General features: G+C 32.2%; 9 protein-coding genes and 1 pseudogene across 18 annotated transcripts in view; all 10 read left to right on the forward strand.

Moving 5' to 3' along the window:
* The window catches only part of LOC114192167 (transcription factor bHLH48-like), a 7,646-nt gene extending 5,030 nt beyond the window's left edge, over positions 1 to 2,616 (forward strand). The window contains exons 7-8 of one of the 2 annotated variants that reach the window (XM_028081791.2): positions 1,594 to 1,679; positions 2,227 to 2,616. In XM_028081791.2, the coding sequence (XP_027937592.2) occupies positions 1,594 to 1,631 (38 nt within the window). In that variant the 3' untranslated portion in view covers positions 1,632 to 1,679; positions 2,227 to 2,616. The remainder of the gene's footprint in view (positions 1 to 1,593; positions 1,680 to 2,226) is intronic. The other variant, XM_028081792.2, reaches the window with a different exon arrangement.
* A 2,303-nt stretch (positions 2,617 to 4,919) lies between these two features.
* Positions 4,920 to 7,596, forward strand: LOC114190064 (pentatricopeptide repeat-containing protein At1g11290, chloroplastic-like). The gene has a single exon (XM_028078829.2). The coding sequence runs from the start codon at positions 5,273 to 5,275 to the stop codon at positions 7,145 to 7,147; it is 1,875 nt and encodes a 624-aa protein (XP_027934630.2). The 5' UTR covers positions 4,920 to 5,272; the 3' UTR covers positions 7,148 to 7,596.
* Positions 7,597 to 8,910: 1,314 nt separating this feature from the next.
* Positions 8,911 to 12,347, forward strand: LOC114190538 (Pentatricopeptide repeat (PPR) superfamily protein). Of its 2 annotated transcripts, none has more exons than XM_028079465.2 (4): positions 8,911 to 9,526; positions 9,898 to 11,670; positions 11,760 to 11,809; positions 12,037 to 12,347. In XM_028079465.2, the coding sequence occupies exons 1-2, from the start codon at positions 8,956 to 8,958 to the stop codon at positions 11,340 to 11,342; spliced, it is 2,016 nt and encodes a 671-aa protein (XP_027935266.2). In that variant the 5' UTR covers positions 8,911 to 8,955; the 3' UTR covers positions 11,343 to 11,670; positions 11,760 to 11,809; positions 12,037 to 12,347. The 2 variants fall into 2 exon arrangements, with proteins under 2 accessions (XP_027935266.2, XP_027935265.2); XM_028079464.2 differs by having other exon boundaries at positions 11,760 to 11,886; positions 12,037 to 12,346.
* A 1,471-nt stretch (positions 12,348 to 13,818) lies between these two features.
* LOC114190162 (uncharacterized) lies at positions 13,819 to 14,530 on the forward strand. The gene has a single exon (XM_028078952.2). The coding sequence runs from the start codon at positions 13,935 to 13,937 to the stop codon at positions 14,289 to 14,291; it is 357 nt and encodes a 118-aa protein (XP_027934753.1). The 5' UTR covers positions 13,819 to 13,934; the 3' UTR covers positions 14,292 to 14,530.
* An 8,929-nt stretch (positions 14,531 to 23,459) lies between these two features.
* On the forward strand, positions 23,460 to 27,486 carry LOC114189920 (amino acid transporter AVT1A-like). The gene is made up of 12 exons (XM_028078647.2): positions 23,460 to 23,790; positions 24,633 to 24,883; positions 24,983 to 25,197; positions 25,325 to 25,348; positions 25,446 to 25,626; positions 25,713 to 25,932; positions 26,048 to 26,183; positions 26,304 to 26,323; positions 26,433 to 26,578; positions 26,771 to 26,814; positions 27,011 to 27,073; positions 27,193 to 27,486. The coding sequence occupies exons 1-12, from the start codon at positions 23,612 to 23,614 to the stop codon at positions 27,283 to 27,285; spliced, it is 1,572 nt and encodes a 523-aa protein (XP_027934448.2). The 5' UTR covers positions 23,460 to 23,611; the 3' UTR covers positions 27,286 to 27,486.
* Positions 27,487 to 31,028: 3,542 nt separating this feature from the next.
* On the forward strand, positions 31,029 to 33,228 carry LOC114190160 (putative RNA 3'-terminal phosphate cyclase-like protein). Its single transcript, XM_028078950.2, has 6 exons — positions 31,029 to 31,318; positions 31,412 to 31,564; positions 31,676 to 31,854; positions 31,929 to 32,104; positions 32,229 to 32,445; positions 32,835 to 33,228. Exons 1-6 carry the CDS (start codon positions 31,114 to 31,116, stop codon positions 33,042 to 33,044), a joined length of 1,140 nt encoding a protein of 379 aa, XP_027934751.1. The 5' UTR covers positions 31,029 to 31,113; the 3' UTR covers positions 33,045 to 33,228.
* Positions 33,229 to 35,278: 2,050 nt separating this feature from the next.
* LOC114192091 (zinc finger A20 and AN1 domain-containing stress-associated protein 8 pseudogene) lies at positions 35,279 to 37,119 on the forward strand (annotated as a pseudogene). 3 transcript variants are annotated; one of them, XR_014983889.1, is made up of 4 exons: positions 35,318 to 35,382; positions 35,574 to 35,619; positions 36,006 to 36,132; positions 36,305 to 37,119. The product of XR_014983889.1 is annotated as a zinc finger A20 and AN1 domain-containing stress-associated protein 8 pseudogene, transcript variant X2 (transcript). The 3 variants fall into 3 exon arrangements; XR_014983890.1 differs by lacking the exon at positions 36,006 to 36,132 and having other exon boundaries at positions 35,279 to 35,382; XR_014983888.1 differs by lacking the exon at positions 35,318 to 35,382 and having other exon boundaries at positions 35,519 to 35,619.
* A 10,750-nt stretch (positions 37,120 to 47,869) lies between these two features.
* Positions 47,870 to 51,273, forward strand: LOC146884529 (uncharacterized). Its single transcript, XM_085675529.1, has 8 exons — positions 47,870 to 48,081; positions 48,169 to 48,285; positions 48,558 to 48,628; positions 48,744 to 48,752; positions 49,622 to 49,710; positions 49,831 to 49,904; positions 50,502 to 50,546; positions 50,703 to 51,273. The coding sequence occupies exons 1-8, from the start codon at positions 47,870 to 47,872 to the stop codon at positions 51,271 to 51,273; spliced, it is 1,188 nt and encodes a 395-aa protein (XP_085531655.1).
* Positions 51,274 to 56,972: 5,699 nt separating this feature from the next.
* LOC114191989 (Tetratricopeptide repeat (TPR)-like superfamily protein) lies at positions 56,973 to 62,257 on the forward strand. Of its 5 annotated transcripts, none has more exons than XR_003606047.2 (3): positions 56,973 to 57,527; positions 58,653 to 61,736; positions 61,839 to 62,257. XR_003606047.2 is itself a non-coding variant. In XM_028081484.2 (2 exons), the coding sequence occupies exons 1-2, from the start codon at positions 57,052 to 57,054 to the stop codon at positions 60,319 to 60,321; spliced, it is 2,145 nt and encodes a 714-aa protein (XP_027937285.2). In that variant the 5' UTR covers positions 56,973 to 57,051; the 3' UTR covers positions 60,322 to 62,257. The 5 variants fall into 5 exon arrangements, 1 of the variants encoding a protein (XP_027937285.2); XR_003606044.2 differs by having other exon boundaries at positions 58,653 to 60,724; positions 60,925 to 62,257; XR_003606045.2 differs by having other exon boundaries at positions 58,653 to 60,724; positions 60,932 to 62,257.
* A 1,133-nt stretch (positions 62,258 to 63,390) lies between these two features.
* Positions 63,391 to 66,365, forward strand: LOC114190365 (chaperone protein dnaJ 6-like). Its single transcript, XM_028079215.2, has 8 exons — positions 63,391 to 63,593; positions 64,630 to 64,728; positions 64,814 to 64,915; positions 65,148 to 65,207; positions 65,298 to 65,404; positions 65,490 to 65,572; positions 65,821 to 65,911; positions 65,992 to 66,365. The coding sequence occupies exons 1-8, from the start codon at positions 63,504 to 63,506 to the stop codon at positions 66,197 to 66,199; spliced, it is 840 nt and encodes a 279-aa protein (XP_027935016.1). The 5' UTR covers positions 63,391 to 63,503; the 3' UTR covers positions 66,200 to 66,365.
* Positions 66,366 to 70,047: the final 3,682 nt, after the last annotated feature.

Consider the following 70,047-nt stretch of genomic DNA (forward strand, 5'->3'; position numbering starts at 1 on the left):
TTCCTCCCAAAAGTCCATTCAACAAAAATTTGCATTTAGTTTCATCATGCTCCCTTCTTCAACTGGCAGAACTAGAAATGTACCCGCGCGTTGCGTGGATGTTAACCCTTTAAAAAAATTTCGGTAGACATCTAAACAAAATAACGAGGACAAACTTCAACTAATTCAATACGACTAACTCCATAAAAAATAGGCTCGTCAACAATTTTTTTGGAAAACCTTGACCAACTTTTATAGAGAACTAGTCTTGGTCTCCACCAACGAAAAATAATTTGAACAATGTCAATCGAAAAATAATCTTATTTTATATTGGTTGGAAAATGATTTTACTAATTGGTTAAAAGATATTGATTGAGAAAATTTTGATTAAATATTAATCTAGAAAGTTTTAATTAATATTGGTCGAGAAATAGTTGTACCAACATTTTTTTATCAACGTGGGTAGGACATCTACTAATCTCAAGAAACATAAAATAAAATTGTATTTGATATAATAAGTCAACAAAACACATTGATAATATTCACATAAATGTGAAATAGAAAAATGTTATATTCTTTGATTGTGAGTAGACCAATTACCCTCTTAAATTTATATAATTCGAATTCTTTTAAGACTTCTTATCTAACTAACATCTTTTACATAACATTTCAAATTCTTTTTAAAAATAAAATTCCTAATATTATAAGAATAGACATTCCCATATTTGTTAATTGAAAGGATATAACTTACGAATCATTTTGAATGGTCACGAGTTTCGTTTTTGATTTTCAAATAAGTTTTCAAATAAGACGTGTTCCCAAAACTAAAGGGAAATGATTTTTCTTTTGTATTTTGAAACAATTTGACATTTATTCTTGTGACCAAAAAAAGATTTATAAATTTTGTTTTAGCTTATAGAAAACACATTTTTCTACTTTGGACAATTATTTTCTCACTACTACCTCCGTAAGCACCATTGTCAACGCTACTGCAACTTTCATCGTGTTACCATTACCACTATCTTTAGTTTTATCATCACCCAGTCTTTGTCATCTTAATCATCGTTGACATATTACCATTGTAAACCATTGATGTTATTATTGTTACAATTGTCATTGTCGTTACTACTTTTATAATCGACACCTTCGCCATTGTCATTGTGTTACCACTGATAAGCTACTAGCCCCTGCAAGTAAATCTTATTGCAGTAGTCATTATCAATTTGTTATTACACCATTGCCATAAGACTAACATTTTCATCATTTACCACAATTGTTGTTGTCACTTCATACCAATACTGTTGTAGTGTTCAACATCGCCAACACTATACAAACATATTTTTAACCAAATAAGAATTTTTTCAAACCGATTTAATATGAATCTATAAACTAAAAATTGAAAGTTTAAAAGCCAGAAACCATCCTACGCTAAAAATATTTTTTAAAGCTGAAAACTGGTTGTAGGTTTTAAAATGTTTTTAACTCAACTAAAACCCTTTCCAAACGAGTCTCAATGATGCCTTTGTGAGGAATGTGTTTGTCTCTGTGTAGAGAGAGAATCCTTTCAATTATGATTTCACAACTTGCATTTGGATCTTGAATTGCTTTTAATAGGCGCAAATGAGTTGGGAAACCACACAAGGAACATTTAAGAACTCTATTTCATGGTACGAGGCCTTGATTGAGCACTCTAGTGGCAGGTAAAATAAATAAGAATTTTTAATTTTCTTTTATTCAATGAGCAATTTAAAGGGTAACCAGTTTCTAACAGAATTTACAACAGGTTTAAAATTATAATGAATGTTGTATCACCGTTATAATTAGTAATGAGTAACTGATATATACTTTGAATGTGTTTAATAAAAACACAGATTATTGATTAATTAGTAATTTTAGATAATTATAAAACAATAAATGTTATAGAAAATTAAAATTCTAAAGTAATAGAACAAACGGAAGTGGAATAATACTCATGACACCATATTGTTTTGTAACTCATCTTTTACATATTATAAATAGATAAAATGGATAGATGGGAGCTGTCTTTTTTCTATGGAACATACTGATGCTCTAAAGCATAAATGAATCATAAATAACTCAAACAAAGTTAACTTCTGATAAAAATGTTATAAATTGCTCAAAAGGAATTAGTTTGCATTATAACAAAAAATCTGTTATAACTCTGCAATTTTATCCTGGTATGTTACTTTTGAATCTGATATGAACAATTTAAAATTTGTGATACAGTATCTCTGCATTCAAATCAGTTGAAGATGGAGCTCTGAAGGGGTACAGAGGTGGTGGCACCAGTAGCAATTAGTGTATATAACAAATATAGTATTAGCAATTAGCCGTGATTTGAGCAGCCTCAACATTCAGCAGGGTTTCCTTGTCTTCTATTTTGTCAGAGTCAGTTGGAAACCTGGGATTTATTCAGCCAGCAAGGAAGAAGAATTGTTAATCTATTTTTATATAATATATTAGTATCACTATGTATACTAACTACAGGGGTCATTCAATCTATGAAGTGATTGATTGATTCAGATTGTAAAATCATTGACTGGACTATTAGTGAACTATCATGGAAGTTTGTTGCTCTCTTCATTGAATGCTACTTGACGGTTTGGTTCTTTTTCATTATTTTTCTGAACAAACTACTCTAATTTTTAATGCCGATCAGTATTTTATTTATTTTTCATTTCTATCACAGAAATAAATATTGTTATCTTGGGGTGCAGTACCACACCAGCATTGAATATCGATCTTTTATGGAGTTGAATTTAGCTGAAGTTGATAACAAAAATTTATTGCAACTTTTAATTTAACTGGAATTTGAGATAAATTTTACTTGAAAGTGGATGTGAAGAAAATTAGTTGAGATCATAGAAGATGAGTTTGAGATTTCAGCTTAATTCCAAATACACTTGATGTGTTTTACCGGATTGACTTGGCTAACAGTGGACTGACGTGAATTTCTGCTGTTGAAATTGGTCCCTGTAGGTTAAAATGAAGAAACAGGTCATGATGATGAGCTCTGCATTAACTTCTGGATTATTTCTATTTCAGCCACAAGCTTTTCAGGTGCAAGTAATTGCTGATGACACATGCAAAGGACAATTTATTTCTATTGGACTTTCTAAACGATAATATTTACTTCTGCATCCAACTAGGGGTGATAAATTTAAGGAGGATGTAGCAAATTCATCTATTTTCAATTTTCTGGTTTTCTTTGTTCTTCTATGATGCTATCCTACTCTAAAAGTGAGACATGATAAGAGGAACTAGATCATGTTTTTCTCATAATGCTGTCTCCTATAATTGTTCTTCAAAAGCATAGCCTTCTTCTAGGTTCAGTGCCTAGTGGCTAGAGTTGTCTGGTGTTACGCTGTCTTGTGATATAAAAGAACTATCATGTGGGGAGATAGATCCATGAAAGATTCTTCCAACTTCCTAAAAGTTTTTGTTAAAGATGACTTTGTTTCAACTATGATACTCTATTCTTAGAAATGTATACGGATTTTGATTCTTTTTCCCCTGGGAATACGTGTTATAGTAACCGAAGGAAACTTGTTGCAGTGTAAAAAGTAGCTCAGACTTTTGTACCTAATGATCAATCCCAGACACAATGTAAAAGCCATTGTGGTTCGTTACACAGCTGAGACAAACATCATGAGCGTTGCCTGATAAATGCCCAAGAAATCTACAGCATTTTCATGGCATCAACGTGCAATACCGAGATCATTTATTGAGGACATGTTTCGCTACAAACTAAAATTATTCCAGATTTTTCTGTTAAAAATATAGAAAAAAGGTTGTTAAACACTATTTTACGACTATTTAATAACTTGCATAACAATAAAATAATCTTTAACAAAAGTTAACTTTTATATGTTTAAAAAAAAAGAAAATAAATAATTATGAAAAATAACATCAAAATTATGTTATATACACTCATACACAGATCCATAACGCTGAACTAGCAGCAGCTTTTAATGGATCTCAGTATAATTCAATCATTAAAATCATACAGTCACCGTTACAGTTATAATAAATTAAACTTTCAATATTATGAGAACATAATTTGAGAAAAAATAAACAAGAATTTTTTCCCTAGAACGAATGCAAATTAATAAGAAAACATATATTATAATATATGATTTTTGTTCTTCATATGAAAACTTTTTTGTTATTAATATAATATTTTTAATTCATATTAAATGATTTATCTATTTTTTTGGTAGATCATTAGTTCTTATTTTCTAACAAGATGAAATTTAATTTCATAAACACTGAATTGTTTGTAAGTTTTTGTTTTCAATACTTTTTTCTTCATTTGAAGGATTCGATTCAATTATTGCAAAAAAAGGTGATCGTAGATGGCATTTGAAATATATTTTTCTTACCATTTGTAATTATTGAAAATGAGGGAAAACAGATATTGATATGACCAACTATTATGTAATGCATCACACTCAATTATACTTATGCATTATAATGGGATAAAGAATTGACTATATTATTAATATTACAGTATGAAAAAATTGGATGAAAACACATTATATCTAACTTGAAAAAAAATTCAAAAATCCCAGTCGAAGAGACAATTAATTAAAACAACTACTATTATTTCTTAACTTTACAAATTTTACATCATAAACATTAAAGTAATTACACAGAGTTACAAAATTGAAAAAAAAAAAGTGCTATTTTTTTAAATATTTTTTGACACTAGATGCATCATTTGATCATTAGAACTTAGAAAAAGTCATTTTTTTATATGTAAAAAAGGAGAAAGATTAAAGAGTAAAATACTAAATGTAAAGTGTGTAAAATACTAAATTATTAAAAATTTGTGTTGCAGAGATTAAAATAACCAGTGAGGTTCTTGTCTTTGGTTTATCAACCAACACATCTCCTCCATACACAGTATATAAAGAAAGGAGTGTTGTTCTTCTTGAACTTTATTCTGTTTGAAAAATGACTTCTTTATTTTCATCACATTTAAACTCAGCACGACACTTAACAATTTTGTTTCTTGTAATGTAGTTCCTCTCAAATCTCAACTTCACAATAATCAAACAAATTCATTTCACTTTCATTCAAAATAATTCCCTTCTTTTCTCTTACCCTTCATGTCCCTCTCAAACACCTTTGTTTCCCGCTTCGTCTTCTTCACACCCATCACTTGAAACGTTCACAGCATAATGCCTTTGCTCTTGTAAACTCATGCAATGACTTTGACAGTGTCCTTGGGGTGCTCAGAACAACCCCAGAGGATGCACCTAATACAGTGATGTGGAACTTGATCATGAGATCCCATGTTGATTTGGGACTGTTCCATTCAGCTTTGTCAGTGTACAAAAAGATGAGGCAAAAGGGTGTTCCCCATGATTGTTTTACATTCCCGTTATTGAACCGAGCCTTGTCTTCCATGAGGGCTGATGTTGTGTATGGGAAAATGATCCACTGTGTGGCAACTCAAATGGGCTTGGATGGGGATTTGTATTTTTGCAATACCATGATTGATGTTTATGTGAAATGTGGGTGCATCGCTTCTGCTCGCCGAATGTTTGATGAAATGTCACTGAGAGATGTGGTTTCTTGGACTTTGATGATTGCTGGTTATGTTTCTGAGAGACTTTTTAGTGTGGCTTTTCATCTGTTTAACAAGATGAGGATGGAATTGGAACCGAACTCGGTCACACTTATTGTGATGTTGCAGGCACCTTGTGCTTCCATGAAATTAAGTGAGGGAACGCAAGTACATGGGTATGCACTGAAGAGTGGGTTGCTAACGGATTGGTCTGTGAAAAATTCCGTTTTGAGAATGTATGGTAGTAAAGGGAGTACCAGAGAAGTGGAACTTTTGTTTGGTGAAGTAAACATGAAGGATGTGGTTTCTTGGAATATTTTGATTTCCTTTTACTCCTCAGAAGGAGATGCCATAAGAGTGGCAGGTTTGCTCAAAAAAATGCAGAGCCTAGAAGTGCACGTGTGGAACATTGAAACTTTAACATTAGTTACATCGGCATTTGCAAAGTCTGGTAGTCTTTCAGAGGGCGAAGGTGTGCACTGCTTAGTCATTAAAACTGGGTTTTCTGATGATGTTTTGCTCACATCTCTGCTTGACTTTTATGCCAAGTGTGGGAAATTGGAAACTTCAGTTCTACTGTTTAGTGAAATCGATTCCAAAAGTAAGATCACTTGGGGTGCTATGATGTCAGGTTTCATTCAGAATGGCTCTTTTATGGAGGCCATAGTTTTATTCCAACAAATGCAAGCTGAATATTTTAATGTTGTTCCTGAAATTTGGAGAAATCTTCTGGATGCATATGCAAACCTGGGAGCTTTAAAATTGGGCAAAGTGGTCCATGGTTACCTTATAAAGAACTTGTTTAATGGACCAATAGAAAATTCAGTACACCTTGAGACCTCTATCTTAAACATGTACTTAAGAGGTGGTAGCATGTCTTCTGCTAAAACATGTTTTGATATGATGTCTGTCAAAGATGTAGTAGTATGGACAACAATGATTGAGGGACTTGGCTCCCATGGTTTTGGCTTTGACGCCTTGAAGTATTTTAATTTAATGATTGAGCAAAGAGTGCAGCCAAACTCAGTCACCTTTTTGAGCTTACTGTCCGCATGTAGCCACTCAGGTCTTGTTAGTGAAGGCTGCAATATTTACCATTCTATGAAATGGCAATTTGGAACTGAACCTGCTTTGGATCACCAGACTTGCATTGTGGATCTTTTTGGTCGATGTGGAATGCTTAAAGAGGCCTTGGCCATAATATTCAAAATGGTAATTCTACCTGATAGCAGGATCTGGAGTGCTCTTCTGGCAGCTTCCAGAGTTCATGGAAATAAAAAATTCGGAGAATATGCAGCTCAAAGACTTTTGGAACTAGAACCTGACAACGCTGGATATTATACTCTGTTGAGTAATGTAAAAGCAAGTGTTGGAAGATGGGAGGAGGTTGAAAAACTGAGGAGAGACATGAGTGAAAGGGATCTCAAGAAGAAACCAGGGTGGAGCTGCATTGAGGTTACTGGGTTCATCCACGGATTTGTGTCTGGTGATAAATCACACCCTGAAGCAGAGGAGATTTATGAGGAATTGGGTAGATTGAGTACAACGACACAGGATTTAGGGTGGCATGCTTAAAACAGTTGAAAAGGGAACTTCTTGGCTCATACAAGCTACATTCAAATCATTCTCAGACGAAGCAAACTAAGCCAAATCCTAGTTCTTCAGTGGAGAAAATTTTATTTGACTCGTCTGGCAGAACACTTAGGAAAGGGACAAGGAAGCATCAAATGAAAGGAAGGGAAATGCATATGCAACAAACTAACTGTGGCATTGTATAAAAAGTTTACCCTTCATTCATAAGAAATATATTGTATTTATAGATAAGTTCTCACCTGTTAGCATTACTTTTATCCATGCATTTAGAATTTAGGATTTTCAGAACGAGTGATTTCTTGTAAGTTCTTCCCGTAAGAGTCTCAAAGATGATAACACTATGTTATTTCATATTCTTATTTGCATCTTGTAATTAAGACTTCCTCAATTCAATACAGGATTTTATTTGTGAAGCTTTATTTTGGCATTCATTTTGCTCATTGTGTTGTTTCCTGAAGACATGTATAGTGCAGCTATTGTGATTATGAAATATATATGTTAAACTTAGTTGATTTTCTAAATTTAAAAATTATTTTTAAGTTATAATTCAAATAAGAAAGAAATTATGTGACGTTTTTTTCTTTTGTTTGTTTAAGCCTAAAAAGAAATGAGTCAAGGGAGAATGAGGAGAGAGATCACAGAATGGAAAGGGAGGGGGAGAGGATAACGAAGACAGATAAGAGAACTTGGCCCTTGTTTAGAAGTATACTACTATTTTCTTTCCTAAAAATTAAGCCATTTACTTTTTAAAGAGCTTTTTAGAAAATATATTTCATCTCGAAAGAGATGATAAATTCCCAACATTCTGGTTTTGTAATCTGAATGAGAAAAAGATGATTAAGAACAGATACCTCAACAGACTTAACTTTACTGGTTTTGTAACATAGATTAGTTGATGAATACTTTTTATTTATAATGTGATAAGAAAAAACGAGAATCTTAGTTGTGTTTGATTTCATAACATCATTGCTTTTTGTTTCCTGTTAAACCTGGTGGATCTTTTCACTACAGATCAGGATGCTAAGAATTGGTGAAACCCAGAACTGCAAGCACAATTTTGGAGAACAATGAAGGTCTTAAGTAAAAAAATGTAAAAGAGTGACATCATGAAAGGGTCATGTCATGTAAATCAGAGAAATAATGCCTTGAAATTCAGGCCTTCTACCTAAATAATATCTCTCAATTTTTTAGTCTAGCTTGACCTCTAGATGAAAATAGATTGAAATCCCACAAGTGGAAAATGGAAAGCAGTGTTTGTCAAGGACTTTGCTTATTCTCTTGTATGCATTTCTATTATGTAAAATTTGATATATATTATAATAATTCAAAGCTATTTGTTCTTTAACCAAAAACATGATGGAAAAGTTATGAATTTGCATTTAAAATTTATAAAAATTACAGAAATATTATAACTTTCTTTTAACTTTAAGTACTAATATATGTTATGATTAAAGTAAGCTGTAATTTGAGAAATTTTATATTTTAAGTTAAATATATTTTTAGTTTCTAAATTTTACTGTGTTAAATTAATTTTTACCTGTTAAATATGTTTGATAATAACATCATTAACTTAAAAATATATTTTCATTAAATACTATATTTGTTTTTAAAATTTGGAAACTAAAATATATTTATTTTTAAATTTTAAAAAACAAAACATATTTAATATTTAAAATTTGAGACAAAGATAAATTTGAATTTCGTGGTTAACTGCATGAACTAAAGTTATTTTTGTGGAAAGAGCCCCGAATATTTTTAGTGCAAGTGTTTTTTCTTTTCCTAGCAGATTCATGATCACAAGAATTTCTTCCCTTTGTGGATTGATATTGTTTTACTTTGGTTTCCATTGCCATCTTTTGAAAACCTTTTCAACCATTTCATTCACTCCTAGTTGTTTCCGAAGCATGCTTCTCTCGAAACATGTCTTGTCTTCCACACACAAAGCCTTATTCCAAAACTTGCGTCTTTTTTCTTTGCTTTCAAACTCGCACCACGTTCTCAGCACTCATAGCCGTGACACCCAACTACGAGAGGCCCTTCTACAAATGGCCCTTCGTGGCCATGACATGAACTTCCAAGACTACAGCACGGTCTTAAACGAGTGTGTGAGCAAAAGGGCCTTCAGAGAAGGGCAGAGAGTACATGCCCACATGATCAAAACTAACTATCTTCCCTGTGTGTTCCTCTGGACAAGGCTAATCGTATTCTACGTCAAGTGCGACTCTTTGACAAATGCTCGGAACCTGTTTGATGAAATGCCGCAGGGGAACGTGGTGTCGTGGACGGCTATGATCTCGGCTTATTCTCAGAGAGGGTATGCTTCTCAAGCCTTGAGCCTTTTTGTGCAGATGCTAAGATCAGGTATTCTTGGCGTGCATGTACTCTGTACAAGTACATATATGAGAGGGGTGGTTACTTTTTGGTAATTGTGTTATGGAAGGAGCTAAGATAGATTTTGTATATGAGAGGGGTAATTACTTTTTGGTAATTGTTTACGGAAGGAGCTGATATAGATTTTTTAATGCTTCATTATGTTTTGGTTTTATGTAGAAGATGTTGTTAGGCCCAAGTTGGTAACTAAGATTCATAAAACGGAGGACTTTATCGAGTTAAGGAGAAATTAGAAGATGAAGATGTTGTTTTAGTTAGTGAGTTGGGTTGGGACTTTTGCTTGCGGGTCACTTTTGTGTCAATGGTTTTTCTGTGTTGACGGTAGGTATACCTTTTTGCAGGTACAGAACCTAATGAGTTCACTTTTGCTACCGTGCTTACTTCGTGTATAGGTTCTTTGGGTGTTGTCTTAGGGAGGCAAATCCACTCTCTTATCATAAAATTAAATTACGAAGCACATGTTTATGTTGGAAGCTCGCTCCTTGATATGTATGCCAAAGATGGTAAAATTCATGAAGCTCGAGGCATATTTCAATGCTTGCCAGAAAGAGATGTAGTTTCTTGTACTGCCATAATCTCTGGATATGCTCAACTGGGCCTGGATCAAGAAGCGTTGGAACTATTTCGCCAATTGCAAGATGAAGGAATGCAATCAAATTATGTTACTTATACTAGTGTTTTAACTGCACTTTCCGGGCTTGCTGCTCTAGATCACGGCAAGCAAGTGCACAATCATCTTCTTCGGTCTGAAGTTCCCTCGTATGTGGTTCTTCAAAACTCTTTGATTGACATGTACTCAAAATGTGGAAACCTCACTTACGCAAGAAGGATATTTGATAACATGCATGAGAGAACAGTTATCTCTTGGAATGCGATGCTAGTTGGGTATAGCAAACATGGAGAGGGAAGAGAAGTACTCGAACTTTTCAATTTAATGAGAGATGAAAACAGAGTCAAACCTGACAGTGTCACGGTTTTGGCTGTGTTATCTGGTTGCAGTCATGCAGGACTGGAAGATAAGGGAATGGAAATTTTTTATGAAATGACCAGTGGGAAAATTGGTGTTGAGCCAGACACCAAGCACTACGGGTGTGTTGTTGATTTGCTTGGTCGTGCTGGGCGAGTAGAAGAAGCTTTCAAGTTCATCAGGAAGATGCCTTTCGAACCATCAGCTGCTATATGGGGTTGCCTTTTAGGTGCTTGCAGTGTTCACTTAAATGTTGACATTGGTGAAATTGTGGGTCATCGGCTTCTAGAAATTGAGCCTGAAAATGCTGGCAATTATGTTATTCTGTCTAATCTGTATGCTTCAGCAGGAAGATGGGAAGAAGTAAGATCACTAAGGGACCTGATGTTGAAGAAGACTGTAAGAAAAGAGCCTGGAAGAAGCTGGATTGAGCTTGATCAAATACTTCACACGTTCCATGCTAGTGATTGTTCCCATCCAAGAAGAGAAGAAGTATCTGCAAAAGTGCAGGAGTTATCAGTCAGGTTTAAAGAAGCTGGCTATGTTCCTGATTTGAGTTGTGTTTTACATGATGTGGATGAGGAGCAGAAGGAGAAGATACTTCTAAGTCACAGTGAAAAGTTGGCTTTGTGTTTTGGTCTAATTGCTACTCCTGAAAGTGTGCCAATCCGTGTAATAAAAAACCTTCGTATTTGCGTTGATTGCCATAATTTTGCCAAGTATATCTCAAAGATTTATGGAAGAGAAGTATCTTTGAGGGATAAAAACCGGTTTCATCGAATTGTTGGAGGAAAATGTTCCTGTGGGGACTACTGGTGAGAAGATATTGACAGAGAGTAACCAATGAACCTCTAAGGTGCTAAAAAAAGGGCCTTGGACTTCAGCCTTTAATCTGTTTTGATGCTGAAATTGGCTCAACAATTTTTTTGGGGTACTTCTCTCCCCAAAATCAGGGAAATTAAAGTTGCATCTACAAAGGAGGAATTTTGGAAATTCCTCGCTTTTCTTTTCTCCCTGATAACCTTGACCTTGCATACTACTTTCAGCACAATGCTCGCTTCACCGTTATAGCTGATAGCTGTTTCATCTATGCCAGGGCCTTATTCTTTATTTTATTTGCCAATTACTCATTTAAAATCTACTCCAGGTATTCTTATCTATTCTTGATTTTGTTGTTGGTTTCTGTTTTTCAATTTTTAAATCTTATATTTTCTATTTTTGGTTTTTCTCTTGTAGGTTTTTGTTCAAAAGCTGCTGAAATTGCTGTTGTCACGAGTCATTACTTGGTATGATTTTGTGATCTGCATCAGAATCAGATTTTAATCAAAATCGGAATCCCAATAAGATTTATACAGCCGTCTGGGTATTTTGCTTTTATTGATTCTGCTCCTTATTTGCAGCACATTGGTTTCCTTTTCATTACCGACTCTGCTTTTATATTAGAAGTTTGAACTCTATGTTTCAATTTGAATCAGAGAAATAAGTCTTTATTCTTTGTTTCATATGGTCTCAGATTTTCATGCTCTAAACCCTGTCCACTCCAAAGATGAAAGGGATCGGTGCAGTGGAGCCTCAATCGAGTTTGATCTATACCCTTCCACAGAACCAGAATCTCTTGATGATAGATTTAACAGTGTTGAAACACAACAGTAAATGTAAAAGATTTACTATATTTACTATATATCTAAATTATATATAAAATTAAAGAAGAACATATTTAAATATTTACCTTTTGATAAGCTCTTAAAGATTCTTCAATGATGTGAATGTTCTACCAGAGTTAATCCCTAGTCTGTTTTTATAACACACGGAAGCCACAATATATTCTTTTGACAATTTTGTATCAAAACTAAGTTGATAATATATGAATCAAGTAGGTGTCTAGCAATGCTTCTCAACATCCAACCAAATAGCTGAAGTAGTATTATTCTACTTTCAAAAAATCACTAGAAAAATAAAGTACTTTTTTTTCCATCATCTACCACTCTGGATTAATTCTAGAGTGTAATATAAATATCACATTTTAATAAATTAATTTATCATGAATAATATTTTTCTTCTTTTATTCAAAGTACTTCGACCAAAGTTTTGTCAATAATATATACCCATCAGTAATCCATAATATATATATATATATATATATATATATATATATATATATATATATATATATATATATATATATTCTACAAAATTAGCAAGTTTTGATTTTGGTTCATATGATTTTTTTATTGGTTTTTCATTCCACAAAATTTAAAATAAATCTTATTATCTCTTACAAAATATTTTTCCTTAACGTTCCTTCTTTCAAAATTGCAAATCCCTGTTCCTAATATTTATTTAATGATAGATGAATAATCTTTATTTTATAAATCTTAAGAGAATTTTGAGGTAAATCATGTTTATATTTATATTATAACAACAATACACGATATCTGTTTAACATTTTGTTCCTGCTTCTTCCCGGTCTGTTTGGCCACGTGCGTATTTATAGAGTATTAATTATGTTTGGCCAGGTCATGGGTTGGGCCCTAGTTTGGGCTGTAGGTGGGCCTGGGCCCTACCCCAGGCCCTTAGTTCAATTTTTGCAAGCTTATTGGATATCAGGGGGCTTTGATTTCGTTAAGTCTTTTGGAGTGGTATGATTTGATTACTTCCCTAGTTGGCTTATGTCATCCTTGTCCGTGTACTGTCCTGGATTGGCGTATGTCGTCCTTGTCCGTGTGCTGTCCTAGGTTGGTCATTCCTTTTGCGACCTTTGTTATGAGTTTAGGCCGGTTTAGGTCTATGCCGGCCCGAGCCGTGTACCTTAGTTATTTCCGGCATATATGTGGAGATTGTTCATTGTTACTTATATGGTTAAGTTGGTCAGGTACGGTACACATTTTATTGAATATATAAGTATCAATGGACGTCATATAATATACTAAAGATTAAAAATGACCATTTTCAATTTCAAAGAGACCAAAAAAATTAAGGAACCTAAATCAAAATCAAAACTTACTCAAATAAGTTATTATTCAGAGTTTACATATTTTTCAAATATTTGTTATAATTCAAACAAGCGGTTCTATTATCTTATTTTATCCTATCTTCTATATTTAAGAATATTGTTATCTTAAAATTCAACATATAATTTTTATTATTATTTCCATACTATAAATAGATAGAGAGATATAACAACATATGTCTATAAATACTGTGTAAAGGGCTGAAACACTAGGCCCAATTGAACGTAGTTGGGTTCAAAAACCCAAACCCAAACCCAAAAAAGGGAAACAAAAAACTAATACCAGAAAGTTTGTGGTTTCTCTCTTTCTCTCTCTCTCTCAGTGTGTGACCAATTGCCGTTCAGGTCTCACTCACTCTCCCTTCCGAGAGATCAAAACCACGCAAATCAACCCCAACGCGATGCCGCCCGCGACGCCATTCGCAAGCGCCTCCGCCACCATCCGCCGGCGGGTCCTCCAATCTCTCCGAACCCGCGGCGGCGCGGAGTCTGGGCCCAGCCGGTGGACGAGCGCGGGCCACGAGGAGCGGCCCAAGGGGTACCTCTTCAACCGGACGCCCCCGCCCCCAGGCGAGTCCCGCAAGTGGGAAGATTGGGAACTGCCCTGCTACATCACCAGCTTCCTCACCATCGTGATCCTGGGTGTTGGGCTCAACGCCAAGCCCGATTTGACCATCGAAACGTGGGCCCACCAGAAGGCCCTTGAGCGCCTGAAGATCGAGAACGCCTTCGCCTCCAGTAACGACTCCTCCGAATGAATCTGCATCAGTTCCATCCATCTATGCATCCCACACTCGCTTTTGCTAGCTTTTGTTTAAAGCCATAAATAGGGTTTTCGCTGTAATAAGGGTATAACAACTCTCGGAATTTTTCAATTCCCTTGATTACTCTTAATTTTTACTTTTTCTTCTGCGTTTTTTTGGTTTTGCATTGTCATGAGATTGTTGACTCGCTTCCTGTTATTATCGAATGTGGATAAGGCGTTGTTCTTGCGTTACATTGTGGTTTCAATGTTTTTATTTTTCTGTTTAACTATAAAATATTCGTTTAGGTGAATGATGCTTGTTGTTGTTATCTGGATTTCGTTGTGATCCGTGAGGAGCTATTTGAATTGATCCTAGAATTTGTCTCCATTTATGGATTTTTGAGATTGAAATGCATTCGTTTGGCTGTAGATCCGAGTGTTGAAAGTTAACCTTGGATTTGATTTGTTTAATGTTTGTGTGAATTTGAAATTGTTGATGGATTGTGTCCTGATTCAGATGTTGTTTAGAGAGTAGTTGTAGCCTGTGTAAATTGAATTTTAGACTCATTCTAGTGTTGCATAATATAGAGAGAATCAACGGGTTGGGTCTTGTAGAAGGGATTAGTCTCTCCACAATGTGACAAATATGGTTTGAACTCTTTATTTTTTGCTGAAGTGGTTGATCTCTCTCATTATATGAGAAACAAAGTTTGAGTCCCTTCATGGAGAGTTTTTACATTTAGTGTCTGACATTATTGATTTATCATAGTTCAAATAACTATCGAAATATTGGAAGTGCCTAATTATTGCACTTCTTGAATTGGTTCTACAAGAACTTCTAAGGTTGGTAGTGGTTCCAATTAGTAGTAGTTTATGCTTTTATAGTAGTAGTTTATGCTTTTATTATTCTTTATCAGGGTTGAGTTTGTCTCCATTGCCTAGCCGTGTTTTGTTAGTCTCGTGGATTAGCTTCTCCTAAGTAATCAAATTTATAAAATGAGAAAGTTTAGTATATCTATTGTTTATTTGAATTAAAGTTTTTGCAATATTGCCTGTTTATTATCAGTGGATGCATTCTTGGACACATATATTCACTTTAGAGGACTGAGTAAATCTTAATTTTAAATTCCATGTTGAAGTTTCAGTGTGTGTTTTTTACCTTTTTTTCAGAAGTTAATTTTATAGTGTTTCGTATCACTGTCACTGAGCTCATAGCAAACTAAAACTATACTACTGAAGTTGGAATGTTGTCTGCTTTACTCCACACTTGTTTATATGATGATTAATTCTTTAGATGTAGGGAGCAAATTATTCTCCTGCGTATAGACCCATACCTCTTAATCTTTAAAACTTACATGGGCAAGTTTGGTATTGGGATTGTGGCAGGTCCTTTGAATGTGATCAACTTATAGGGTTATTGAGGTAGAATAGTGCATGTATCAAAATCTTTACCAGACTTTTAACTAGGTCCAGTTTTTAACTCAATTAATCATCTCATCCTACTTCTCTGATCTAAACTAGTTCTCACCTATTATCAATATTGCTTTGTTTGTTTATCTGGATCTGATCACTAAGTGTACCATTGCAAAAAGCTTGTTTTTCTTTCCCTTAGGTCACCTATGTTCATATCAATTTTACCATCTGATATTCAATTTTTGTGTGTTTTTTCTTACTGAAAAGCGATTAGTTTCGCGTAGAAGTCTAGAAGCCATTTGCATCAAATTTTCAGGCAGGTCTGCATATTAGAAGTGACAAATCTGATTAGTCCAACCTATTTTGGTCCGCCCATCATTGACCTGTCAAAGAGATAAGTTGGGTCGGACCGGACCGAAGTGATTTGTTACAATAAACCCGTGAAAGGACGGACTGTCCGGTTGATCGTCATACTTTTTATTTTTTAACTTTTTAATGGATTAATTAATGTTTTTTATTGAATAAATTACAATAATTATTACATTTTTAAATTAATATGTATATATATAGAGATGTCAAAATGGGTTTCAACCCATGAGCCAACCCGGTTCACCACGGGTTCGAGCCGGATTGGGTTGAGAAAAATTCAACCTTTTCAAAAGTGGGTTGAACTCAACCCGGCTCACTTAACCTACGTGTTCGAGCCGGGTTGAAGGTGGGTTGGCCCTTAACCCACCAACATTTTTTTACAATTTTTTTTTATTTTTTTTTAATTTTCTTTTAATTTTTTTTAAAATTATTTACTACTCCAATTATATTTATTCACAATTTCGTATTTTTAAATGCTAGAATGCTACTTAATTATATTTGAATTATTTGAATGTTTAATTAATTTGATTGTCAAGTTATATATATATATATATGTTGATACTTTAATCTTTAACTATAATCTTTATAGTAAATTACTCAAGTAACCGTCTTATAAACAATTTTTTCTAAATTAGCATGAAAAAAATGTATAATTTTTTTTATTTATATTTTGTTGAATAGCATGACAGAAAATTTGTAATATTAGTCATGCTTTCTTAGACTAAGGGATACTTTCTTGGAAATAATTCTTCATATATTGGTGGTGAGCATGATCAAAACATTGGTTCTTGATTTTACTATGATTGTCATCTCATGGGTTACTTAAAAATTTATTTAAATATTTGATTAATAAAAAAAATAAATAAATAATTTTTTTAGGTGGGTTGGTGAGTCTTCTGGCTCATCAGAAAGAAAGCCGGGTTAGGTTTACTCATTTTGAACCCGACTCGTAGTGAGCCAACCCGTGTGAGCCGGTTGGCTCACTTTGACATGTATATATATATATATATATATATATATATATATATATATATATATATATATATATATATATATATATATATATATATAAACAATTTTTAAATTATGTTTATTTTAACTTTAGTTAAAAAAAAAGGTTAGTTTGTCCCATCCGTTATTGACCCATCAATTTCACGGGCAAGGTGGGTTGAAAAAATTTTGACATACCGGCGGGTTAAGAGATAGGAAAAATAATGAATAGAAACTTGGTCTATGCATTAAGCAAGTATTCATACTTAAACTTTGACGTTTTCTGGCATGTGAAAACTTATCAAACACTCACATGACCGCAAATATAATAGTATCTGATTCTATGAATTGATTCAAAGAATGGAAGAAAACCCGTCTTATAATATAAATACTTTGATAAAATATAATATATTATTTATGTGATATAAATATATTAGAATGTTGGTTTGAAAATATATAAAATAAAGATAGTTTGTTAGTAAACTAAGAAATATTATCAATAATATTTATTTCATTTTATTAACAAACTTTGATTCTTAATTAAATATTCAACATCAAATTCATGATATAAATAAATGTGTGTTCAACGTAATTTAGACTAAAATAATCAATTAAAATGAAAATATTTTATATGCATATGCATAATTTTTTGTTTGAATAAGAGCTTAAAGATATTTAACATAGTATGGACCTAATAGTGGGAGGTTTAAAAATATGAATAAATGATTTAATTAATTAAAAATAATCTTTAAAGTGATATTTTTGAAAATTTGTGATGCAGCTGTAAATCATCACATCACTTATGATTTTAATGATGAGACTACGGCATAAGAAAATATAATGACGACGGTTATTTAAACTAATTGGTTATGATTAGAAAAAGTATGTTAATTTAACGGTTAGGGTTTATAAGTTTTTGAAAGATAATATATTTATATTAATTTTCCACCTCAGCAAAAGCCACAATCCTCCAAAAGACTACCATGTTTCAACAAAAGTCCACATCACAGCACCAATTACGGTCCTCGAGACCCACCTCACACTAACACAAATGATGAAAAGAATGACACCCAAAAATATTATTTTTTATGAAGATATTTTTAAATATATTATTCAAACATTATTCTCTCAAATAAACTTATTTAAAGTTGTATGTGTTTTTATTTTTTTTAAATAGAATAAAAAATAAAAATAAAGTTATGAAAAAGTAATTAAAACTATTGAATTCAATTTTTAATTATTTTAAAAGAGGGAACAAAATAAAAAATAAGTTATAGGTTGATAAGGGGAGATTGTCATCCAAAGATATGATCATTCATCATATACAATTTTTTTATGATCTTCACGTGCATATAGGTAATTTCTTATATTTGTTACTAACTTTGCTATATCTGTCTAAATCTAGAATAATGGTGTGAGTCTAAAATCATTGTAAGTCAATTGATGCATTTAAAATCAACCTAATCAAGGATAAATCGAAATTAACAATTTTCTCTAACCCAATAATTGATTAGCTTACTAATCTAATCGATTAGGCTCATCAGTGGAACATTAGGATTTCAGACTTGAATTCGATAATCGATTAGATTATTTTCCTAATTAATTAATCTCATTATAAGCAATCTTGTATTCAAAAATCAACATTGTCTCTTCCTATGAAATACGAATTTTGAAATCAAAAGGGAAAATTATTGAGATTGAGAGAGTTTTTGAGTTCTTGGAGAAAAGTTTGGCTAAAACTTTAAAGTCAATAAGAATCGATCAACATGGATTTGATCTCAAGGCTTCTTACTTGCCAATAGGATTCGGTTGTAAAATCTACACTTCTAGGTGTACCCATTTTATTTACTTTCTGTATTTCTCAATTTTGTATGTTGTTCACTGTTTAGGTGATGATCTTGATGCAATTATGTGTAGCATTGCTTTAGAGAGTGGTTCTTGATAGAATTGTGTGTAGCATTACATTAGGGAGTGATTCTTGATAGAGTTATCAAGTTCTTCGTGTTTTAGAGTTTAGGATATTAATGTGCACTTAAATATTTGTAAACTCTATTTGATGCAGTGAAAATCTTCTAGTTTTAGAAGAAAACTAAATATAGATTCGTGTAGAATCCAACCTGTATCAAAATATGAGTTTCTTGTGTTATTCTTTTATATCATTGTCTATATCTTGATAATTGTTCATCCTTTTGTTAAATGATTAAAGAAAATTTTGAAAACTATTTTTGAAAGTGAAAATAGATAAATTTTTTGACATTATCAATTCACTCTTCTTGTTTGTGAATATTAGTTACATATTTTTGTTATTATTGATTTTTGAAAAATAAAAGTATTATAATAAAAAAAGTATAGAAATTTATCTTTTATTTTTCATTTATTTTTCTACAAACAATTATAATTATTGCAGATTATATTATAGAAATAATTTTTATTCATCTCGAATTATTTTTTAGTTTTTTTTTTCAAAAGAAACTAAAATTTAACTTCTGTATTTGTAATTAATTATTTTCCACTTATTTTAATTATTAATGTTTACTTTTTCAATTTTTTTCTCCTTTTAAAAAAATGTTTCCAGAATTATATTCAGTATATTTTGAAAAAAAAAAGTTTGAAGATATTAATTTTGTAATATGATTTGAAATAAAATTTGTTATTATATAATGATTCATAGAAAACAATAATGAAAATAAAAAAATAAATTTAAATGTTTAGAACATTATTATTGTGGTGGAATTATTTTTTATTCATCTTGAATTATTTTTTAGTTTTTTTTTTCAAAGCAACTAAAATTTAATTTCTCTATCTTTTAATTAATTATTTTAAATTATTTTTTCACTTATTTTAAATTTTTAAATTTTTTTTATTATATTCATATTTTTTCTTTTAATAAAGATTGATACTCAGCTTCCTTCTTGAAATCAAAATTCATGTCATTTTTTTTAAATACTCCTAAAGTATGTTATTTGTTTATTTCTGGTATTGGATTGTATATTGGTCCTTCTTGTATGAACATAAATATTTATTGGGTTAAATATGTTTTTGGTTTCTTAACTTCTCAGTAAATTTTGGAATTAGTCTATTTCAAAATTTTAGATAAACTGAGTCATTCATCTTTTAAAATACGTGAATTTAATCTTTTTAATCAAGTTTTATTAAGTTTATTTGATATTTCAAGCATGTTTCATAATATTTGACTTAACATTAAAGCAAAAATGTGTCTAACAGTATAAACAACTCAAATACAGTCATAAAATGCATACAAAGCATCAAATAAACTTAACAAAATTTGATTAAAATGACTAAATCCACGTATTTCAAAAGATGAATGATTAAATTGGTCCAAAGTTTTGAGATGAATTAATTTTAAAATTTACTAAAAGTTAAGAGACAAAAAAACATATTTAACCATATTTATTTTACAAAATTTAAAAATCAAAGCAAATAAAATATGATGTTATAAAGATTTCAGTGTCAAAATTGTTCATATCTTCTTTTACTTAATATGAAAAACTTTCAATGTCATAATTTAAAAAAAAAAAATCAAAAAAATCAAAAAAATTAAAGATATTTTAATAATTTAAAATTAATATATCATCAGAAAGAATATATATTAATATATATATATATATATATATATATATATATATTAATTTTCATATCTAATTTATAAAAATGTTAAGTATGTTTTTAAACCTTGACCCAAAATTGTAATTTGTTCGTGTCTAAAACTTGAATACATTTCCTTTAACTCAATTATCTTAACATTGTTTGAGGTGTCAAATGTATTTTCCCGCAGATATTAATTGGGATGTGTTAAATGGTGTAAATAACTTCGATACTAACATGAAACGCCGTTGAAACATAAAAAAAAGTTAACTTAATTAAATTAAAATGACTATATTCATTTATTTTTAAAGTTTAAGAACCAAAATATATTGAAGTTTCAAACATGAATAAATTCCAAATTTTGTTCAAAATTTAGCGATAAGATCAAGTATTACTTATACCCAAATAATTTCTAATAACTATTCTCTTCATAACAACCTGTATATGTAATTTTTCATTATTCAACTTAACTAATTCATTTGTCATTAACATGTCAATTATTTTTATTCATTGATTTGAACTTTACATGTCAATTGCAATCTTTTTCTTTAGTGTAAAGTAATTTTTTTTATGCCAATTCACAACATCAATTACAAATTTTTAACCTACAGTGTCTCTTATCATGTTACCTTTCTCAACAAAAAGAAATTTCTTCTATATACAAAACTTATTCTTTTAAATTTAACAAACTTCTTTTCCTACACCTCCAAGAGAAATGTACTTCTAACTTTCATCTCTCTTGGAATATATTCTTTCACAAACTTTCCGCAATAGGTAGAACCAATTTGCAAATAAAGTTAATATATATACCTATTATACTATTTTTATAATAAATTGAAAACCTGAATACTAATAAAATATTTCAATCATAATCAATTCTATAAAAAATATAAGAGACTATGATATATTAATAATTACCATTACAGAAAACACTATAAATATTTGTAATTTTTTTATAATTACATATTTTATAGTTATTGTTATTGTAATTAAAACAATAAATAAAATAATAAAATAAATTTATTTTAATATATATTTATTAAAGAAATAAAACAACTTTTTTATTCTTCTTCTCATTTTTTTTACCATTTTTTTAATGTAAACCTCTTCACATTCACTTTTTCTTTATCTCAAATCTACTTATTTTCATTCTTCTAAAATCTATATTTCTATCCAAACATAGAATGGAAAAGTTTTGATGGTCTTAGATGAAGACAAGAAGAAATGGGCGAAAGAAAGGAAAAATAATAATAAAAAAGCTGATTCTGATTTTAGAAGAAAACAAATAAAAGTTTGCTAGCAACAACCACTTTCTCACTTTATTTCTCTGCCATTCAATTCAAGAGAAAAATCTCAACTTTAAACCCAAGTCCATCTAGTTTTTAATACCTAAATTCATCAATAACTAAATGTATCAATTAAATTATCACTTTTCAATATATCATAAACTTATTTAAATATTCAGAAAAATCCAAGTTCTTACATAATCAAAAAACATTAGACTGGAAAATATTAAAAAAATAAGTGTTATACAATGTTCTTTCTAAATAGAGAAATAAATATATTTATTTTTTAACGTAAAGTAGAATATGTAAATAGATTATTTACGTAAAAAAATGTCATTACCTTCTAATAATAAGAAACATTAGAAATGTTCTATAAGAAAAAAATTATAAATAATTTTACAAAAAAAACTAAAAATTAATAATAATTAAAAGTATATATTATTTGGGATTATAAATTAAGAGTATGTATATATGATATTCTATTATTCTCCCAACGTACAACTTACATATTTGGTATTTACTAAAATAATAACTAGTGCTTCTATATTTGAAATAAATACAAAAGCATTAAATATTTTAAGATCGACTATGCATACAACTCATATATTTCATTTTTATATTATATATATAACAATATTTAACTATACAATATTAATTATTTATTTATTAATTTTAAAATTTAAAAGAAACAAATTCATTTTGAATGTATAGTTTTCAAAAAAACAAAACTAAATTTATGTGTATGGGTGTCACATACATCTCTTATGCCTCCATGAATCGAATAATATATATATATATATATATATATATATATATATATATATATATATAAGAAAAACTATAACATAGTAAACATAATATTTATGTGAAAAAAATGTCTCTTTATCTTTGTATCAATATCAAAAGATACATATTTTATAAAAAAGGAGAGTAAAAACTAAGTTAAATTATAATAATATTTAATTTAGAATGCAGATAATATTAATGATTAATAAATAAACGTATATAATTTGAAACTATAAAAGAAACAACGTCTTTAGCAAAACTATGGCAAATACAGTTACTTATTTGAATAAAGAAGAATCATAAAGCAAAAAGGATAATTCTTTTAATACATTAAATTAAACTGAAATAGAAGGGAAGTCGACATAGAATACATTAATTAAATTAAAGTGATTATTTGTTCTTCATTAATTATTTATGATCGGACACAGTACAGAGAATTACTAGGACTTTTATGATTTAAAGAAAAAAAACTGTGATGTCATGTCATATAACATATGTAACAGCACAAATAATTTAAGGAGAGTTTGATCTCTGAAATTTGCCATAAGTAAGCATGTCTGTCTGTTTGTGTGTGCATGTCGTTTTCCTATTGAATAATAATTTTTGTAAATTAAGGATTGTGTTCTAATTTTGAAGATCCATACAATAAGTGCCAGTTGCCGCGCCACGTTGTGGTTCACAGTGAAATCATTCACACTTTTTTAACTCTTTTGCTTCACTTGCCGCCTCTATTCACGTTTTCTCTCGATACCTCTGTCACGCTCTGTCTCTTTCGCTTCCATATCTAACCCAATCTCAACCAGACATTTTCTTCTTCTTCTTCTTCTTCTTCTTCTTCTTCTTTCTTTTACTCTTCTTCTCCGATCATCGCAAACGCAAAACCATGGTTCACAACGATCACATCAACAAGGAGAGAGACATTGAGTTTCTGCTCGACGACAACGACGACGATGCAGAACAGCAGCAGGACATTGAAGCTGACAAGTACCAGAGTAGCAGTGAAGGAGACAGTGATGTCGAGCCTCACTCTTTCTCTTCTCACCAATGGCCTCAGAGTTACAAGTATATATAACATAAATTTATTAATTAATGTTCTTCATTGTTCACTTGTCTTGTCTTTGCTCTGATTTCTTAAGTCAATCATGGTCAAGTTCTGTGTTGTTGTGACGCTTGCAGTTCATGTTGTATCAGTTGCATGCTTTGGGTTCATTTCATCGTGTTGTTGCCTGTGTGAGAGTTTTTTAAACATGAAGTGTTCGACTGCGCGTGATTGATAGATCCAGCCATGATAGTTAAGATATGTGCTGGAGCTAATTTATAATATAGTTTTTATCTGAGATTGCTTTATATTTAGTCTCATATTTTTAATAGTGTGAACTCTTCCACAAAGACCATTGAAAACGACAAAGCAATAATTTTTGTGAGTATTTAGCATCGCTCATATTTAGGAATCGAACTTGATCGAGGAGCAAATGTGGTTTTTGTAATTCTAGTTTGAAGTTTGGATGTCGTACCTCTGTTTTGGCTCCTTTTGTCGTGTTCGTGAATTTTAAAGGACTAGTTTATAGCACAATTCTTTGTTCTGACTTTTAACACTGCGGGGTTAGAGGTGTCATTTTCTAGCTTCTTCGAAGTTTAATTTTTATTAACTTTTTCTTGTAAATTGAAAGTGCGAATATTAGGCGGGAGTATACTCAAGTGCAAGACCATGAAAGTGGAAAATTCTTACATCAAATTTATAGTAGTTAGTGAGAGCTGATTTTCTTAGCATCAAATTTGTTTTAAACTGGTTTGGTAGTATTCTTTTATCTGGTTTATTGCTGTGCTTATTTGTTGATAGTAACTTCAATGTTAATGAGCTGAGCTCAGATACTGTTTTCACCCCATTTTTTGTCTTATGACAGAGAGACAACGGATTCTTACACAATAGCTGCTGCTCCAAATCTGGAATCAGTTCTGCGAGGGCCGAGTTTTATATATTCCAGTTTTGACAATCGTTCAAAGAGTAGCTTAGACATTGATGGAAAAACACCTTTTCTATCTTCTGAAGGCATTAGTCAATCAACTTGGTGGGAGAAAGCCTCAGTACAACGCCATTTTACTGGAGAATTGCCCATAGGATATGGATGCAGCTTCACTCAGACAGTTTTCAACAGTACTGTGTTATTTCATAGCAATCTTTTAACCATGCATGCATGAAAAAAAAAATCTATTTCTACTTGCTCATTTTACGAGACATGTGGTACCTTGGTAGGCATTAATGTGATGGCTGGAGTTGGGCTTCTATCTACACCATACACAGTGAATCAAGCTGGGTGGATGAGCATTGCAGTGATGCTTTTCTTTGCGGTTATTTGCTGTTATACAGCCACTCTTATGAGACACTGCTTTGAAAGCAGAGAAGGAATCACTACCTACCCAGATATAGGAGAAGCTGCATTTGGAAGATATGGCCGTATTATTGTATCAGTGCGTTAATTCATTTCTCTACTTAAATTAATCTATTCTGTTCTTTGATCTAAATCTGCATCATACTTGTAAGACATTGCTATGATATTATGTCTACTATGCTTACTTATTATGATATTTTCTGCAGATCATTTTGTACATTGAATTATATGTAAGTGTGTTCCTATTTCTTCTCTTTCCTTTAAAATTCATGCATTTTCTGCTCTGCACCACATGTATAAGTATAATCTCTCTATTAATGGCTGCAGTCATATTGTGTGGAGTTCATAACCTTGGAAGGAGACAACCTCAGTCGTTTGTTTCCTGGTACTTCCTTAAATCTGGGTATTTTCCAGTTAGACACTATGCACCTGTTTGGAGTTCTGACAGCACTTATTATTCTCCCAACTGTTTGGTTGAAGGATCTTCGCCTAATCTCTTATCTATCAGGTGCTCTAAACTCCAAAAGGTTCCTTCTTTTTTTTCAAATTTTGCTTCTTAACATGTGCTTATTGAACTTGTAATATGATCTGCAGCTGGAGGAGTTGTTGCAACACTTTTGATTATTATCTGTGTGCTTTTTGTTGGGACCACAGAAGGTGTTGGATTCCATCACACTGGTCAATTGGTAAAGTTGAATGGCATTCCATTTGCTCTTGGTGTCTATGGATTTTGCTTTGCAGGACATTCGGTTTTCCCAAACATTTATCAGTCCATGGCTGACAAGAAAAAGTTTACCAAAGCCCTCATAACATGGTACAATACCTAGTAACTTCTCTTTCACAGGCAAAACAAAACAAAACACAGCATAGCATGTTTGATGATGATGTTTTTTTTTTTCTGATTCTTGGACTTATTTCTTTGGGTACAGTTTCTCTTTGTGTGTTTTGATATACGGAAGCGTTGCAATCATGGGATTTCTCATGTTTGGTGATGGCACTTTGTCTCAGATAACATTGAATATGCCACCAGGTGCTATTTCTTCCAAAGTTGCACTGTGGACAACGGTGAGATTTTGAGATTTTTTTGGTTTCTTAGCACTACTTTTATTTTTGTTGTGTTATTCTAGCTACCTACCAACAACAACCTTTGACCCCCGAATTTCATGTTCTGTGCTGTTCTTTCAGGTTATTAACCCACTCACTAAATATCCTTTTACGCCAAAACTACATAATTTATGAAAGATTGCTCATTGGTTAAGGTTTGTAAAATTCATTAGTCCTTTTTTAGTTTAGCCTTTCCTTAACAGTAAACACATATGCTCTGTTGCTGAACCCACCGGCAAGGAGTTTAGAGGAGTTGCTGCCAGAGAGAATTTCAACCACATATTGGTGTTTCATTCTTCTTAGAACAGTCCTTGTTGCATCTACAGTTTGTGTTGCTTTTCTGGTTCCCTTTTTTGGTAAGCTTTTAGATTTTACTATCACTTGTGACCACCTAAGAAAATTATATAACTTTATTAGCTTTATATACTCATAATTTTTCACCCCTTCTGTTCTTCATACAAACAAAAGTGTGTTTGGATTAGATTCAAAACTAGTATATCATAATATGTTTAATTTCAAAACTAATGATAACTTTATTATAATTTCAGGACTTGTGATGGCTTTAATTGGTTCTCTCTTTAGTTTACTTGTGGTAAGAAATGCATTGACTAAATCTCTCTCTCTAGGTCTTCAACAAGAGTTATGATATGTACAAAATCATTATATAACTGTCTATATTGTTATTTTAGTCTTAGTCCTTTGTACTTTGAGTTATTGTTATTCATCAAGTTCATGCAAGGAATTTGAATGAAAATGTTATCTAATTTGAACAATGGCATTTCTTTCAGTCAGCGATAATGCCAACTTTATGTTTCCTGAAAATTATTGGGAAAAAAGCTACAAAGACACAGGTAACAGTCTGATCTTGTATTTTTCTTTTACAATAAAAAAATATAACAGATGACACAGAATCGTTCTTGTTACCCAATTTTACTAACTTATATTTATATTTTTTTTTTCGAATTAACAGGTTGCCCTCAGTGTTGCAATTGCGATACTTGGAATCATTTGTGCACTGCTTGGAACATATTCCTCTGTGTTGAGTATTGCAGACAGTTACTGAGACATCATAGTCTTTCTGCACTGAGTGGTTATGATTGAAGTGTTTACCCACTCACAAATGTTTCTGAATCCCACCTACATCTATTTGGATTATTGTGGGGACAAGTCATTTTAGCTTTACAATAGATATTAAATTCGTGGGTTTGTTTTAATTATATATTTTTATATTTATAGTTAATATTATTTAAAAAAATTGATAAAATTATCAAATTTTTAAATATTTAGATGTATATATTAAATATAATTGCATTGAAGTTAAGAGCAGAACAAATTACTTATATGTTTAAATAAACAAATTATTTATACATATTTATTAAATTGATTAAGTTTAGATGGACATGTAAGGTACTTGAGCATTCTATATTGCATATTTATTAAGTTAAGATTAAACTTATGTGTTAATTAATTGGGTCCACTTCTATATTGCATGATGTTATAGATATGTTTGAGATAATAATTTTGAACTTAGTGCGATGATTTTTCTTCCTCCTCTCCTCTGTGGTATGTTTATTCCCTACCAGCCTAAACCCTGAGATTCTTTAAGGTATTCTTGGATCAGGTTAGCACAAACACATTTTTATTAGAGTTTGAGTTCCATGATAAGAAAGGTTATTTTTTTAATTGAATTTGACTACTGTGTGTTGTGGTGATTGTAATGGTGTGGGTTTGGTTAGAGAAAAAGAAATGAGGTGGTGGGGAAGTGGCAATGCAGAGATACTGTTCCTATGTTTTTGTTGTCATCTGAGAAGTAGACAAAGGCAATAATAGTTGGATTTTGTTTTTGCAGTTCCAAACAGGCCCTTGAAAAATTAAAATTGAATGATAATATTTAAAAATTCTTCTTCCATGTTTCATTAAAAGTCTCTAAGAAACTCATTTCTGCTGACATCAACAACCTTCGCTTGTCACTCTCACTAGATTGGAAAATTATGCTGACCTGTATTTATCAGTCTTCATATATATATTTATTGAATAACCATAATATTATTGTATTATGGGTCAAGTTTGAGTTTTAATAAAATTTTGAGGTGAAATAAACAATCTTTGAGGAAAACATTGTCAATGTCATACATAAGGTAATTATGTTTATGCTTGAATTTTAATCATTTGTGTTAAAACATTTTCTATGCAATTTTGTGTAATGGTTTTGGTTGATGATCTTGTATACGAAACTACTATTTCATTTATAAGTGATGCCACAAACAAATAAAAGAAAAGTCCCAAATGTTTAGAAATTTGTCACAAAATAGAGAAAGATAAATATTGGAAATTTCATTTTACATATGGTAGGTCAATTTAAATAATATAAGTAAGGGCAAATTTTATTTTACAAATCAATTGTGTAGGATTAAGTTAAACTTAAAGTTCACTTCTTAATATATGGTGTCAGAGTCATGATTAGACTTATCCTATCAAAGTTTGTTGTTTGTTGGGTTTATTGTTCCACCCATTATTAGATCACCCATTAATATTTGGTATCACACACGATATGTATATATATCTGTGTGAAAGATATGTGTTGGAAGTTTCATATCGACTAACGATAAGTCGATCTTGTAGTATATAAACGGGTACAAATCTCACTTTACAAGTTGATTTTATAAAGTCAACTTAGAAGTAAAATCCATTTTTTTAACACTTTAGAGTATATAATTGTGGAATTTTTCCACAAAAATAGAGAAACGCAAGGATGGCATAAGAAAGGATGTGTGTAAGTATTGTGGAAAATTACTTCCGGGAATATTTGCCTAACTGCACATACTCCTTAGGTGTTGAACTAAAAAATATTGTATTTGATTGTCTTTAAGCACGGCTAATAATTTTTACAATCCATTTTAAAAGCCATCTTTGTATTCATAAAAAAAATGTTTTGTGACGGTAAGTTTTTCTATGTATTTAGCTCTATAAATTTAGTCATTTTCTTTACTACCTCTTTATCTTTCAGAAGAGCCCACATTTTACGAGAAAAAAACTTCTAATAAATTTATATATGATTCACTGTATATCAGTTTAATGTTGATAAAATATTGTGCACTATAATTCAAGGATTATCACTTGTTGCTTCATTTGATGTCATGTCAAAAGGTTTTAGCAGAGAAGTTTTTAAATGATGTAATAATAACACACGATTGAATAATTGTAAATCTACATCATTACATTCATTGACATCCTAATTTCCACCAAATGAGAACCATGCTCAAGTTGGGCTTATTTTTCATGTTAAAAAGAAGGTCATGGGCTGATCCAGGCTACGTGGATATTTGGCGCCTTCTTCCTGCACCTCCAAGAAATCTCCTGTACCCCCAAAATTTACGTTTATGCCCTTATTTAATATACTGTGAGAATGGGTGAAAGTGGGTACGGACGCAGTAAATTTCATTTACTGCGTCAACGTCCCTGCACCCCCAAAACGTTATTATACGTTACTATTTAGTATTCTTCTACTCCGTTTCTTCTCCATCATCCAGCTTTCATTAAAATTTTTGCTCAGTTTCATTGTGGTTTGTGTGGTTCGTGGTCGTGAGAGCTGTATGGGAAACGGAATACAGAATTCGTTTCATAACGTTTTGAAACGGATTCTGTATTCCGTTTCAAAAAAATTTGCAATTTTTTTTATGAAACGGAATACAGAATCTGTTTCAAAACGTTATGAAACGGATTCTGTATTCCGTTTCATAAAAAAAATTGTTTTGAAACGGATTCTGTATTCCGTTTCAAAAAAATTTGCAATTTTTTTTATGAAACGGAATACAGAATCCGTTTCAAAACGTTATGAAACGGATTCTGTATTCCGTTTCATAAAAAAAATTGTTTTGAAACGGATTCTGTATTCCGTTTCAAAAAAATTTGCAATTTTTTTATGAAACGGAATACAGAATCCGTTTCATAACGTTTTGAAACGGATTCTGTATTCCGTTTCATAAAAAAAATTGCAAATTTTTTTGAAACGGAATACAGAATCCGTTTCAAAACGTTATGAAACGGATTCTGTATTCCGTTTCATAAAAAAAATTGCAAATTTTTTTCTGAAATGGAATACAAAATCCGTTTCAAAACAAAATATAAACCAATAAAAACACCAAACGGAATACATATTCCGTTTCAGCACGAAAAACATAAACACGAAACGGATTCCACAATCCGTTTCGTTAAAAAAAAAATAAAAACGGATTTGGAATTCCGTTTCAGCTCTGTGCGAAACGGATTCCACGTTCCGTTTCATTAAAAAAAAAAACAGAAACGGATTTGGAATTTCGTTCTTTTATCTAATTTAAAGTTTAATTATCATTTAGTTTTGTTTATTTTTATAATTACATTTATTTTTAAAAAAGTTATTTACAAATCAAATTATATATATATATATATTACTTTATTTTTAGATATATATTAAAATATATGAAAACATAATAAATAAACAAAACAAAAATTAAAAAATATATTTAAAATCTTGAAGCGGATTCTGTCATCCGTTTTGGCATTTTTTGGGGTGCAGAGGCCTACAACAAAAGCAGATTCGTGTTGACTGGGTGTAAGAGTGCAGTTAATTTTTTTTACTGTGTTTTCTCTTTCTTCATTTAAGGGTAAAATTGAAAACAAAAAAAATTTTGGGGGTACAGGAGAAATGCTTTGGGGTGCAGGGAGAAGCCCCTGGATATTTTTATTTTTTGGGCTTTTTTTGACTCTGAGATTTTTTGTTCCATCCCATGTGGGCTAAGGACCAAATCATGTGAGTTGGCGAAATTGACAGGTGGCGGTGTAGGGTTTATCGTCTTCTTTCTCCGTTCTGCATCAAAATCTGCAGCTTCAACTACGCAGGTGTTTGCATAGAATGGGGAAAACGGCGTACAAGAGGTTGCTGGGAAGCCAGAGCTTCCGGCAACGCCTTCTTCTCGCTACTCTCTCTTCGACTCCCATTCTCATCGAAGACATTCGCGCCGACGAGACTTGGCCAGGTCTCCGCAACCACGAGATTTCACTCCTCCGTCTCTTCGAAACTGTCTGCGATGATTGCCACGTAGAAATCAACGAAACTGGTATTTTTTTTTTCAATCAGGTTTAGTTGCAGTAACACAACCACCACCACCACCACCAGAGGATTGGTTATTCATTTTATTTGAATTGAACAGGTACCAAATTAAAGTACAAACCTGGAACTATCATCGGTGGCAGGCAACACCGTGCGCACGATTGTGGCGTCTCGCGCTCCATTGGCTATTTTCTGGAGCCACTCGTTGTGCTGTGTTTGTTTGCCAAACAGCCCCTCACGATTAGGCTCAAAGGTATATAGTAGTTATAATAATTTGATTCTACTTTGAAACCTATGTTTGAAGGATCATCTACAAGATATTTGTATGGTTTAAATTATAATTGTTTTGAATATTGTTTATCAGGAATTACTAATGATTCTAAGGATCCATCGGTTGATACCTTCAAGTCTACTGCTTTACCCATATTGAAGCGCTTTGGAGTTCCCTCTGAAGGCTTGGAGCTTAAAATAGAGAGTCGTGGATTACCTCCCAATGGTGGTGGCGAAGTTGTTTTATCACTTCCTGTTGTTCAGAGTCTATCTGTAAGTTTCTAATTTTTTTTTATGATTTCGTCTTTTATTTTTATGATTGTTATCTTATGTGTTCTTCCTGGCAGGCTGTTAGTTGGATTGATGAAGGTTTTGTGAAGAAAATTAGAGGAACTACATTTTCAACCAGGGTGTCCGTTCAGTTTGAAAATAGCATGATTAAAGCTACTCGTGGAATCATCAATCCTTTGGTTTCTGATGTGCACATTTTCTCTGATCACAGATCAGGTCCTCAGGCTGGAAAGTATGATTCCTTCCACTCAGTAGAATTTGTTGAATATGGAATTCCAATTTTCGAAATACATTTGGTAGAAATAGGGAAAGTCATAGTATTGTAACTCCTTTTTGTTGGTCATTCGCTCGTGCAGTTCTCCTGGCTATGGGATTTCGCTTGTTGCGGAAACTACTTCTGGTTGCTTCATCTCTGCAGACACTGCTGTTTCTCATTCCAGGGATGATGATACTTCCAGCCTTGCAGATGACTCAAAAAAAGACCTGATGCCTCCAGAGGATATTGGTGTGGGGACTACCAATGCTTTACTTGGTGAGATAGCTCAAAGTGGAGTGGTAGATTCAACACATCAGGTTAGTATGTCAGCAATTTCTTTCTGCCCTTTTAATGTTTCTATATCAAGTGATAGATACTGGTATTAAACACGTAGAAATACGGACAGAAACTTCTTATAGATATGAAAAGTTATGAGTCCAATCGATGATGGTAATAGATAGAATATAGATGTAGACTCCCTACAATAGAGAGTAAAAGATATGGAACGTAAAAAAAAGGTAAAGAAAATGCAACAGGAATGCATCTTAGTGTGCTGACTCAAATGTTATGGTGCTAGAATGCGTAGCTACTGGTTCAATTTTATTATTGTCTTGCACGTGGGTTTGTAGGACTCGTCTATATGATGAAGTTTAATTCCGTTTGTGGAGGATTCCCCTAATATTTCTTTTATTGTTTTGGTTTATAGGGCTTGCTATTTCTTCTTTGTGCACTGTGCCCTCAAGATGTTTCAAAGGTTCGCGTTGGAAAACTTTCCCAGTACGGGGTTCAAACTCTTAGAAACATAAGGGATTTTCTAAATTTGAAGTTCATTATCAAACCAGAGCCGAACTCACAGTCAGTTTTTCTCAAGTGTGTTGGTTATGGCATGAAGAACCTTTCTCGAAAGGTATCATAAGGCGCGTTCAACAGTGTTATAAATCCAAAATACAAGTCTGAAAGAATTGTAATTTTGAAGCTACTGCTACTTTGACACATGGAAAAGGTCTCAGCAGCAGCTTCAATATGTAATATTATGCCAGTGATCATGATGTACCCTTCTCCCGAATGAATTAACAGGTGAAATTCAGATTCAATTGTAACCCAGTTTTGCTAACTAACTAACTAACTAACTAACTATATATATATATATATATATATATATATATATATATATATATATATATATATATATATTTGAGCGTTTTTCACATATGAATTTTATTCCTTTTAGCGTTTCTTTTGTCCTGGAGAACAAGCAGTTCTCCATTACCAGTACCATTCAAGAAAATCCCTGTGTAATAACAACCATGCAGCTGTTAGTGTCTAGGATTCCCCAAAACTTAATGATCTGATAAAGCAGCATCATACTTTATTACATTCTTCTGCAACACTTTCCAACAAGAAAACATAAAAATTGATTAGCAATTAGTAAAAGTACACTATGGAACAAGCTGATAATTTGAAGAATCTGACTTAGCTATTAGTAAAATAAGGGATATGAACTGGCTAGTCGTGGTGTCAGAGAAGATGTTCTCAAAATAAGTAACCCCAGAAAAGCATACTGAAAATCAGGAAACACAAGTTGAATAAAACCTTCATCATTAGGGTCATACAAGATCAAGGGCCTTTCCTTATAATTGAACTAAAGCATTTACTATAGAAGGGCCTCATAAGAAACTTTTATAGTCTTATTTTTATGTAAGAAGCTTTAGAGTCTTATTTTATTATAAGGAGGTTTCATAAGTTTCAGTTCAATATTTAGGTTTTATGAAGGTCTTCACTTTTATAATTTCTGTAAGTATTTTAATTTTTTCAACTTAAAAAATTAATGTAATTATTATAATTAACTCTTGATTTAATGTTGGCGATTTAAAGTAATGTTAATATTGGAAAATAAAATTTTCACTCTTAAGATTGAAGACCCATTATCTATTTTATTAAGCTAACATTTTATACTAAAATTAATTATAATATTAAATTATGCCGAAGGGTTAGATAAACCATTCCATTAGAAGGAAGTTAACAAGCTTGGAGTAAGTATTTAAATGGATTTCGAAATCTCATTAACAGATCACTTCTACCGATTCAATAAAGCTCATCTCTTGAATGCATCTCAATTTCCTTCATCACATTATGCTGGACCAAGTTTTTATACATATTTACTCAAAGTCTAGTGGTTCATATCCCTGACTTTGGTGAGCATGATTTCATAATTTTAACAAAATTAAAATATACTAAATTTAAATTGCTTTCTGTTCAAATTATTTTATTGAAATAAAATAGTTTAAATTATTAAATTTTAGTTTTTTTTTATTTAGACAAAATATTTTAATCATTACTAAATATAAAAATATATTTCACTATTTAATAATTCAAAAACATTGCTTATTATTTTTTAATTGACGTTAGTTGGGATTATTTTTCAATCAAATTTTGCCAATATTTTGTTAGTTAATGCAATAGGAATTTTTATTGATTAATATTAATTAAGTTTACTTTTAATTGACAATAATCATAATTATTTATGTATACATATGTTGGGTTATCTTTTAATAATATTGGCTAATATTATTTTTAGACTTACTTTTCAACCAATTTTAATCAAGGTTGTTTGAAAGTTTTTCTTATGAACATTGTAATGGCTTTAGATAAAAAAGTATTAACACAAGTGACATTGACAACAAAATCTCCGTAAAATTTGACAAAAATATAGTTTCAATTGAAGAGAAAAAGAAAATCTAAGATGAGATTAGTTGCATTGACTACTCCTAACCAATGTAGACTGAGAAATAAATTTAATATGAAAAATAATAAAAAAATTCCAAAAATATTAATAAAAAATAATTCATATTGATTAAAAAATAGTCTTATTAATATCGATAAAAATATTTTAGATTAGTATTAATTAAAAAATAATATTGTTAACCATCGATAATATATCTATCAAAGATTAATTTAAATATACTTCAAATGTAAACTTGAAACACAACAACTTCAAAAGCAAATAAAAAACCTTCCCATTTAAACTTCAATTTGGTTAAGAAAAAGTGGACGTGGATGTCAAAGGTGTAATTTAGGAGAAAGATAAAGGATGGTTTTGTTAGTACCACCGACTTAGCGAAAAGAAAATAAGAAGTTAGCTGATTAAAAGGTTTATAGAAACAAACACGAACGTTTTCTATTTGACACGAAATTCGACCCAACCTAACCCATTCTCTCTTCTCTTTGCTCTTTCTTTAGCGGCGTTTAACATTGTACTTTCCTGTTACTTCCTCTTCTTCTATTCTCATTATTTAATTAATTTTAAATTAATTAAAATTTTAAATATCATCAATTTTCTTTGCTCTTCTTTCGTCCTCTATAAAGGTCGCAATTATTTCTCTTCTTATTTTCTCTCACTTCGTCTCGCTTTCTTCTGATTTTTTTCTAATTTCTCTTCTCTCAGCGGTTGCCTGATCACGCTGTCAGCACCCGTGAAACGGAGCACGCAGGTCAGAAGTTTGATTAGTGCTTTTTGGTTTCTGCTTCATCGCTTTTTCGGTGTGGATTACTGGGTATCTTTTTTTCTTGGTGGGGTGGTTGATTGTGATGATGGTGGTTTAAAGTTTGAATTTTTCTGACAGTGGCTTGTGGGGTTCTTTCGTTTCTGGAATTATTTGCGTGAGTTTGCTTGTTGGGTTGTTGGGTTTTGTTTGCATGATTGACTTGGTAGTGGAGTGGTTTTAGTTGATGCGTTGGTTGGGATTTAGAACTCAGGGTTCGGTGTTCATGTAGATTTCGTGGGTTCTTGTTGTTTCTTTCTTGTTTTTGATTGATTTGAAATAATCACGGTTTTGAAAACAAGAGGGGTTGAGTGGTTGTTGTTTTTTGTTCCAAGGGCACGCCGAATTTGGAGAAAGTTGGGAGTTGTGACCAAATGAGAACAATACTGTTGGTCCCGTTTCTTCATAGTTGAGATTGACATGGATTACTGACATGGTGATATCTGTGTTGTTACGATTTTGGTATTGCATATTGTTCTTGTTGTAATCCTTGTGTTTATTCGGTATCTTTCATCTCTGTTGGTGTTCTGTATTAGATTATGTTGTTATAGTGCAAATGTTTGTATCTTTTGTGAAGGAATAGGTTTTTCTGTGTGCACATAGTTTCCAGAGAGGCTGAGTTGATATGTTGCAGGTTGTCATAAAACAATGGAGTCTCACGATGAAACAGGATGCCAGGCTCCAGAAAGGCCAATTCTTTGCATCAACAATTGTGGCTTCTTTGGAAGGGCTGCCACCATGAATATGTGCTCCAAATGTTACAAAGACATGCTGTTGAAGCAGGAACAAGACAAGCTTGCAGCAGCGTCGGTTGAGAACATTGTGAATGGCGGTTCTGGCTGCAGCGGGAAGCAGGCTGTGACTGTAGGTTCTGTGGATGTTGAAGTTGGAAATGTGGAGATGAAGACAGTCTCTGCTGAGATTTCTGGAGATTCATCCTCTGCTCAGAATTTGGAGATGAAAGCTAAGACAGGTCCAAGCAGATGCGCCACTTGCCGGAAGCGTGTTGGATTAACCGGTTTCAGCTGCAAATGTGGGAACCTCTTTTGTGCAATGCATCGCTATTCTGACAAACACGATTGCCCCTTTGATTATCAGAGTGTTGGTCGTGAGGCTATAGCAAAAGCCAACCCTGCAATTAAGGCTGATAAGCTTGATAAAATCTAGGGATGCACTAGACTGGTTGAAATATGAAGTTGGATGTCTCACTTTTCCTCAGCAAATTCACATTTTTGCTGTCTGGCTTTTGAAGTGTCCTTTTAGTGTCTATACTGATCCATGCCATGATACTGCTTCATGTCATGATAGCTAGCACATGTTTGGGGGAAAACCCACATTCCTTGTTGGTTGATTGGTGAGCATTCACTTGTTAGCTACAGTATGAGTATTTATGCTGGTTTGATGGACATCTTTGGCTCATTTGTAATTTGATTTTCTGGTTGGTCTGCATTTTTTTTTTCTTTTTCTTGCATCAATGGTGTTTACTCTTGTATGTGCTTTTACTTTAAACATTATCTATTTTTAATAAATCAATGGCGTTGATGGGAACTGATAATACTGAAAGCACAGATAGAATTGAAGCAGGAAGTCTCCTCCATGGGAGACATATAGCTCAAGAAACAGAAAAACTGATACTGTAGCGCATGTGTCTTCCATCAAGTGAGGTCTTTTAGGGAAGGTGGATTTTGTAACTCTGTTTCCTTCTTGCTTCTTCATGCATTCCCATCTCTCTTTTCATAACTACATATGAATTACCTTGGTCAAACATTTTCCATCATACGCTGCTTTTTCTTCCCTTGTGCGTGTCTCAAAGGCCTACCAAATGTTAATCTATCTTTTTGTATGCTAAAAATATCTGATATCTCAATCTTTAAGTTAGCTGTTTTCTGGTCCTTGTTCTTGGTTTACCCCTCATTCAGTATTTTATCATATCTTGCATCTATAACAAGGTTCAGATAAAAAAAACTCCATCTTGTCAATATGATGGCATACACAATCATGGCTTAAAAGAGAGGTTTTCTTTTAGTACAGAGAATTGACAAAACCGTTGTTGAAGGCTGTCCCATTTTAGTAGTGAAGTTCATAGCATTGTCATCATTCTTGGTTGCTCCGTGAGTTCTTTCTATGTTAACTACTAGAACACAGGTTTTCAAACATAATCTCTGATGGATCAATTTGCTTTTACAAATGTGATTCTGGAGACTTTGCTCTTTGATATGAAAATCTAGTGGTGAAACATTTTGGCTGTGGCTTTTCTGTTTTGCATCATAGGTTTCTGATGTCTAATTTTGTTTGTAGTATACTGTCAGAAACTACTCTGGTGCTATTTATGGACAGTGTAATGTTTTTAACAGTACTGGTGGGGACTGGAATCTGCATGGCCTTGGTCATATTTTAGCATTCTGATCCTTTCAGCAGTGAAGAAGATGCCTTTAGCATCCATCATTTTCTTCTGTTTCTTATGACTTCTGGGTGTCCACTACACACATTCACTGTCCCCCATTTCTGAATCAATAATAGGGAGAGATATGATTCCATATATCTTGTGTTTCTTATCACTCACTTCCTTTTCCACTACCATTTTCACCCTTCTTTTGTTACCGTTCACTTCAAATTTTATTGCAGATGTGAGGAGAAACCATCTACTTCAAATTTTTTTCAGTTCAATAGTTAAGACTATACTACTTAAAGTTCAACTCTTCATTCCATTAAATAACCCCACATATTTTATGAAATTATGCTGAGATATTCATTTTTTAAAATATATTTTCGTAATAAAAAACCCTTCAAGGTTTTCAATTGGAAACTCATCATTCATTTACACTATCATATAAGGTTCTTCATATACATCCACAGCCATACTCAGTATGACAATTCCACACACGCTTATTATACGAATCAGAATGAAAATACAAATAGAAGAGGGAATAGAAGTGTTAGAGAAAAGAAAATCTAGAAGGTATGGTCTGAACCTTCGAATATGTGTAAAAATGATTGCTCGTTAGGATAAATATCGTACTAATATGCATATGTGATCCTACCGACTACTTCTATCACTACTGTAATTTCTTTGCTATAACGTGAACCTTCATATTCATCACATACTCACATTTTACCCCACTCCACTGTATCCAACCACAACCATTATCACACACAAATCCATTGTTACAATTCAAAACCCATAAGCAGCACAAAATAATCCACCAACACAGAACAACAATAAGATAATCCAACAACACAAGGAAAACAATAAGGAAGAAGAGAAATTGAATGGAAATAAGAGCGACATTGTGATAGCAGCGCCAGAGTGGCCTCAGTAGCGACACTGCAAGGAGAAAACCCCAACGCGAGTTGGGATGATGTGGTAGCAGTCTGAAGAAAAAATAAAAAGGAAGGAAAGAAGAGAAAAATGAACGACCATGTCCTAGCAAGTGCTGGTGCTTAGTAATATAACAAGTGTTGTATTCATGAAAATCTATTGATAGTTACTTTTTAGGTTTTTGGATTGTGATAAAGAATATATGTAATATACATGGTAGTAATTATATAGATTAAGTGGTGTAGAGATTATAATTTGATTTTATATCATCTTTTTCTGCTACATTACTATCATCTTGTCTTGTTTATTTAATATGTAAATCATTTAATGTTCTCATTCTCAAAATGTTCTTTGTATGTGGATCTAGGTCGATTCCTGCACCTAGAACTTAAAGACATCAAATCTAGTGTGATACTTCTACTCTTAGTTGAATGAATCTATATTTTAATATGCAAGACTCATCGAATGAATCATTGTTGTCAATATCCAAATTCATCTATTTAAATAAATTTACTTTTGAAAAAAAATAAAAAAATAAAAAATTGGTTTTAGTTAATGATAAATAAAAAAATTGAAATAATTTGTTTTTTTCAAAGATTTTCAATATTCCCTCGTTGGGTGTGTTCTATTATTTCATTCCTTGCACTCCATATTCACTATACACATCTTTCACACATACACCATTCTTTACCTAAAATTACTAAAAGAGATTTAAAAATAGTATTTTTTTTTTCTTTTAGTTTTGGTGTTGTCCAACCGCCGCCTGTGACACTCATTCTCAAACAATCCAAAACTACAAAGAAAATATATGAAATTTCCAAAAGATTAAAATCAAAATTTCGCTAAATAATGTGTACAGTTTTCTTAATAGGAGAAAAATTAAATATTTTGAAAAGTTACATATATTTCATACATTTAATTAGTTATTCTCTTGAGCTCTTAAATGGTACTAACACCTTCTTCCTAAAATTCTATTTCACACGTTTTATTTTTGATGATTTTTTCGTAATTTTTCAAAATAAATTATGATCATAATTTAAAATCTTTAATTTTGAACTATTTTTTTATTCGTCGTGCTATCGTGATTTAAGTTACACATTTTTCATGAATTTATTTATAATTTTTTCATTAGTTAAAAATTAAAAATTTATTTCAAAGGTATCTTGATTTATTTACGGTATATATAAGTTTTTTTAAGGCTTAAATAGTCATTTGGTCATAGTTTTGGTCGACTTTTTTCACTTTGATCCTACTTTTGAAATTGTTTTCAATTTGGTCCTACTTTTCGTTATATTTTTTCAATCAACTCCTTTCCGTTAGCTCCGTCTAAATCGTTAACGGATGTGAACAGTAATTGTCACGTGTCATTTTGTGATTTTTGTGATTTTTGTGATTTTTTTTTAATTTTCTTTTTATTATTTTTTTTAAATTTTTAAATTTTTTTTAATTTTTTTTAAAATCTTTTTAATTTTTTTTTTAAAATGTACACATGTCAAGCTCATATTATGCCACGTGTCATTATTGATTTTTTATTTTTTTTAATTTAATTTTTTTAATTAAAAAAAATCCACATGTCAAGCTAATATCATGTCACGTGTCAGAATCATATTTTTATATTCAATTTGATCCTAATATTCGTTATTTGTTTTCAATTTGGTCCTAGTTTTTTTTTAGTTTAGTATTTTTTTTCCTCTCCAAAAACAAAATATAATTTGTATATAAATGTGGCTTAATTGCAGTTATATGAATATTCTTATTAAACTACATATTTTTATTAAATATTTTTAATTTAAAATTAGAGTTGGTTTAAAATTAAATATTTTTAACCTCTTAAAATTTTAAATTAATGGTGTTATTGCTTTTTTTCGTTTTAATTTTAAACTAATGCTAATTCTAAATTAAAAATATTTAACAAAAATATGCATTTTAATATATACAAATAAAATTTTGTCTCAGAGAGGAACAAAAATGTTAAATTTAAAAAAAAAATTAGGACCAAATTGAAAACAATTAACGAATATTGGGATCAAATTGAATATAAAAAACTGACTCTGACACGTGGCATGATATTAGCTTGACACGTGGATTTTTTTAAAATTTAAAAAATAAAATTTTAAAAAAAAATTAAAAAAAAAATAAAAAATCACAAAAATGACACGTGGCATGATATGGGCTTGACACGTGTACATTTTTTTTAAATTAAAAAAATTTTAAAAAAAAATTAAAAAAAAATAAAAAAAATCATAAAATGACACGTGGCGGTTACTGTTCACATCCGTTAACTATTTTAACAGTGTTAGCAAAAAGGACTTGATTGAAAAAATATAACAAAAAGTAGGACCAAACTGAAAACAATTTCAAAAATAGGACCAAAGTGAAAAAAATCAACCAAAACTAGGACCAAATGACTATTTAAGCCGTTTTTTAATTAGTAATAGATTTTCTTTTATTTTTCTTGTAAAAGTATTTCCACATAAGTTTATTGCATTATCAAGTAGACAACAGAACAAGTAGATAAATTTCTAGAACCGCTTCTAGCATTCCATTACATGAGTTATTTACCTTAATTTTTTTTTTTCATACAGTTGCTTAAATTTTATTTCTAACTTCATTTTAACTTTAGTTTTAAAAATATGTCGAATCTATCAAATTACAAATTTATGCAAATCATACTCATTTTAGTTCTGCCAAAACTACAAATATAATGTGCTTTTTATCAATTTTAGTATGTTATGTCTAAAATAATAAAGAGCTGCAAATAATTGAACTGAAATTAAGGGTAATATTTCATAAAAAAAAAATCAAAATTAAAAATAATTAAATATTAAGTGTCATCATCAAATAGGGAGAATTAGTTGAGTTTGAAAATCCAAACAGACGTCATTAAGTTTTTTTGATAGTCTCAGCCATTTTTCTGACGAAGGATATGCGTTCTAGAGTTAATATTGTATTTAACATTATGTTTGAGTTATAATTTTGATATTTCAAGTGTAAGTAAAATTTCATTCGTTAATATTGATTTTTTGTTTATTAAAATGTCTTTAACACCACAAAAAAAAATATTAATTTTAATGAGAGTTTATTAACGAAGGTTACAATAATCTCCACTAATGTATAAGATATTTTAGTTTCAGGAGTAGGGGTAGGAATGTTAGTCGACCCGGTTCGTTTAGGTTCGATCTGCACTTGGTTCGCACACTACGGGTTGACACATCTTGTTCTGCATTTTTAATGTAGGTTGAAAAGTCTGGTTCACCTCGCATAAGTGTGGACCAACCCATTTTTTTTAATTTATATTTTAAATTCTTATGATAAAACTTTCTAATGTTAAAAAAATTGGGAAACTTTAAGAAATTTACAAAATTAAGCAAAGACTCTAGAGAGTTGGATGATAAATTGATAATTTAACATTTTCATCATATTCATATTTGTAATTTGACATACACAATGTATTCTTCAAATTTTAGTATATTAAAAAATACATAATACTTGTCTTTTCCATTTATACAAGAACTTGAAACGTTAATGCAAGAGTCCTCAACAAACGTAACTAATATATACAAGTGCAAGATTTTTTTTTTTTTATGTAGGCTTGGAGACCAGCCCACATGAGTCGTGGGCTTTTGTGGGCCGAACCACTACGGGCCTGCATGTTCACTATCCTAACCCGCCCCGCATTATTTTTGCAGGCTTATGGGCCGATCCGACAAGCCATACCCATATTGCCACCCCTATTCAGGAGCTATTGAAAACTCAATAATCTTTTAACTAGGCTAACTATTCCAGGAGAAAAGATAACCTCAGATCAAACTATTAATGAAGGTTAAACCTAGAGGTGTCAATTTTGCCCCTAGCCCATGGGCCAGCCCCCAAAGCCCCCTCTCTAGTGGGTTAGGGCTAGGGCTAAGGTGGGTTAGCCCCCCCCTAAATAATACTACATAAGGGACCCAGACGGGCCCCCATGACGCAGACATGCCTGACGACTAGAACGGGCCTGATGACCCGGATGGGCCCCGACAAGCCGAACGGACTTGATGACCAAGACGGGCCCGATGACAAGGATGGGCCAGACGACCATGATGGGCCCGAAGACCAGGACGGGCCCGACAACACGGATTGACGTGATGCCCAAGACGGGCCCGATGATAAGGATGGGCTCGACGACTAGGATGTGTTCGACGACCAAGACATGCCCGACGACCAAGATGGGCCCAACGACCAAGATGGGACAAACGATCAAGACGGGCCCAACAACACGGACCAGTCTGACAACCCGGAAGGGCCCGAAGAACCCTAACGGGCCCGACGACACAGACAAGCCTCATGACCAAGACATTCCTGACGACCCTGATGGGCCCGACGACCAGCACGGGACCGACGACCCAGACGGACCCGAGGACCCAGACGAAATGGACTGGGTCGACAACCAACACATCACTATCGACTCGGATGAGCCCGACAACATGCACAGGCCCGACGACCAAGACAAGCCCGATGATCCGGACGGGCCTAACGAACAGCACGAACCCGACAACCCAAACGAGCTTGACGACTCGGACAGGTCCGACGACCCATATGGGCCCGACAACCCGAACAAGAGCAACTAGACAGGCGAGCCTGACGACCCGGATAGGCCCTACGATGCAGACAGGCCAAACAAAATCGACGGACCTGACGACCTTAACGGGCTCAACTGTGTCTCAAGGCCTATCTGTGTCGTAGGGCCTGTCTGGGTCGTTGTCCTATCTGTGTCATAGGGCCCGTCAAGGACGTCGGGCTCGTCCGTATCGTCAGGCCGATCTAGGTCGTCGGGCCCGTCCGGGTCATCAGGATCGTCCAGGTCATCGGGCCCGTCCGGGTTGTTAGACCATGGGGACTGTCTGGATCATAGTGCTCGTCCTTGTCGTCGGGCCCGTCCGCGTCGTCGGGCATGTCTCGGTCGTCGGGCCCGTTCGGGTCGTTGGACTCGTCCGCGTCGTCGCGCCTGTCTGGGTCATCGGGCCCGTCAAGGTCATATCGCCCAAGGTCATGGGGCTCGTCAGGGTCGTTGGGCCCGTCCGTGTCATCGACCCCATTTGGGTTGTCGGACCGATCTGTGTTGTAGGGCCCGTTTGGGTCGTTGGGATTGTCCTTGTTGTCGGTGTCGTCTGGGTCATCGGGCCCGTCTAGGTCTTCAGGACCGTCCGTGTTGTTGGGTTCGTCTGTGTTGTTGGGTCCGTCCTGGTCGTCGGGCCCGTCTGAGGTTTCCGACCCGTTTGGGTTGTTAGGCTCGTTTAAGTCGTTGGGTCTGTTTGGATCATCGGGCTCGTTCGAGTCGTCGCTCTTGTCAAGATCATCGGGCAGGTCCAGATCGTTGGACCTATTCGGGTCGTCGTGCTTGTCCGGTTTGTTGGGTTTGTCCCACAAAGAATAATGTATTTTAAAAAATAATATTTTTTTATGTGGAAGATGAAAACCTATGAATTGGCCCTGGCCCGCAGGACTTTTGTAGAATTTTTGGTCTTGTGGACTTCTTTGATGGAGACTTTTTTTCAATGTGAGCTTTTTTGGCCCTAGCCCACATGGACCAAGACCAAGCCTTGTGGGCTAGGCTAAATTGACACCTATAGTTAAACTCCAGAAATGTCAAAACTAATTGTAACTAAAAATAATTATTTTTTAATAAGTCTTTAGAACTTTATTTTACATGCAAACTTAATTTTAGTTGAGTGAAATCACACTCAAATTATCGTCATTAGTTTTATTATATTGAGATGATATTTGGAGACTATAAATCAAGACACGTATGTGATGTTGACAAATATTGAGATGGGTTTAGCGATGAAGATAAAGGGGATATGTACATTATTATCTCGGCTTCATATCTAATTTAAAAATTAATTATTTATAATTATATCTAATAAAATGAAGTTTCTTCGGCAAAATCGGAACAAGTTCATATAATATCTCAAAAGACTTCATTTCTCATTCTAAGATTTAAGAAATGTAATCGGATAACATCTTAATTTTAACTTATTTTTTGTAATTTTTATTTTATCTTGTAGTATTTTACTTTTCATTACGAACTTTAATTTTTTGACATTTTTATTGTACTTTCTGTTTATGAAATTGTTTAAATTTTGTTATGTAATAACGTTACAAATAAAAAACGTGAATTGATAAGTTCTAAAACAAAAGAGAATATTAAGTTATAATATTTTTTTATTAATAAAAAATTAATTAATTAATACAGTAGACCATCTGTGGGGTGCTATAATCTTTAAAAAAAAATGATAGTGATGTATATAAAAGATGTAAAGAAACTTATGTAGTCTCAACAAAAAATTAAAAAAGATAATCAAACCATTGTCCATCCGAAATACAAGATAAGAAGTGCAGATGAACTAACATCGTAACTTAAAAAAAATCCAAATCTTTGTTCATCCTAATAATCACGTACATTTTCAAAATACAAAGATGACAAAACTATTTTAAAATTGAAGAAGTGATCCAAAACATAATTTGGCCTCTTAAACACTTGAAAACAACAGAGAATTAAGCTAGAATAGTTCATTAATCAACCTTCTTTGTCACTCTCATAAGAATTATATAATATTTTGGCTTAGCAAAAAGTTAATTTTCCTAAAACAATGAGGACTGCCTCAAATGTCAAGTGTATATGCATTTAACCTGTACTGTAGTTTACTAAAACAAAAGAAATATTTAATTATGATGATTTTTTCATTCATAAATTTAATAATGATAATGAATTTATATATTTAAAATGATAATTAATTTTAAATATTTAATAATGGTAACTAAACGTATCATTAATGATATTATGACTTCCAATTTTTTACTCACATTCTTTACTCTCTGAGGTGACTTAGTGTGGACCTATGATGCACGGATACAATACGTGTATCATATACGACACACATGTATCTGAAACGTTGATACATTTATATTGAAAATAATAGGATACGATACGTGATAGATACATGATATATAAATATTGAAAAATATACAATAATTCTTAAAAATATAATAAATATATCATTGTTAGTAGCTAATGTTAGTGGATAATTTAGAAACTATTTATTTTGGTAGTCAAAACATTGGTAGATAATGTTAGTAACTAATTTAGAAACCAATTTATAATAAAAACTATTTTAATTATCAATGTAGAGATTAATTATAATTGTTTGGAACTATTTTAGTTGTCAATAATTTTTAGTTTTTAAATAGGTACCTAAATTTGTTATTGTATAGTGACTAAATATTTGTTATCACTAAAATTTGTCATTATTCAAAACTTTTTTTATAATATACTATGACTTTATAAATTAGATACTTCATTAATAAGTATTGATAAAGTATCCAAAAGTATCGGATAAATATACGTGTCGGACACGGATACGTGACCCAAGTGAAAGTATGGGTGCACCATAGGTGTGAACCATTGATTAATATAGTACTATATTTTTTTTTAAAAGAATCAATGACTCACACTGAGTCACGTCAGAAATAAAGGATAAGAGTCAAAAATTAAGAGTCATGGTATAAATTTTTCATTAATTAAAGGCTTGTTTTTTTTATTCCAAAGAATAATTATTTCTTTATAATTTTTATATCAAATTTAAAAATTATAAGAAACAAAACATTAAAGAGGTATTATTAAAACCATAAGTTATTTAGAATAACTTATAATAAAATCGACTGTTTTTTAATTTTTTTTATAATTAATAAATATAAACTAATTTATGCTCTTTTCGTCTCTAAAAATTAATACATATTAAAAATAGTGATTCTAATGTAGAAAAATGTAGTAAGTGTATTTTAGAGTTTTTTTCTTTTTAAACTATAAGCCAATTTGTATTTCATAATCGTAATTTAAAAAAAAAATCGGTTAATTAAAAAAATAAATTTCTGTTGATTTGAATTATCTTTTAATAAATTTATTTTAGCTTTTCACTGACATATGCATGAAAAAAAAGACTATTTTAAAAAATAAGAGAGTTATGTTTTAGGAAAATTTATAACAAAATAAGATCAGAAAATCATTCCTCTTTTATTTTTATAGAAAATCACTACTAATGAGAGAGTTTTTTTTTTTCCTATAGTAAATACTTTTTCTAACGCTACAAAGACTGCTAAAGAATGATGGAGGGCATAACTAATTAAGCAATAGATTAATGTAATATTTTAATTGAAAATACTCGTTATTTTATGAATTTTGAAATAACATAGAAAATAGCAAACAGTTCTTTTAAATTTGATTAAGAGAAGTTACAAGAAGAGAAAGCAATCCTCTCGTGTTCAATTTTTACATTAGGTGAAACTTTTTTTTATTAAATTGCTCAAATTACTCCTCAAATTTAGTGCAAATACATGAAAATCTGCTTTTTTAACCTTTACCTTAACTATATGCACAATCATAATTTCCTACAATTGAAACGTTTGTGTAATTTAAAATATTGCTTTTTAAACCTTGAAAGAAGGTAAATGTATGTAAAGAGAAAAAAAAAACATAAAGTATTCACATAATTTCACAAAACCTCACGTGTAATTGGTGTAATTTACTTAACTTCTATAACAGAGGCGAGAGTTAAAACACCAAAAATATTTTTTATTCCTCTCTCTTCTTAAACATTAATTAATTAAGAAGTAAAGTTACATTAAAATTTGTGTATAAACATAATGATTAAAATTTAACAATAACGCCATGTGAGTGAGAGTTCAGAGTTCATAAAAAGGACAAAAATTTGTGAAGTCCAGCATTCCATGTATAGAGAGAAGAAGGAATGTAACCGTAATTAAACATTATATCTATTTTAGCTCAAAAACAGATCTAAAACAATTTGAATTTCATTCAAGAAGAATTTGCTTCAGAAAACAACTATGGAACCCTCCAAGTTGATCAGCACCACAAAACGAACCCAGAAATCAGAGCCACGTTACCCTAAACGTGGAACAAGTTCTCGAGGCTTGTGGAATAGTTCTTCTGTAACCCTAAATTTCACAAAAAATGAAGTTCTGATTCCAGTTCAGGGAACCCAATTTCCTTCAAACTTAATAGCAATGGAAAATGCACAACAACAAACCAGGTTGGTGTCTCAGCAACTTAACACTCTACAATTTTCATGTCTTTTATTTAGTTTATGTTACCTTGTTTTTTTATGTTCTTAAACTCTGAGCAGGGTGGTTGCCTCAGAAACAATTGAGTTCGGAGTAAAAGAACAAGTTAAGCAAAAACGATATCGTAAACGGAATTTCAAGAAAACAACCTCAATGTATCGAGGAGTGACAAGGTATATGTTTCTTCTATTACTTGTTTTTATCAGCAACAATGTATTTTAGAATCTATTACCCTTGTATATATACATGAAATCAATCAGATTAATATCTCAAATATCGGTCTTTCGACAGAGAATCATTAGAAAAAATCAACACTAATGATATGATATACGAGTCCAATCCACACATAAAATATTTATACCATTTTTAATTCAAAATCATTCCTTAAGTTATTTTATGTTCATATGCTAGATTTTTTTTTTTCATATACATATGATTCGTTTTGGCATAGGTGTAAGGGACGTTTCGAATCCTTTGTGTGGGATAAGGACCTCAAGACAACTGGGAAGAGAGGAAAAACAGGTTGAAATGTGTAGCTTTTTTCACTTCTAATATATATAATTTGTTTTTGTTTGTCCTCAAATCTTACTAATGTTTTTGTCATGTTGTACGTTTGGATCTTTATCAACTTCTGCAGTTTATATTGGTGAGTAAAAACAATATTCTTCTTTTTGTGTTTGGTTTTGATTATTTTAAATGATGAGTTTAATTTTCTGAGAGAGTGTAGGAGTGGAGAGTTTTAGAGAAGTGAAAAGAGGGAATTAATAAGAGAAATGCGTAAAACGAATCTGAATTTAGTATTTTGAAAAAAAAAAGTATTTGATTTTAATTAAGAAAAGTTAACCGATGAATATGCATCCTCTTAAATAATTTAAATAGAAATAAAAAAAAGTAGAAATTAAGATTTAGAAAGAATGTTTTGCTCAAACGTAAGTGAAGGGTTAGAGAATTTTGTTAGACTTCAATTAGTATTTTAGTTGTTGGATGATGGTAGAGTTTCATAGTTGTTTAGATTTTGTGAGGTAAAAGAAGGAGTATTGATGAGAAGAGAGTGAATATTTAAAATCAAAATTTGTTAATTCCATTTACACACCTTTCAAAATGTTGAATGTGCATGTTATTCATAGGACGATGATATTTTGATTATTAAATTTTAATAATTTTCTCTTATAATATGAGGTGACATCTTTTAAGTAGTTTTGGAATATTGAGAATGAAAAAATGGAAAATCACTTAAAAAATAACACCTAAAATTGTAAGAAAAAGTTGTCAAAAAATCATTTTTCTTATTCAAATAATTCAAGTTTCTCTTATTCAAATAATTCAAGTTTCTTGTGCTTAAAACTTGTATGAAGCTAACTATACTCTGCATTAACTTGGATCTCTTTAAATACATGTTTTTTGTAAGGTAATAAATTAAAACATTTTCTCATTTTGATTTGGATAATGATTGATGGAGATTTGGTACAACTAATCTTACTTAATTAGTATATGCATATGCTTTGGATTTGGTAGGTGGATTTAAGGATGAACTTGAAGCAGCAAGAGCTCACGATTTGATTGCCATTAAGATATGGGGCAAGTTTGCATATACAAATTTTCCAGTATGTGATGGTGTATTAAATTTATGCTTTTTTTTAGTACAACAAAATTTATATATGGATTATTGATTCAATTATAGTAGTTAAATTAACTCCATCTCATAATTATACCACGAATCGTAGGTGAGTTTCTATGTGAAGGAAATCTCAGAAATGCAACAAATGAGTTTAAGAGAATATATTCTTACAATCAGAAGGTACACTTGCAATTATCACAATTCCTTAATATTTATATATATGTGTTTGGTTGAGATTAATTTTGAATTTAACCTTTTTTATTTTATTCAAATGTCTTCCCCGAGAAACTTGTAAAAATAGGTTATTTAAAAAAACCATACACATCATTGTTATGTTTGGATAATATATATATATATATATATATATATATATATATATATATATATATATATATATATATATAAGAAAATAATTAAGTTGATAGAATATATATTGAATTAAAATAACTAGATATATTGCTTTAAAAAAGTTAAAGGAAGTTTTTGTACAAGGGCCTAAATTAAATTTATTTTAGTTATACAAGAATTTAAATAATTTTTAGTTTTAATTTTCCTATAAACATTTAAAAAAGTTGTGTAAATTTGATATGATTGTCCATCTAAATGTGATCATACTTGATGCTTATAAAAGAAATGACCATACTTCAATGCTTGTTCATTGTAATCGTTTGAAAAAGAAAACAAGTTTAAAAAGAAACACAAATAAACATTTTGAACAATTGGTATTAATAATTGTAAGGGATGATGATTGCATTAAATTTTACCAATTAATTTCAGGGTTAGCAAGGATACTTCTGCCACTGATGGTTGTAATTTCTCCAGGTTTGGACATAACAGTGCCTTTATATATAGCTCCCTTTTTAATCTAACATCTTCAATTTTGTCACATATTTTGTGTATGATTTCATTAGCATTTAAATTTTCTTATAAACTTATGTTTTTATTAATGTTGCAAGCATGTATATGTATACATTTCAGTGTTGTAGATGGATCTTCACCCGAAGAACAAGAAAACAATGCAAATGGTGATGCATTGTCAAACCCTAAATCCAGCACAATGCAATCAGTGTTTGATGAGATTGGTCAACAATCTCAAGCAGCAAAAACTCCACAAGATCAACATGAGAATGTTGAAGAGAACAAATTTGTGTATGATGATCATCAGTTTGCATGGTTAGATTTTGACCTAAGTTCATCTCTTTGGTCATATGATTCTGGCAGTGCACAAGTTCAGGATCATGCAGATGCTTTAGGCAATAATAATGCCCTAAATTTGGAATCCTCAACAGCAGGAGCAGGAAATGGAAGCGTTGCTTCATCTGGGTCAAGTTCTGTGGAGTTCCATTCAATAATGGAGCCTAATAATATTCTGCAATTTGAAGGACAAAACCCTCATGTTGCATCTGTTCATAGGTATGAGCCTCTTCAATATGGATTTGCCACAAACACCCAGAACGAGAATGTGGTTGTTGACAATGATTGGGATATAACCCAATATCTGAATCTCGATTACTCTGACATGGATGATCACGAAACTACTGATCATTGAAACCCTTTTGTATTTTGTTTCGGACATGTTTTGTCACATTATATCTTATGCACTACTTTCAGTCTTAATCCTTATGGTTATATAATTTATCCCATTAATATTGACAAGGTGTGGAAAGCACATATTTTATCATTTTAAATCAAAACCAAATTGGTTGAAAGTTGCATGGATATGGTTAATGATATATAGCTGCAAAATTTCAACTATCTAGTAATAAATCCAATGATTAATGCTACTTTTATTAACATTCCATTTCTGGTTTTCAGCAAGTTTCAAAGGTACTGTATCAATTATATATAAAACAAATAAAAAAAAAACTAAATATATAAGTACTTAAACTTTTCAGTAAAACACTATGTAAGTTATGTAATGATAATAAGTTAGATCATCGAAAATTAAGTCTTATGTTAGAAAGTCTTTCAATTTGTTCTAATTTGACTTATATTTAAAATTTTATGATATTTATAAATTTGTCATTGAAATTATCATAACAAATTGTCATTAGATTTTATAATTTTTAAAATACGTATGGTTAATATGCAGTATAATTCCATATTTTGTTGTTGTAAAGATATCATGTTCTCTCTATATCCTATTAAAGACCTAATTTAGAGCATGTGGCCAGATAATTTATTTTCTTAGTTTGAACATGTAATTCCTGTATATCTTGATTACGTATCTTCCATAAGTAAGGAATTTAATTAGTTATTCTAAATTTCTATAAAAAGATGTGTCAATTTTAATATATTGTTTCTAGGTGTCCATTCACTAAAGTTAATACAAACATTGTCATGTAAAATAATGAGAAAGATGAAAAAAAAAATATAGAGCAAATTCACTTGGGAGAATATAGAATAATAAAAAAATTATGTCTTTTGCAAAAGCCTAAATGTTAATAGAAACACAAGATATGAATCTTGGTGGTGGAGAGATTTGAAGAAGCTAGCTAGTACGGGTAGGAGTAATTAACACTACATGTCCTTTATGCAATGACAACAAAGAAGAAACCTGTAGCCATCTATTCATCTGTTGTAAAATAGCTCACTAAGTTTGGAACATGTGTGATAGATAGGATGGTGTGAACACAATGCACCATTATCAACCTAAGCATCACTTTCAACATTTTCACCTAATTGAATTGAATGGAAAAAGGAATATGGCTTGGAGGATAGTTTGGATATCAATCATTAAGAGCATATGAAGGCAAAGAAATAAAATGATCTTTAAACAAGGAAAGCTAGATGTCAAAAAAGTTTTTGTATGTATAATTAAAAACTTGGGAATGGTTTAGACACAAATTTTCTCATGTTACATTCTCTTATTTAAACTGGTACCAATGTCCATTGGAATGTATAAAAACTCTATGATGTCATGATTATGGTGAATAGAGAACAATTATGCATGTTATAGAATAACCATGTTTAGGTTAATGGAAAATGATATTGGATGAGTACATAAAGTGATTGAGTAGCATTACTAGTTTGTAGCGCAATATTTATCATAACTGAATTCTGAAGTTACATACTTGTTAGTAGGCTAAGGGTAAATCACAATAACTAGAATACATAAGTTGTTTTTTTTTCTTTTTGTTGTTCTTTGCTATCGTAGAACAGAAAAGAAAGGACATGACATAAGGAAGATTTAATAGAATCCTAGATTAAGCACTTAAACAATAGGTGTTGCCTTGGCAACCCACATATTGAGAGTTTCTATTGATTTTGTGTGCCAGAGGATGATAGTTCAAGTATAGGGAACACTACTACATTAGAATAATTATTATGCATTTAAACACTTAACCAAAATAGTAATTAGATTAAGTGCTAAATTATTGATATTTGCTTGTATTTGTTACTTGATGTCATACTCCCTTCGTTTTATTGGCACAATATTGTAGAATGTTGTAGTGTAAGTTCTGACTCTTGAAAATTATGTATATATCTTTTGTGTAAAGGTTGAAACACTCTAAGTGCTTCATTATTATATATATAAATTGCTGATAACAAAACATTAATATAAAATATATGTCTTTAATTTTTTCAATGATGATGATTCATAAGGGATTCTCATTAAAAAAATTATGATAGCAATTATGTAAGTGATAAATATAACTTTTTAAAGATATTTGTTATAAATTATTGAAATAATTCAATGATAATGACAATAGTTTCAAACAGTGACGGAACATGGACAATACATTCAAGGGTATCAAATTAGATTTTTATATATAAATTATTATTTTTAATTAAAAAAAAGTTTTTATTTTCTGTTCATTTCATCTCCTCAAAACAAGCATACATGATGGTAGAATCTAAAAAAATAAGATTATCACCTTTCACCTATTTAGAAAAAAATAAATTTGTCACCATCTAGTGATATTCAATAGACAAATTTTATCACATACAAGAGAAAAATAGATTACTTAAAAAAATATAGAAAATAAACTTACTCAAGAGGAAAAATTGATAAGTTCAAAATGTTTCTTAACTTCTTAATTTCATCGTGGTACAATTTGATTTTGAAAATGATGAGAGATTGAGAATGAAAAGGAGAAAGAAATAGAGGTAAAAGAGACAAAAACTCGAAAGAAAGAAGAAAGAGAGGAAGACTCATGTTTTTACATATTTTAAGAAAACTTTTTTAAAACTAATATATATATATATATATATATATATATATATATATATATATATATATATATATATATATATATATATATATATATATATATATATATATAATGAAAGGAGAACTATGTAGAAGATCATCCGTCCCTGGTTCTAAATATAATGTCGTGTGTTTTAACCTGTCCCTCAATGTCTATCTTTACTATCTTTTTGTGTTGCCTTTGTCAATTCTCTTTCTTGTTTATCTATCTCAAACATGTTTGCATCTTTGTCCATTGACATTCCTAATTTATTTACCACAAAACAATATTGTCCATTAACATCGATTATGTCACTTCTTTTTTTCTAATTTATTCTTGATGCACCGTGTGTTAGAACTTTTTCACGTGTTCGTGATTGCTCCTTACATCCTCTGCTACATAGTATGATGAGATGTGCAAACCATTCTTTATCAATTACTATACCAAATTGAGCACACACACAATAGTGAAATGGTACTTTGTATTAAAATCTTCCTTTAAAAATGTTCTTATAAACAGTAAAGTTTAAACACTACCTACATCGACTCTAGATAAGACATTATAATATATAAGTGAAGTACAAATTTTACTTTATAAGTCAGTTTTGTGGGATTGAGTTAAGTTTAAAGTCCACTTCTAACATGATATTATTATTCTAGCGAAATTTTTTGAACATTCTATTTCACCCCTATCAAATCACTAACGGATCACCCATTAAATTTTAGTCCCACTCAATGCAATCCTTACCTTACATCTACTTTTCACTTATATGAAAGATCATTTGTAGGGGTGGGCATGGATTGGATTTTTAATGATCCAATCCACATCCATTTTAGATCTAAATAATTGGATTAAATTTTTGACCAAAATCCATTTTTTTAGCAAAAGTAGTTTGGATTGTTTTAAAATCCATATCCAAATATTTAGATCAAGATTTAAATCCAATCCAAATATTTGGATAGAGTTCAAAATCCAGAATCCATTTTTTATAAAAGAAATTTAAGTTGAATTTTTTAAAACTTGTATCATTAAGGCCTGGATGCCCCGGATGGGCCTGACGACCCGGATGGGCCCAACGACCCGAACGAACCCGATGACCAGGACGACCCAAACGGGCCCGACAACCCGAACGAGTTTGACGACCTGGACGGGCCGGACAACCCGGACGGGCCCGACAACACGAATAGGCTCGACAACATGAACAGGCTGGATGACCCGAATGGGCCCGATGACCCGGACGGACCAGACGACCCGGACGAACCCGTCCAAACAGTCGGGCCCAATCGGGTAGTCGGGCAAGTTTGAGTCGTCAGGCTCGTCCGGATCGTCGAGCCCATCTGGGTCGTCGGGCAAGTACAGGTCGTCAGGCCAGTTCAGGTCGTCGGGCCCGTCCGGGTCGTAGGGCACATCCAGGACGTCGAGCCCGTCTGGGTCGTAGAGCACGTCCGGGTCGACGCGCCCGTTCGTGTAATCATGCCATCTGGGTCGTAAGGTCCGTGTAGGTCGTTAGGCTCGTCTGGGTCGTCGGGCCCCTTTGAGTCGTCTGAGTCGTCAGGTCTGCCTGGATTATCGGGCCCATCCGGGTCGTCTGGCTCGTTCGTGTCGTCGTGCCAATCCGGGTCGTAAGGTCCGTGTAGGTCGTCAAACTCGTCCGGGTGGCCGAGCCCGTCCAGGTCATCCGTCCCATTTGGGTCTTCGGGCCCGTTCGGATCGTTGGGCCCGTCCAGGTCTTTGGGCTTGCCTGACTCGTTCGGGTCTTTGGGTTGCCTGACCTGTTTTCGTCATTGGTCCTGCCTGGTCCGTTCGGGTCTTCAGGTCCGCATGACCCTATCGGGTCTTCGGGTCTGCCTGACCCGTTCGGGTCTTCGGGCCCGCCTTACCCGTTCGATACTTCGAGTTCGCCTGACTCGTTCGGGTCATCGGGCCCGCCTGACCTGTTCGGGTCTTTGGGTCTTCCTAATCCGTTCGGTTCTTCGAGCCCGCTTGACCCATTTTGGTCATCGGACCCGCTTGGCCCATTCGGGTCTTCGGGCCCACCTGGCTCATCAGGTCATTGGACCCGCCTGCCCCGTTCGGATCATCGGGCTCACTTGAATTTTTTGGATCGTTGGGCTCGATTAACTCGTTCGATTTGTTGGGCCCGCCTAGCCCGTTCATATCTTTAGGCCTACCCAACCTCTTATGGTCGTCGGGCCTGCCCGATCCGTATAGGTCGTCGAGCAAGGCCTGTCCATGTCTGAATTTAGCATACTCCATCTCAACCTTTAGTCTGACCCAACTAAAATTTTAAATTGAAAATTTGGATTGAATTTTTTGGATTATCCATATTTAAAAATCTTGATTTATAAAATGGATATCCAATCCATAAAATATATAAAATGTAGATTAGATTGAAATCCAGATCCATTAAATGGATTTTAAATGGATTGGATTTTTAATAAAATGGATTATAAATGGATTGGATTGGAGCAAAAGTAGATTGGATCAATAAAATTAGATTTTTTGCCCACCCCTAATCATTTGTTGTTTCTATCTCTTAAAATACTTTTATTCTTTGCTTTAGTGTCTAGTGTAATATACATCCACTTTTACAATGATATGTCATGTCATTTAGTTGTATAGTGATACAGAGTGTCTCGCATGTTATTAATCTAAAATTTGAGCTATTTAATTTCACAAATATTAAATTGTCATATATCTTTATAAGAATTATAAAAGAAATTGTGCATTTCATGCGACATAAGTAACATCAATCTTTATGTTTCATTATTGCTTTTCCAGCTTTTAATAATCTTCTATATGTTTTAATTTTAATTTGTCAACCTGCTTAATTTGTTAATTAATAATATTTATATTTTTAACATTTTAATTTTTTGTCAAAACATTAAAAAAATGCATATACACAATTAATATAAACTTAAATAATAAATTTATGTTTTCTATTTAAGTTTTAAATTTTAAATACAAAACAACGTTGTCACAATATTATTTAATCCTCAAAATTTGATTATATAAAATTTCATATTTTGCAAAAATTAGTATCACTAATTGTTTGGTCTGGTACACTTCTTTTCCTTTTTCTTCTTCTTCTTCTTCTTTCTTCATAGTGTCTCTGTTTCATAAGCAAATGAGAAATGAAAGGTCTGCTGAAGCTGAATCAAATGCTAGCAGACCTCACTCGCTCCAACCACCACACCCAATCCCTCACCCTCTTCGTTCTCGCCCACTCTTCCTTCACACCTGACCACTACACCCTCTCCGCCGCCCTCACCGCCGCCGCCAACGCGCGCCACACCACCTTCGGCCCCCAGCTCCATGCGCACGCAGTCCGAACAGGGCTCTGGGCCCACTCCCACGTCGCCAACTCCCTCCTCTCGCTCTACGCCAAGACCCACGACCTCGCCTCCGTCGAACGCGCGTTCACCGAAATCCGTTGCCCCGACGCGTATTCGTGGACTACGCTGCTCTCTGCCTGCGCCAAACTGGCCCCTGTTACCCATGCCCTTCAACTGTTCGACCAAATTCCCAAACGACACGTGGCTGTCTGGAACGCTGTCATTACCGGGTGTGCGGACAAGGGCCATGAAGGTCTTGCTTTTAACTTGTTCAGGTGATCAAAGTTAGGTTAGGAACTCGCTTTAGCGGTAAATTAAGTAATATCAACACTTTAGCTGGGAAATATATAAAAGGTATCATAAAAAATGCTAGAGGGCTTGTAAAAACAGAGGTTATTGTTCTACTTGGATCATATCTTTTTCAAAAAATTTAAATTTTACCAAGTTTACTCTAATCAGGAGATTTCATAAGAAGCTACTCTTCTATACTGTTTTTCTATTTACTCTTCATTCTTTTACAATTTTAGATTTTAATATAATTATTGATATATCTATTTTATTGTTAAGACTGAACTTGTTGGAATGTATTGTAAACAATGAAATTAAAACAGAGTCATTAAATAAGATGTCAAACCCGCCAATTTTTTTTATTTAAAAAGAAATATGCCAATAGTAGGTGATGTATTCAAAAAAGTGTGTTAGAGTGTATAACTAACCTTTCTCAGTAATATACATAGTCTAATAGTATGAAGTTTTTACACTCATTCTACTTGTCACGTTTGATAAGTTTTCTTTTCTTTTTTTTTCCTGTAACAATTATAAGAGTCGTGCTATAATGATTTTTTATTGGTTGAATTTAGAACTCTTTATACTAAAAAAGTGTAGAAGTTAAACTTCCTATGAAATTAACAAGTGATATTGCATCACATTCATTATTTGCTAGATTCAACTCCTCCAAATAACAATTCATTATTGATGAGAAAATTGGAAATAGATATTACATGCACATACATAATAAATCATGAATGTGTTGAAATATAAACATTAACAGCTGGAATTGTTTACTTTTTTTCTTACCTTTTTCTACCATTATCCTTTTACTTATCACCGAACGTGTGGATCAACTTGCACATAACTGTATCAGCGTAGTCAGTTGAATTTAACCCTATGTAGGCAACTCTATTAAATACATGGAGGGACAGTTTAGTTGCGCATAATAGTCCTACTGAATTGGGTAGGATTGCCTCGCACATGGAACATCTCTTTTGCCTAATATAAAAAGAAATCTTCCTCTTACTTTAATAATTTTTTTCTCATTTTTATTTAAAAGGTTAAAATTGAAAAAAGTGAATGTATGTGGCATGCCGTGATATTATTTGACTGGAAATATTGTGTTTCAGGGACATGCAAAATATGGGTGTTAAGGCTGATAAATACACTTTTGCCACCATGTTGAGTTTGTGCTCTTTGGAACTTTTGGATTATGGAAGGCACGTGCATTCGGTGGTTATCAAAAGTGGTTTTTTGGGTTGGACTTCTGTGGTTAATTCTTTGATCACTATGTATTTTAAGTGTGGGTGTGTTGTGGATGCTTGTGAGGTGTTTGAGGAAGCAGAAGAAGGTGGCACGTGTGATTATGTTACGTATAATGCAATGATAGATGGTTTTGCAAGTGAGGAGAGAAGTGAGGATGCATTTTTGATGTTCAGAGACATGCAAAAGGGTTGTTTTGGCCCAACGGAAGTTACCTTTGTGAGTGTCATGAGTTCCTGTTCATGTTTAAGAGCTGGTTGTCAAGCGCAGGCTCAAGCTATCAAGATGGGTCTTATTGGTTGTGTTGCTGTGAGCAATGCAATGCTGACAATGTATTCTGGGTTTGGGGAGGTTTATGAGGTTCGAGATATTTTTGAGCGAATGGGAGAAAGGGATGTTGTTTCATGGAACATAATGGTTTCAACGCTTTTACAAGAAAATCTCGAAGAAGAAGCAATTTTGAGCTATTTGAAAATGAGGAGGGAGGGAATTGAACCAGACGAGTATACTTATGGAAGTTTGCTGGTTGCTACAGATTCCTTGCAAGTTGTGGAGATGATCCACTCCCTTCTATGCAAAAGTGGGCTTGGTAAAATTGAAGTTTTGAATGTGTTAGTTTCTGCATACTGCAGACATAGGAAGATGAACTGTGCATTTCAAATCTTCTCTGCTGTTCCCTATAAAAATTTAATATCTTGGAACAGTATCATATCTGGGTTTTTGATGAATGGACGTCCTTTACAAGGGCTAGAACAATTCTCTGCGTTACTTCGTGCACAAATCAAGCCAAATGCCTATTCCCTCAGTCTTGTTCTGAGCATTTGTTCTGGCATGTCAGCCATGAGTCATGGGAAACAGATTCATTGTTACATACTAAGACATGCTTTTTCTTCAGAAGTTTCTTTGGGTAATGCCTTGGTCACAATGTATGCCAAATGTGGATCTTTGGATGGGGCTTTGAGAGTATTTGGTGCAATGGTGGAAAGAGATACAATCTCTTGGAATGCTATAATATCTGCTTATGCACAGCATGGACGAGGAAAAGAAGCTGTGTCCTGTTTTGAGGCAATGCAGACCACACCTGGAATCAGACCAGACCAGGCTACCTTTACTTCAGTTCTTTCTGCTTGCAGCCATGCAGGTTTGGTCGATGACGGTGCCTGTATTTTCTATACAATGGTAAAAGTTTATGGAATTTTGCCAAGTGTGGATCATTTTTCTTGCTTAGTTGATCTGCTAGGTCGCAATGGATACCTTGATGAGGCAGAGACCGTTATTAAAGATGGATATTTGGGAGCACATTCTAATATGTGCTGGTCAATGTTTAGTGCTTGTGCAGCTCATGGTAATTTAAAGCTAGGAAGAGCAGTTGCCAGACTTCTTCTGGAAAGAGAGAATGACAATCCATCAGTTTATGTGCTCTTATCAAATATCTGTGCAGCAGCAGGTCAGTGGGAAGAAGCAGCTAATGTTAGAGATATGATTAGTGATTTCGGGACAACAAAGCAGCCTGGCTGCAGTTGGATCAGAACCTAAGAGCTACTGGTTATATGTTCTTGCAAATGTATAAGCACGACCTGAATGTGATGGAGGTCCTACACAGAGTTCAATTTTGAATAAACTTGGGCATAGTGTATGATGTGATATGCAAGAAAGTGGAATTCAAATTCTAGCAGAAAATTTGCTATTAGTATCCCCGGGCATGTAGTTTCCAATATTTATTTTCTCCAATTGAAGGTAAAAAGGGCCAAAGTTGAGGTATTTTCTACGTAAAGACGGTGCTTAGAGGAGCTGAAAGTAAGATGAGGTTGTAGACTGGTATTCAAAGAACTGGGTGGACGAGCAATGGGAGCTCCTAAGGGATTTTGGGCTTCTTTGTGGAGCTTTAGGTGCACAGTGACTTTCTTCATCGGTCTACGGCTTCCAGGCAACAGTAAAGGTAAATGTCATTGATTATGAGTCTATTGTCATTGATTATGAGTCTATTCTTCTGTGTTCTTTGGTCTAGTTTTTGGTATATCTTTATTGGGAAATACACCATGAACACTAAAGATGGAATTTATTGAGATTACTGTACAAAATACCACACTGTGATAGTAGACTTGTTTTCTTTTGTGTTGCTTTGATATACAATAATAGACCACAGGGTGATATTGAGGAGTTTGAAGCAATCCATCCATAAGGGATCCGATTCCGGAGAATGATCCGATTGATCTGTACAAGGAATGCAAGGGTAATGTGATCAGGTAAAAACATTGTGTTGAGCAAGAACCTTTTGTTGGGTAAAGGATTTCAGCCTGACCTCTGGAGTAACCTCCCTTTGCAGACTATTCTGTTCTACTCTTTGTTCAGATCCTAAATTTGACTCACCCAAAACAAGGATATTCTTGTAACACCAAATCAATCAATCAATCATTTGATCTAGACGTAGGTTTCACTGTTAGAAAAGGAAAATAAATTTTTGCTAATGTGAGATAGATCTGAGTCCATACCATAATTGGGAGACCATTCAGTTATATCAGTGAAGAGAGATTGTGCATACTAAAATAGACAATATTTTTTGTTTTGTTGCTCAACATTCATCTTGATACCTATTTTCTCTTTTCTCCATTTCTGTGGGAGAACTAAATGAGGCAAGAGCCTACAAGAGATGGGCACAGAAAATATTAGAAACAAAGCCACCAACTAGTCCCTCAAGAAGACAGGCAAAGTAAGTTTATCTGCAAGGTTTAGGAATATTCAATGTTTAAATCTTCAAGAGATCATCAAATATGCAATTGGAAACAAATTATCTACATGAAGAGGAGAGGGGGAGGAGCAAAAGGACCATGACACTGTCCATCAGGTACAGAGACACATCCAAAAGATCTGACAAGTTTATGGATCCTGCTTTCTTGGTCAGTCATAATGAGAAGTCTGCCAATGGGTTTGATAGAACGGAAGTTGTTGACGTATGCATCATTTTTATACAGCTTGTTTTGTTTTAAACGGAAGGATTCTCAGCATCTCAGCAACGTTTTAACCAAATTCAGAAAGCTTGGCTTTTGTTGCAGGACTTTGCTAGGGACAAGAGTCAAGGTAGGGTTTAAGACACTGCAAAATTTGTCTGTGAACCTCTGTTATGTGATGTCACTCATTTTAGAGTCTTGAGCAAGAGGCTGTGACTGTTGAGAAGGGGATTAAAGTAGCCAAAGAGATACCTAAGGCTCTGCTATTGAGTTTGTTGTTTCCTTGAGGCATGGTAACTTTGGAGCACAGTTAGACTTCTACACTAAAAGTGGTGAGTCTGGACATTCACACTATCAAAGATTACATGGACAGTCAATCCTTAGATGAAGATGCTTGACCAAGACCCTTTTTTTTTCTCTCTATATTTTTTTTCTGACCCTTGTAATAGTCTTTATGAAGATTAATAATTGGATGAGGATGAGTGAATCATTATCACAGTAAACTTTTACTGATTTCTATATCATTTTTAATATGTTATTGTTATTTTTTTATAATTTAAATTATATGTCCATGTTTAGACATATAACAACAACAAATGAAATTTTTTCAAAAGCTACAGTAAGCAGTAGTTAGCTCGATGTTCATGTAGCCAAATTTAGCACTGGTCTGATTGACATTAAGATTATTATTTTTTTTTTTTTTAAATAGACATAGACCAAACGTAAATGGTTGATGATAAAGTATAGCTTCAACCAAATTAAGGTTAATTATGCTAAAGTTGAATGTAATGTAAACATTTTGTAGTTTAAACTTTTGTGTGATGATAAAGGGATAGTTTTCTTGTAGTAATTTGAAGAAATTAAAATATGGTATGCTTGCTCTCTTATCCAAACAGGTAGAACAAACAGGTAGAATAGCACTAGAAACTATTTAGTCAAAGAGATTCAAAATGAAGTCGCCTAAATAAGCTAAGAAGTGGGAATAATTTTAATTTTTTTTTCTTACTCCTCCGTGCATATAACCTTTCTTTCTAGTTATTTATTAATAATTTATCGAAGAGTTCAACATTTTCCTTACAAGAATCCTAAGTAGCATTAGAAAATTGTTTTCACCATAAATTACATGTGTGTGAAACATAGGTTATGAGTCATATACAGAGAGAGATAAATTAGTATTTGTTTTTAATAAACTAACTATCAAAGTGTTTTTATAATATTTTCTTAAATTATGGAAGTGTTGAAGTAAAAATATACTTATGGTTTCCATCAAATAAAAAGGCTAAAATTGTTGTTAAAAAATAGTAAAACCAGTATATGACTCAGTCAAGTTAGTTTCACAAAACTAATAAATTATAATTTAAACTTTTAAAAAAGTTAAACTTATTGTTATTAATAAATATTGATGTACATCATTAAAATTTTAGTTTAAATATGATACATATATTATGTTTAAATATTTTTATATATATTTCAAATATATATTATAAATTCATTTTTTTACATTTTGTATTATAAAATTACAGTATGATATCTTGTTTAAATTATTAAAACACATTCATTAATTGCAATTGGGTTTGTCTAAATGGGATTGAACATTTTTTATACATAAAACAGGTCCCCAGCGGGGGAAAAGACTGAGACCACAAGAGAAAGGCGGGAACAAATTGACTAAATCTCAATTTTTCTAGTTATTTTTATTTCTTTCTTTATTTATACTTATAAAATTCATTTCACATCAAACCGAATATCTATATCATAACCTTAAACAAAATGGGGAAGAAGAAGAGAAGTAGGGTTTCTGATGATGATGAGGGATTCGAAACCCACTCTTCTGATCACAACGAGAACACCCTCTATCAGGTACTTCACATTATCTTAACGCTTCAGTCTTTATCACTTAGCAAATCGTATTATTGTACCTATTTTTTCTTATTTTATTTCATCTTATATGAGTAGCGATGAGTTTTGTTTTTCCTTTTTCAGTTTGACACATAGTCTTATCAGGGTTCAATTCTTAAACCTCTAGGTTGTGTTTGTTGGGATTTTGTATTATATATTTTACATTTTTTGGTGTATTTCGATTGGGACTTTGAAGAGAGATTGTTCTGGTGCTAATGGTGTTTGTCTTTGCAGTGAATAATGATTGAATATAATGTTGTTAGTTGAAAAACCATTGTAACATCTTTTTCCTTTGTCTCATACTTATTTATCCATTGAGTTCCATACAACAACTTAGATTGATTTTACTGGTCTGAGTGGAAGGATATGGGATCATTAGACATGTAGTTGAAGTTTTGAACTAATTTTCAGATACTAGTCTCTTTTCTTCTTCTTTTTTTGTAAGGATATACCAAGAACCATGGAAATAAGGGATGCTAGACAACACACTCTTAAATTCTCTCCAGTATTGGCTGAAACTTATTGTAAATAACAATTATGTGGATCTCCTTCTGCATTCAATGAGTCTCACTTATGATTTACATAGTATCAGTACGTCTTATACAGTAGTGGTGAGTGTGAATGAACTTTCATTCACTAATTTTGTCCTTTTTGATAACTTTTAAAAGATTTAGAGAGGATGTTAATAGCAATCTTTGGAAAATAATTACCTGAATGTCCCTTGACATAGGAATTTAAGGATCACAACTGCACAGTCACGTTCATTTTGCTCCTCCCTTAGTATAGACAATTGGTTTGATGTCTTTGGGACAAGAGAATAAAATTTCCTATGTACTCATCTTTACAAAAGAAGAAATCAGTATTTCCAGTGTTTCCTATTCTCTTGCGCATTTGACACACTTAAGCTCATGGGCATTCTTCAAATTATTGTTCTATTCTTGGTGCTAATGAACAAGGATGTTTTGGTTAGTGACCTTTTGCTTGATTTTTCTGTTAGGTTCTTGGTGTGGAGCCAACAGCATCTCAACAGGAAATAAAGAAGGCATACCACAAGTTGGCATTGAGGCTGCATCCTGATAAGAACCCTGGTGATGAGGTGTTTTGCCTAACCATTCCGGCTGTTCTAATTGATTTACTAAAATAATAGATATCTTTAGGTTGTAATTGGTCATCTTTTACAGGAAGCTAAAGCTAAGTTTCAACAATTACAACATGTTTTCTCAATTCTTGGGGATGAAGAAAAGCGGGCTGTTTATGATCAGACTGGTTGTGTTGATGATGCCGTAAGTGTTTCAGTAAAGTCATAATATAATTGATTTGTAATTTGCAATGTTTGAATAGGTTGTTTATATGTAAAATTTCCAACTCACTGGAGATTTTGGAGGAAATTGTTCTCTCAATATAACAATATCACTGTATAACACTACAACAAAATGAAAGATTGGAATTTCAGGATACTTTAGCATTGTTCTGGATATATACAACTTAACTTCTTACTATTTCTGAAAAAAACAGGAGCTTGCAGGGGAAGTTGTTCAGAATCTCAAAGAATATTTCAAAGCAATGTACAAGAAGGTACATGTTTTAGTATATGATCCCTTTTCTTCAGTATCCATTGTGGTATACTTGTTTCCATCTATGTAGTTTTGTAATATTTGTCAATAGGTCACTGAAGCTGATATTGAGGAGTTTGAAGCAAACTATAGGGGATCTGATTCCGAGAAAAATGATTTGATTAACCTCTACAAGAAGTACAAGGGTAAAATGGATAGGTAAAAAGACATTGTGATTAGCAAGAACGTTATGTCAGGTAAAGGACTTCAGCTTGATAACTGGTAAACTTCCCTCCCTTTGCAGGTTATTCTGTTCAATGCTTTGTTCAGATCCTAAACTTGATTCGCACCGATTCAAGGATATTCTTGATGAGACTATAGCTGCTGGTAAGAATATCACTATCTATATTTTGTCCAAGTTTATACCAGACGTCTGATCTAGACGTGGGTTTCACTGATAGAAAAGAACTGTATTGAATTTTGAATATCTGGGATGGATTTTGAAGTTGATAACATGGAGACTATGCAGTCACCTTTATTTTAAGCAGAGATATTCAGCATATTAATACAGACAAATATTTTACACGGGTTGTTCATTTTCCTTGGTGCTTGTTCTCCTCTCTTCGTTCATGTAGGAGAACTAAAGGAAACAAAAGCCTACAAGAAATGGGCAAAAAAAATATCAGAAACCAAACCACCTACCAGTCCCGTAAGAAGGCAGGCAAAGTAAGTTTATCAGCAGGGTTGATTTTATCTTTTTCTGTTGCGCTGTAACTTAGGCATACTGATGTTTAAATCTTCTGCAGATCATCAAAGGAACAATCAGAAACAGATCTGTGTGCCATCATATCACAGCGTCAACATGAGAGGAAAAACCGCCTTAATTCTATGTTCTCATCTCTAATTTCAAAGTATGGTGGGGATCAAATGCCAGAACCCTCTGAAGAGGAATTTGAAGCTACACAGAGAAAACTGGAAAAGCGTAGGTCCTCAAAAAAGTCAAAGCAAAGATAACCAATTCATTGTTTGTGAAAATTCTTCTTTTCTGCTGAAGGATAGTTAATTTGTGGCTGGTTACTGTCAATGCTGCAACATCAGGAACTTTCCTAAAAGTGTTAGGCTTTTATGTTCATCAACTATCAGTTTTCTCTGTTTCAATTTTATCACTATTTGATTTAAATGACACATCCATTAACTTCTTCAACATTCTCAGAAAAATTTTGTGCATTAAAACAACAGGGTCTAAAAGCTAGTTTTTGATTCGGTACCCCAGGATAATTTAGTGACGTATGACATGGTGATTGTTTCATTGTATATGATATTGCATCTTCAGGAATATTATAACCGGAATGATATTCTTAGACATATCTAAAATTGTGTTTTCATGGAAAGAGAAAATATCCTAAAATTTATTTTATAACCTAATAAATATTTTTACTTTCATATGTTTGAAAATGCAAAAAAAGAAAAATATCAGTTGAATAATTGCTTCCCTAAGTTTGTTTTATGCTCTGCCAACTGGAAGTTTGAATGCATTATGGGCTTACATGAATTTGCCATTTAGTGGTGCAATTTTTTTATTTCATCAATATGTTTTTCAGGAGATAATCTTGTTCAAATAGGATGATATAATTGAGTAATAAAAGATTCTTCTAGTATTCAATATAATTGTATGTTAAAGATTTAAATTTCACTAACCCAAATTTGTGTTTTTTGATCTAAATGCTTTGATGTAGCTAAAAAGTGCAGAACTCTAATACATTATGGATTAATCTATTTGCTTATTATTTTTGAAACACATGCACATAGAGGTGAAGTGCTGGGGTGATAAAGGCATTCCTTTCTAGATAGAAAAGATGGAAGCAATTATTTGATACATGCATGTGATGTGTTTGATATCATGTGTGCATTAATTATTTGCTGACCGTTATTGATTCATTCTAATTCATAAGTATGAATGTCTTTCATGCATCATGCGATCATGTCATGTGACATTGTTGAACCTGTTTGCTCTTTTTTCTTTCTTTCTTACCACTCAATTGTCACTAGAGTTTTTATTGGGTTTTTAAATCTTGACATTGTAAAGATGTGTGATTATAACCACATCTTTTTCTGTATTTATTTTTAATTTCATTAGAAGTCATAGTCAAATGAAGATTTTAGGACTTTTCTACTAAAAAATTAAATGTGATTATCATGATGCATTTTTATGTTTGAATATATTATGTTAGTTTTGAAAGTAAACACAACCATTGAAAAACAAAATAATTTAAAATATGCTTAAAAGCTAAACAATTAAAGTGTAAAAGATATAAAAACAGAGGAGTGTTTTCAATTACAACTCCTTTATAATAAAATACTCTTTCAAGCACAATTTACCAACTTTCATAATTTTTTAAAAGATATTATTTTTATAATATAAATAGATAAATTTCATCTATTGGTGAGAAAAAAATCTGTCATGACAACTTACATGAATTTGCCATTTGAGTGAAAAACATTGTGGACTTGTTATTCTTAACTAGTAGATGTCATGTCATATCACACTGGCTAGATTCCTGCTGATTTTGGAAATTAGATAAAAATAAATAAATAATAAAAGGTCAAATAATACTCGTTCATAAGAATGTCTTATTTGTGGGTTTTCGTTTATTTTAAAATATTTTTGAGCAATTTTTTTAAAATATTTAAGATTTGTTTGGTTACTTTTTTATTTATTTGTTTGAAAAGCTTTTTTATTTATTTGTTTAATAAAATTAAAAAGTCTCTTCCAAAATAATCATATAATAATCAAAAGTTATACTAAAAAGCAACAGTTGTACAAGCTCATGGTACTGTTCACACATTATTTGTGAAAACTTATACTAAAAAGTGTTTTTAACTTAAATGATTCTTAATGTAACGGTCCTAATTTTAACATTTTAGTAATTAGAATTAAATTTACTTTCCTTACTGTTCTTAAACTAAAAAACTCTATATTTTAAAAAGGTGATCAACAGAATTCATAATAAAAAATTGTGAACTAAGAACTTAATATAGTTTTTCAAGAGGTTATAAAAATAAAATAACATCTAATATATTTCTATACTACTCCGTTAGTTATCCATTCCAGCTCTAGTGTTACTATCTTTATTAGCTTCTATATCTACTCTCATATTCAAAATATGATTATGGCAAAAGAAAAAAAATAAAAAACGCACATAATTGCAAGGACAAACTAATTATCACATAACTAAAATCTAATTCAAAAATTCTATAATTTTCACACACAAAAAAATTGTCAAAATAAATCCTTTGGATGTATAAAATAAAGATCAATCAAGTATTAAACTAAAGAGTAATAGTTAGACTCAGTCTTTTGGAAGAAGACTAGTGTATTGAATGAACTCATAAGACTTTGCATCTGTCATACTATCCTTCATCTCTTTTTTTTTTTATAATTTTTTATCACGGGTAATTCATACATTTCACCCGTACTGATAGGGTTAACTTCACTAGCTTCATAAGTATGATCCTCTTTTGTATCATACTGTCTGCAAAGTGAAGTCTCCTTTGACTTTCACTACCTAATTATCTTCCTCTATGTAAGGATAGTTCCACATAACAAATACCTTTCAATACACTTAGATTCACCCTATATTAGCATTTCTCTTTGAAAATAACTAATTTGACAACCCAAACACACTAAATCTTCACTATTTCTCATACAATATCAAGCATAACTCAACATAATCATAAACATAATTGGTTGAATACAAAGAAACTATTTAGTAACATATAAACCATTTCTAATAAAAATAATTTCAGGACATTATAACAATCACATAAATCTACTACTTCCTTTATATATATATATATATATATATATATATATATATATATATATATATATATATATATATATATATATATATAAACACTGTATCACATTCAATATTACATTATTCTATGCATATTTCCAACTTTTTACACACCATAAGGATGATCAGTTTAAGCATGTCTCTAATTAATTCATCAATTCTATAAAAATTACCATATCACATGAAATACATCACATCTTTCAAATATAAACAATAACGTCACTATAACATCATCAACGTCAGATTCATTCTTCACTTCTCTTATAGGTCAATTCTTCTTTAATCCCTTCATGCAATACCATATTTCTAATATTTCTTTAACAGTTAATTTCTTTATTTCAACATTTTCCACCATCATATATTTATACTCCTAGAGTTCAAATCAAACACATTACTCAAATTTTCATAACTTTCTCTATTCATACAATACCATACTACTAACACTATTAATCAAACTCACTCTTCTCAACTTTACACAAACAAGCAATCACACTATTTGTACCACAATTTTTTAATTTAGCCATAAAACATTAAAGTTTTCAAAAAAATTATCTTCCCTTACCTGATCAAGTTTATCTAACTCTGCTCTCATCTCTTAACCAACATCACACGCAATAATCATTATCTACAAAATCAAGTGTCCGATTAACGACCAAGGCAAAAGTTTTAGGATCATAAATAGAGAGGGATTCATTAAAAACGAAAGAGGTAATATGAAACTGAATATAAGCTTGCGAGCAAGGGAAAACAGGTTGCTCTTAAAGAATAGATAGAATTTTCGAACTCACCATTAAGAGAAATTGATTGAGGGTTTTGATGGGGTTCTTCCCGTAAATTACTGTACTAGTGTTGATTCTTCAAAAATGATGGGAGCTGATTCAAAATTTTAGAAGAGAAAGGAAAGTTTTTTTTTTTGTTGGGGAGGGGGGAAGCTATGTTTACAGATAAGAAAATAGTTTTCTGTAGAATGAATATTTGGGTTCTCACACCTAAACCCTTTAC

This window comes from Vigna unguiculata, chromosome 7 (genome assembly GCF_037176805.1).
Source record: "Vigna unguiculata cultivar grain cowpea cultivar isolate G323 ecotype 2 chromosome 7, ASM3717680v1, whole genome shotgun sequence".
In the NCBI taxonomy this organism is placed as follows: domain Eukaryota; kingdom Viridiplantae; phylum Streptophyta; class Magnoliopsida; order Fabales; family Fabaceae; genus Vigna; species Vigna unguiculata.

Bases quoted from the DNA above. Each gene is read 5' to 3' on its own strand.
- LOC114190064 (XM_028078829.2), top strand. From the start codon at position 5,273: ATGTGGAACTTGATCATGAGATCCCATGTTGATTTGGGACTGTTCCAT.
- LOC114190538 (XM_028079465.2), top strand. From the start codon at position 8,956: ATGATCACAAGAATTTCTTCCCTTTGTGGATTGATATTGTTTTACTTT. The intron at 9,527-9,897 runs GTATTCTTGGCG...ACCTTTTTGCAG, and splicing joins TGTGCAGATGCTAAGATCAG to GTACAGAACCTAATGAGTTC.
- LOC114190162 (XM_028078952.2), top strand. From the start codon at position 13,935: ATGCCGCCCGCGACGCCATTCGCAAGCGCCTCCGCCACCATCCGCCGG.
- LOC114189920 (XM_028078647.2), top strand. From the start codon at position 23,612: ATGGTTCACAACGATCACATCAACAAGGAGAGAGACATTGAGTTTCTG. The intron at 25,349-25,445 runs GTAAGTGTGTTC...TAATGGCTGCAG, and splicing joins TTTTGTACATTGAATTATAT to TCATATTGTGTGGAGTTCAT. The intron at 26,579-26,770 runs GTAAGCTTTTAG...TTATAATTTCAG, and splicing joins TTTTCTGGTTCCCTTTTTTG to GACTTGTGATGGCTTTAATT.
- LOC114190160 (XM_028078950.2), top strand. From the start codon at position 31,114: ATGGGGAAAACGGCGTACAAGAGGTTGCTGGGAAGCCAGAGCTTCCGG. The intron at 31,855-31,928 runs GTAAGTTTCTAA...TCTTCCTGGCAG, and splicing joins CTGTTGTTCAGAGTCTATCT to GCTGTTAGTTGGATTGATGA. The intron at 32,446-32,834 runs GTTAGTATGTCA...TTTGGTTTATAG, and splicing joins TGGTAGATTCAACACATCAG to GGCTTGCTATTTCTTCTTTG.
- LOC146884529 (XM_085675529.1), top strand. From the start codon at position 47,870: ATGGAACCCTCCAAGTTGATCAGCACCACAAAACGAACCCAGAAATCA. The intron at 49,905-50,501 runs GTACACTTGCAA...AATTAATTTCAG, and splicing joins TATATTCTTACAATCAGAAG to GGTTAGCAAGGATACTTCTG. The intron at 50,547-50,702 runs GTTTGGACATAA...TATACATTTCAG, and splicing joins GATGGTTGTAATTTCTCCAG to TGTTGTAGATGGATCTTCAC.
- LOC114191989 (XM_028081484.2), top strand. From the start codon at position 57,052: ATGAAAGGTCTGCTGAAGCTGAATCAAATGCTAGCAGACCTCACTCGC. The intron at 57,528-58,652 runs GTGATCAAAGTT...ATTGTGTTTCAG, and splicing joins CTTGCTTTTAACTTGTTCAG to GGACATGCAAAATATGGGTG.
- LOC114190365 (XM_028079215.2), top strand. From the start codon at position 63,504: ATGGGGAAGAAGAAGAGAAGTAGGGTTTCTGATGATGATGAGGGATTC. The intron at 64,916-65,147 runs GTAAGTGTTTCA...TGAAAAAAACAG, and splicing joins CTGGTTGTGTTGATGATGCC to GAGCTTGCAGGGGAAGTTGT. The intron at 65,405-65,489 runs GTAAAAAGACAT...CTCCCTTTGCAG, and splicing joins TACAAGGGTAAAATGGATAG to GTTATTCTGTTCAATGCTTT.